This window comes from Tachypleus tridentatus, chromosome 12 (genome assembly GCF_004210375.1).
Source record: "Tachypleus tridentatus isolate NWPU-2018 chromosome 12, ASM421037v1, whole genome shotgun sequence".
Classification (NCBI taxonomy): Eukaryota; Metazoa; Arthropoda; class Merostomata; order Xiphosura; family Limulidae; genus Tachypleus; species Tachypleus tridentatus.
The window spans coordinates 25,201,618-25,272,183 of NC_134836.1; the positions used below are offsets into that span (position 1 = coordinate 25,201,618).

The 70,566-nt window shown below is 34.3% G+C and overlaps 1 protein-coding gene across 1 annotated transcript; it reads right to left on the minus strand.

The window, feature by feature from the left end:
- Nucleotides 1-21,518: 21,518 nt before the first annotated feature.
- Nucleotides 21,519-40,319, minus strand: LOC143235250 (transcription factor 21-like). The gene is made up of 3 exons (XM_076473210.1): nt 39,903-40,319; nt 34,004-34,305; nt 21,519-23,488 (listed from the first exon to the last, which is right to left on the minus strand). The coding sequence occupies exons 2-3, from the start codon at nt 34,277-34,279 to the stop codon at nt 23,258-23,260; spliced, it is 507 nt and encodes a 168-aa protein (XP_076329325.1). The 5' UTR covers nt 34,280-34,305; nt 39,903-40,319; the 3' UTR covers nt 21,519-23,257.
- Between the last annotated feature and the right edge of the window lie 30,247 nt (nt 40,320-70,566).

The following is a 70,566-nucleotide window of genomic DNA, read 5'->3' on the forward strand; positions in this document are numbered from 1 at the left end:
AACCTTTTTTATGTATAACATTTATGGACTTGTGTAAAAGTCATAAATATTTTAACGTAATTGAAAATTATGAAGGTGATAATATCTGCTCTTTTATCAATTATGTAAAACATTAGAAGGTTTTCAGTGATGTCGAGAAAACCCACTTGAAGAGAAGTATATATGTAAAAACGGCTCGTTTGGGTTGATAAAATTTTTTACGTATAGGAGTGAATAACGTTTCGACCTTCTTCGATCATCTTCAGGTTCACAAAGAAAGCGAGAGATAACTGACCGGAAGCTGACCACATGTTTGTGAGGGGTTGTGTAACTGAGTGTCGGAATGTAGAGGGCGGTGTTAGGTGTTTGAATATATAATTTTATATATTACGGTGTTCCTTTGTATTGGTTTATTTTGGGCTTAAGTTGTTGTATAAGTAAGGCTTCTTTAATTTTGCATTTGTTTATGTTTGTTTCTTTATTTAGTATTTGAGTGTTTTCTATGGTTATGTTGTGTTTATTTGACTTGCAGTGTTCGAAAACGTGTGAAGGTGACTTTTTATGTCCTTTAAATCTGGTTTCCATTTTTCTACTTGTTTATCCGGGCCCGGCATGGCCAAGCGTGTTAAGGTGTGCGACGCGTAATCTGAGGGTCGCGGGTTCGCATCCCTTTCAGCCGTGGGGGCGTTATAATGTGACGGTCAATCCCACTATTCATTGGTAAAAGAGTAGCCCAAGAGTTGGCGGTGGGTGGTGATGACTAGCTGCCTTCCCTCAAGTCTTACACTGCTAAATTAGGTACGGCCAGCACAGATAACCCTCGAGTAGCTGTGTGTGAAATTCCAAAACAAACAAACAAACTTGTTTCTCCAATATAGACGTCGTGGCAGTTATCACATTGTATTTTATAAATAATGTTGGTGTGATGTTTGTCAGTGTAGTTTTTACATAGTGTGGACCTCAGTTTTATGCCTGGTTTTTGAATAAATTTGGTATTAACTGGAATGTTATATTTTGTTACTAGTTTTTGCCAGATGTTGGTTATTTTTCTGTTGATGTCGGGAATATATGGTATGCAGCAACATATGGTTTCGTGATTTTTTGATTCGTGAGATATATTTACTTTTGTTGGTTGATTTTGGTGTCTAGGTTTTACTTTATACACATGAATATTAGAAGCTTAGTGAAAACTATGATGAATTTATTTTATTTCCAACAGAACAAATAATTGATATTGATATAATAACACTAACAGAAGTTTGATTAGATAACTTGCCAATTTACTTTTTAATATTCCAGGCTACGTAGCAACCAAACCTTCATTAAATCTTAACCAAAATATACTCTTCAAAAAAAGAAACGCAAAAGGCAAAATTTGAGACAAATTGTTAACAAGTTTATTCCGGGTAGTTCTGTATGACATGTGTGAAACTTTGCACATTCACTGCTGAACATCCAAAGTCCACGCTCACTAGTTGAAGTTTAACGTCACTCAACGTCAATAACGAGTATGCCCCCCGTGAGCATCAATAACTGCTAAGCATCTCCTTCCCATAGAAGCAATGAGATGACGAATCACATCCTGTGGAATGGCTGTCCACTCAGCCTGCAAAGCTGCTGCAAGCTGAGGTAGAGTCCGAAGTTAAGGTTGTCGCCGTCGCAGACGTCGGTCCAACTCGTCCCAAAGATGTTCGATGGGGTTTACATCTCGTGATCTGGAGGGCCAGGGAAGAACGTTGATGTTATGGTGTCTCAAGAAGACAGTGGTGAGTCGGGCTGTGTGAGGACGGGCGTTGTCATGCTGAAAAACGTCGTTGACGTTTACCATGATGGGTTGCACATAGGGCCTAAGAATCTCGTCGACGGTTGCGTACGGTCTGATCAGAAATCCTACGCAGCCCTGGTATGGTTGAGGCAGTAAACGTCGCAGTGGTGGTCCTATCCCAAAGGTGACGTAACCGGATGTAGCGATCTTGTGCGGGCGTGGTCACACGAGGTCTGCCAGATCGTGGACGGTCACGAGTTGATCCATGTTGTTGGTGACGATCCCATAGCCTTGTGATGGTGCTTGGGTGGACATTCACAGCTCTGGCAACATCTGATCGAGATTCGCCTGTTTCCAAGCGACCAATGGCGTTGTTGCGTTGTGCTTCAGTCAGTCTTGGCGTAACTGTATTACGTGTCGGTGGCTTAACACTGAACTATGGAAACCAAGAACCCGTCACTTTTATAGGGATTTTGCACATGTTGCACTTCGAGAACATGCAGATCTCTCAAACAAATTTATTGGACACGCATCCGTTTTGGCAAAAAATCCGATGTTTTCCTCCGTTTTCAAAGAGCACAACGTTTATTGTCATTTTGGTCTGACAATCAGTGCCTTAACACGTGTAACATCACATACTCTGAGCTTGTAACGTTATTACATATATTTCTCTTTAAAATAACAAAAATATCCCTTTTGGACCGACGTCTGCGACGGCGACAACTTCAACCGCTGACTCTACCTCAGCTTGCAGCAGCTTTGCAGGCCGAGTGGACAGCCATTCCACAGGATGTGATTCGTCATCTCATCGCTTCCATGGGAAGGAGATGCCAAGAAGTTATTGATGCTCACGGGGGACATACTCGTTATTGACGTTGAATGACGTTAAACTTCACCTAGTGAGCGTGGACTTCGCTTTTGCAGACGTTGGATGTTCAGCAGTGAATGTGCAAAGTTTCACACATGTCATATAGAACTACCCGGAATAACCTTTTTAACAATTTGTCTCATATTTTGCCTTTTGCGTTTCTTTTTTTGAAGAGTATATTATTATTAATTTTAGTAGTCAGAACTTTGAAAAATGAATTGTTTGCTTGAACTGCTAGAGTCACATCCAGATGCTCAGCAACGGATAGTAGTCCAGAATGCTTCTTAACTCAAGCTACTATGTACAAAAAATAGAAGTATACGAAAAAGAAAAATTAAAATCCATTAAAGAAACTATAAGAAATACCTCATCCACAAGGAAGTGTCTTCATACAGCAACAACAATGTACACGGTTTATTTAAGGTAACATGTGGCCTTGTTGAGGAAATATCCATAAAATAAATAACTAATCAATTTGTAATGTATTTATGTATTTACAAAGCTATCAGTTCGGCTATTTACAGTAACTTTTATTACTTTTTTACAATTATTTTACCTACCTTCAAGTAACACGTAACATTAGTTAAATGAAAACGTTCTTACCTATAAAGTACTGCCATCTGCTGTTAAAAGTAGTTTTATTTTAATAATAATAACAACTTGCTTCTTTTTATATTGTCTGGCTGCGGGAAATAAAAATACGTAGAGCTATTTCTTCTCGACTGAACGAAAAGAAATGGTTTATGCAATTTTTTAACTATGATTTTTTATTTGATATTAAGGGTTTACTTGCTTTTCATCCTATTCCAACATGGTACATTTTAATTGTTTCCATAGTTTATCCCTTGGACACCGCAGGGAATGAACTTACTGTTGAGGTGCAATTTATGCTAAGTTTCCTACACTATTAGTTTAAATAACAATATAATTTTTCATTTTTCTTTTATTATCCAATGTTTGAAAAGAAGTTGTTGGTTTAATTTTTCGACTCTTCATTGCGGTGTAGTATAAATAAAGTGCGATGACAACAAAGAAATGTAATAAATACAAAAGAAATAGACTGGGAAACAAATAAAAAACACAGTTGCATGTCTAGACAGAAGTTACATTGAAGGTGAAATTTAATGTTTCACTGTATCTTTTATTCAAATGTACAGGCCTGCGATGAGTTTATTATATATACATCTAATCTAAAAATTATATTCCTTTTTCTCTCTCATGTACAATTTTCATAAAACGTCGTATATACTTTTACATAAGTGAATAATTTTCATTGAAATGGGCACATTATGTTATGCTTAAAATAGTGACAACCACTGGCTACAGATTTCTCTACATCAATTGCGACGTGAGAGTCTTATCGATCATTTTAGAATCTCGAGAAATATGAACGGTCAATTGGCCAAATGATTGGTTTGTTTGTTTGTTTTGAACTTCGCACAAAGCTACGCGAGGGTATCTGCGCTAGGTCAAATGACATGTTATTTCTAAATAGTATTTGTTTGCATGGGCACTTAGACATTTTTTTTATTTGTTGCTATGGCTACAAGATGTTGTGTAAGTGACATCAACATATTTTGTTATATTTGTAGTAATTTGTTCTAAAGAAACAAAGGGAAAACATTACAGAATTTATGAAAAAGCATATTACATGTATTGTGGAATAAAACTTGGAGATGAAGACAAATCAGAGGCTCCGCACAAAGTTTGCGTTGTTTGAGTCGAAGAGTTGAGACAATGCACTACAGGTAAAAAAAAAATGCAATTCCACTATAAAACCACATTCAAAATAAAAGGAAATTTCTCATCCGAACCTACAGTCTTCTATAAAAACCTGCTCTTCTTAGACCTGATGTACCTGCACCCACTTTACCAGACTTTTGTCAGTTTAATCTGATTCTGAAGTCGACAGAAATTATGATAGTGATTATTTTCAATCTAAAACGTCTAGTGAACCATAACGTTTCATACAGAAAAAATAAACAAACGTGGATTATCTTTAAAGATGTTATTGACAAATGTTTAGGAAACAACAAAGATCAAAATTTTGAAAATACTGTCAATAACATGCTCGAATAATTCAAAGAGTCGAGTTGTAATATAAGTTTGAAAGTTCATTTCTTACACTCACATATTGACTATTTCCTTGAAAATATCGATGCCATCAGCGAAGAACAAAGGGAAAAGTTTCACCAGGACATCAGAGAAATTAAGAGGAGATACCATAGAAAGTGGAACATTACCATGATGACTGATTACTGCTGTTCATTGAAACGAGATGCTTCAGACACAATAGATAAAAGAAAGACTACAACATGTAATTTTGAGACTAAAAACATTTTTATTTATTTTTCTGGAATGTAAAGGTAATTTTTCTTAACTTTTATCAAAATGTGTAAATTCCTCCAGTATACACTACAAATTTTGCTTGTGTTATTGTTAACAGGCATAATAATAGAAAATGCCCATTGTGGTAAAGGAAATAATTTGATCGAAGTAAGTATTTCTTCCCAATTTATAAAAAAATCCTTACGTGATAAAAAAGTGGATATTATTTTTGAAATCTTCGTAGTGGAATTATGAAAAAATAGTTATTAAAACCAAAATAACTTTTATGAAGTTTAACTACGCAGTTATGTGATACCAAAATTACTTCTTTTATATTTTCTTTTCATATCTTATAAAACTATAAATATATTTAGTCTTTGCATTTTGGATAAGGCGTAACAGTACACCAAATCATGTACGAAAACATAAAAGTACTAAGTAAGAGTGTATGTGTGTTTTCATACAGCAAAGCAACACTGGGCTATCTGCTGAGTCCACCGAGGGGAATCAAACCCCTGATTTTGGCGTTGTAAATCCATAGACTTACCGCTGTACCAGCGGGAGACATTAAGTAAGAAATAAATGAACTTGAAAAGGATTTAAATGGAGAAAAGTCATTTTCTGCACTGAATATAATGTTAAGGTGAAGTTTATGCCAAATTTTTCAATGTATCTATATTTAAATTCTAACTGTTTACTTCGTTTCTATTTTAATATCCCATTGTTTAAATTTCTTTTCTTAATTTAACACTGTATATCAATATACTCTACCTAATGTTTGATGAAAACAAGTAAATGTGATAAATACAAAACAAATAAAGTTGGAAATAAATAAAACAGACAATCAATTTTCAGGACTAAAATAATATAAACATTAGTTTATGCTAATTTTATTATTGCGATTTTATTTAAATATTAAGGGTTTGTTTTTCTTAATATCGTATTTTTCAATTTTTTAACTTAACGTTTGGATGCTACATGACATAACTCTCCATCTAAAGTTCGATGGAAACAAATAAATTAATAAATATAAAAACAAAATAAAGTTGGAAATGAACAAAAAGAAAGATCGGTGTTTCTAGATTGAATATATACGTATAGATCTGAAGAAACAGAAGGATGTGTAGAAAATGTTTGCTGTATGTTCATAAAATATGAGGAATTAAATGTCAAAATTATAAGGATGTGTAGAAAACTGGTTTAGTCTCTATAGAATTTAAGGAAGTAAGTGTATCTGAAGAAGATAGATGTGTAGAAAATGTTAGTTCTGCTCCTTTAGAATTTGTGGAAGTAGCTCTAGTCAAAATGGTATAATGATGTGTAGAAATTCTTTGCTCTGCCGCTAAAACTTAAGGAAGTAGCTGTAACTAAAGTATTGTAATGATGTGTAGAAATTGTTAGCTATACATCCGTGGAGTTCGAGGATGTAACTGCTGTCAATACAGTACAAGGATGTCTAAAAACTGATTCCATTCCAGCTGAGTTAGAAGTAGTAATTGTTATCAAATGAATACAAGATTGTGAAGAAACTGGTATAGAAGATATAGCTGTAGTAAAATGAGTGGGAGGTTGTGTAGAAATTTTCAGATCTGTCCCAGAAGAACTAAAAGTAACTGTAGTTGAATGTACTGGCACAGAAAACTAATAGTTCTATTCCATCAGAACTAGGAGCAGTAACTATACTTGGATGCATACAAACAGGGTAAGAATAAGAGGAAAAATTCAACTTCATTTAAAGTGATTTATAACTGGTTTCAATATCTGGCTGCAAGCAAAGAGAATGAGAATATGAAGATAACATTTGTTGTCTCTCAAACAACTTAAGTTCTGTGAAATGAAAACTGGATTCCTTATTTTTAGCTGTAGTAAATTTGGAATCTGAACTCAATAGAGAGCAAATAGAAACATTAGGTTGGAAAACACCTGCTGGTTTTCTTGTAATTCCTTCAACTGGATGAATGCAAGGAAAAGAACTATTGAAAGTGGCTTTTGAATAATGAAATTAAGATTGGCTTGTTTTCCAGTGGAAGACACAGGGTAGCATTCTGTGTCTTCCACTGGTGTCACTGCTTGTTGTCAAATGATCTTATAAACGGAGAGTTGTTGGAAGTTTGTCTTATCCAAAGGATGGTGTCACCATAGCCGATTCTAGTTTTAATCTGTTTTCCAAGACATTATCTGAGTTTTTCAGTTGAATATTTTGAGTTATCTGGAAAACACGACAATTTTTAGGAAAATTATATGGTTCACATCTGTTCTTGTGTACAATGTTAATATCTTTTTTACTTGAAAATGTATTTCCAATAGACACTCACCTCTACACACAGTTAAGCTACTTTCCCTGTGCATTTGTCAAGAACTCTAAATGAATGCATTTTCAGAGTGTATATTTTAATTCTGAGATGATATCACATCTTTTCACATGTTTACTCTATTTTTTCCATTCATCTGTTTTATAGATTTGTTTGTCCCTAACCTTTAATAAACTCCCACCTAATCTCACAAGATTTCTCGTGAATTGCACAACTGCATAAAAAACATCATTATGTGGCAGAACCCTTCCACCATCAAGACAGGTGGTGACATATAACCCCCTCTATGTATTTGCAGTCATGAATCTTCATTCTTTAACAAGGCAAGCAATACACAAGTACACCAGTAGTAGGAATGTGTGAGCAGAAATATCTGTTGGAAATACCATTTCATGTAAGGAAAATGTTAACTTTTGAGACAATTCACACCTTTTCACACAGTTAAATTGTAATCCTCCATTGAAGTGATGGAGAGGTCAGTGCAAAGATTCATCTAAATGATCTCTCTTCAAAAAATGCAACAATGAAGCCTGTGGAGAATGACATCTGATGGCAGGGGCTCCATAGGAGCATACCTGTAGGAGACAATACCAGATCTCTTGCAGAGTATAATCTTCCCCGAGGAATAAGAAAAGAAAGATACAAATGAGTCCTATGTGTCACAGGGAAGGGTAAAATAAGAACATGGCTGCCTTAGTACTTTCACACAAGAGGCTGAAGAGCCAATATGTGTAATATGATTGGAACACATCTAGACTTCATCTTGTACTAACCTCAACTCTATGATAAAATTTTATTGGACAGGCACCAGCTGAAGGAGAAAGACACAATGTTGTAGATAATAATATGGTGTGAGCACACAACTGAACAGATCTCTGCAAGAGGAGTATATGGTTTCTTAGTGCATGTTCACCACAACCCAACTGAAAAGATACGACGATTAGAGTGTGGGATAGTGATGCATGCTCACTCATCTTAAATGAATAGTTACAGGTTGCAGAAGAGTCATACAGTATTGTATTATGCATTCACCTCAACTCTACTGAACAAATGCTGGCTGCAGGAGGAATGCACAAGTGGCATGTGGTCATACTGACAGCTTTAATCATTCTTCTACATGCTACTGTATTTATATCTCTTGTTCTAGGATATCTTTTTGCATCATTCACTGAAAAGAATGGGGAAAGAATTTGCTGTGGGCAGACATGGGGAAAATGCCAGGATTCCCACTAATCCAATCCTTCAGTCCAGAAAGGTGTTTTAATGGAGACAGTGCAACAGGTGATTACATAATCTTAGCTAAAAAATAAGCAACATAAGTCAAGGAAAGCAGGGAGTAAAATAGCTTATGCTAACTTTTTTTTCAAAACAGCCCATGGAATGGATGCAGTCAGATTGGACAATAGTGAGATATACATATACACAAGTGGTCTTGCAGAACACCCCATCTCATAGTGGGTATGTATGGAACTAGGGCAGAGGGAATGAGTGCTTTCTACTGTCCTGACTTGATGCACATTTTGGTAAGTACAACCTGGGGGAACCACCAGCCACATGGCATGATACTATATGTTAATGCTAAAAAAGAAAAAAAAAAGAGAGAGAGGGAGAGAAAAGTGCTTATCAGAATAGAGATAATGGGTAGACTGTAGAATGGTGAAAAAAGGCAGGCAGTAATATTCTAAAAGGCAAGATAAAAGATAACCAGATAATGAAGATAGTGGGCAATAAAAATGTGAGTAGTAGTCTAGTTCCCACTTGAAAGATCTCATCCAGCATCCACTGGAAATGAACGACAAGAGAATAAGTGAGGTGGTGACTTTAATGGAATGAAATGTAGAAGATTTGACAATTATGAATTCTCAAAGAGTAGCAGATTAAACAAATAATTAGTCAGATCCAATTTGTATGAGTAGGAGAATGAAGAGGAATCATAGGGAATGAATACTTGGCAACAGGAGCCTAGACATTATAAGGTATGAGATAAGTATCAAAGAATGGCACAAACAGGGCATAATAGACTGTCTAGATCTGATATTCACAGAGTTAAGAAACAGAAGTATGTGAAAAAAGGAGAGAAAGAGTGGTCATCTTCCTGAGCAGCTAAAGTCTTAAGAAGGAAGGACCATTTAAAATAAAGAAAAATGTATGTGGTTAAAGAGGGTAGAGGAAGAATAAATATCCAAATGACAATGACCACAGACATGAAGTAAGAGAAAACAGGTCTTGAGAGAAAGGTGGTATGAGGTGTAAATTATCAATGACTCAAAAGCTTCATTGGTAACAGTAAACAGAATGACACTGAGGTTTTAGTCATGCATGGGAGCAGGGTAAGGAAGTCTATGAAGAAAGGAATGGAACAATGTAAAAAGAACTTGGGGAGGAAAACATCCTGCAATATCAAAAAGGCACTGTGCTGTTGGCAAACCACATAATAATTTGCAATGGTAGAGAAAGCTAATCTACACTCAAGCAGCTAGACAAAGAAAGAGGAGAGATGGCCAACATTATAGGATGGTCAGGAGGAAGGTAACAACAGATGGACCAACGGACAAAGACAAGCCATTTACACTGAACAAAGAGAAAAAACAACAATACTGAAAATCAAAGCCAGGGATGAGAAACAAAAGACCAGAAAAAAGGAACTCTAGAACTGAGGAGGTAGTAAGGCATCAAGAAGTGGAGTCCTCAAGAAAGAGGAAACCAATGGAAAACCTGGAGTGGAGAGACAATTTCATGGGTAGAATATGGTAGAGCTGAAAGAAGTGTTCCATAACCAGGTGCACAGTGCCAATTAAATGGTGGACAATGACACATATCCATTGAGAATTGACCAGATAAAGAAGGTCTAGTATTTGAAAGCAAAGGGTCTTGAATTGAGTACCCCCTTGGCAATATGTATGGGAAAACAACTGTGGAGTTGTTGGAATAGGTCATAACTAAATGATTCACAAGGTGAGTAAAGAAATGAGAGCATAATTGATGGCCTGCTAGATGTACAAGCATGTTGATATGGAAAGAGAACTCATCCTGGGCATATGTGCCCTTCTCTGGTTGATGAATATCTCTAAAGAAGCATAGGCCCAGTTTGTGTAGAGGCAATGAAACACTGATGGGTGTATGGAATCAGTCCAGCCATCAAGGTTGTTCCTAAAGTAGAAGAGGGGCCTGGTAAACCAGTGAGGTCAAAAGTTCTTTTGAATGGTTCAACTTGTCATGCAAGAACCATATATGCATGACCCAAAGGAATAAACAGTTCCACTAAAGCCTTAGTCTCAAAAGTATTAGAATCTTTTGTGCAGTATATGTGTGATAGGTGCAAATCCTGATGACTAGTTATTCTATAGCTCACAAGTAAATGAAAGATGGTTAAGCACCACTGAGTAAACAGTTGAGGAACACTTCCAGGTGAACCAAATACTGTGTGAGAGGGAGGAAAGATTTGAAAGTGTTGATAAACACTGTCTTTTTGAGGTGTTTTAGATAGATGGACTCATGTGGTGGAGAAGGAAATGAAATGGGATGATGAGAGCTGGAAGGAAGGGGGAAGATAACTGGACAGAAAGGTCATGGATAAGAAGCAAAGTAACTCATCTATTTACAGAAAAGGGTGAGCATCAGGTGTGCAAACCACAATACATGGATCGCTACTCAGTTTAGTAGTCATCAACAAGCTAGATGAATCTGACAGTAGGTAGAAGAGTAAGGTCAAGAAGAAGAAACTGAAAGACCAGAAATGAGAGACTAGGTCAAAGTACAGAAATGGATGGTTGAGTTTGGAGGTAAGGATAAAAATGAAGATTGATTATAAGAAACCTCTGTCTGTTAATTAATAGAATCAGGAATACTCAAAGAAACTTCAGGGCAAAGATGGGAGTTAGTCAAATACCTCCTAGGAAAGAAGGAAGTTGAATCTGGAAGAAAAGAGTATTCCTACCCAACAGTTCTCAATAACAATAAACCAAGTGAGCAAAGAAATAACAGAAGAAATGAAACAAGCCATAAAAAAAGAAGAAAATTAATTAATTTAATCCTTATGTACTTTATTAAATTAAAATAGAAAAATATGGCTGATGGTGTATCTAGTGGTAGAGTAATTTTAGCTATATTTTTATTTTGGTTTCACTTGAATACAAAATGAATAGTTTAATTATGTTGATTTTTTTTTATAGTTTAGTACTTCCATGTACAAATAAATCTATTTAAATTAATCTGGTTGCATAAATATTTTTGATTAAAACCATCTACTTAATGTAATGGAATATTTTTGTGGATAAGATAGTGTTTATTAACACTACACAGAGGAAAAAGATCCTGCTTCCATGATATTGGCCTGGTATGGCCAAGCGCGTAAGGCGTGCGACTCGTAATCTGAGGGTCACGGGTTCGCGCCAAACATGCTCGCCCTCCCAGCTATGGGGGCGTTATAATGTGACGGTCAATCCCATTATTCATTGGTAAAAGAGTAGCCCAAGAGTTGGCGGTGGGTGGTGATGACTAGCTGCCTTCCCTCTAGTCTTACACTGCTAAATTAGGGATGGCTCGGTGCAGTGGGCTAACAACCTACTCACTTAAACACTTGTTGAAGAATCCGCAAGCAATTGCGGCCCTATGTTCCTAGATGGAATCTAATGGTGATAACTAACTTCCATGATATTTGGTGTCAAATCAAATAAATAAAAAATATAATTAAATTCATACCAGGAAAACTTAATGAAAATTCAGGGTATTAAATGTAGTTAAGAGTTTATAACACAAAAGTTAAAGATTATTTATTCAGAAATAATTGGGTTTGAATTCACAAATTGTTAGTAAATCCGTTCACTCTACAGAACAATCACCATTATTACACAAACTTTGAAAGTTACTATATTGTTCTAGGTTCATATCACCAATACTACAAATGTTACCAGACAAAAACATAATTATCTTTGAATTTACCATGCTATTCAAGATTTATGTTACCAATATTTCAGTCACACATTCCAAAATAAAACCCAATAAATATATCAGCACTAAAACATTTCAAAAGTTTGAAAATATTATGACAGATTATGATTTCTTTGTGTTTTTTTGTTTATGGAATAATTTACCATTAACACTTAGTTTGCAACTCAAGGAGACAATTTGTAGGTTGATTTCCTAACAGTGCTCTCTGCTACCTTTTTTTCATCATAATTATGAAAGAGATTTGCACTCCTTGCAATATCAGGAATCTGAACAGCCCATCAACAAAGCCATATTCTGGCCTATGAAGAAGTACATTCCATTTCCTGATCCAAAATCTCATGCAAAACACAATATCTGCACCATGTTACACAACATAAGATGTAGTTCCTCGGTTCTATAAAGCCACTTTCTCCATGGTTTTTGTGAGTTATACTAATAGAGAAAACTAAGGAACACTCAGTGAAGTTTCCTTGCTACTCCAAGGTAGCCAAGTAGAGTTCTTATTGTGCAAAAGGAACACAATCCAACCCAACTCTAAAGGCCACCTCTTTGTGGCTCAACACTACTATTTTAAGGTGAGTCATTTTGGCAATACATTATTTATTTTAGGTTTAAAAAAATTAAACCTTTTAATGATTCTATTTTGAATACCATAAACCATTAACTTAAATCAAAAAATCATGGCACAGAAAAAAATGGGAAAATTAGAGGAAGCAGTTTGATCTACATTTTTATACAGGCAGTATTTTTAAGTTTTAAAATTTTAAAAATTTATCTTCTTCAAAATACACTCTGAATTAAAATTGAATGAACAAGAATAGATAAGTAGGTAAAAGGAAGTAAGATCCCTCACATCAACAGAAAGAGAATTCACAGTAACCCTCTTGCTACAAGTATCCTTTACTGTGCACAAGAGAAGGCTTTCGTGTCTCACATTCAAAACTTTATCAAGCTACTTTTTGCTTAGGTTATATTAATTAGAATGGCATAAAATCTGAGCTAATAATCTATGCTTTAATAGATCCTTTAATAGATACAAGTTTTAAGTTCTTAATTTTGTAAGGAAATACTTTAAAAAATCTTGAATTTCCTCCAATGTGACACACAACATATTTTCTCTAGATATATTCTCTTTTTTATCCACCACCCCTTCAGTAACTATGAAATTAAATGTAAATTACTAACTATAAAATCATCATTGATCAGACAAACCATAATTTTATTAGATTACAAGTTTAGCAACTACAAAATCAGACTCCTCCTCCTATGCCCACCTGTGACATTCTCTCTTTGAGGATTTGTTAATAGTTCTATCTTATGTTTAATTATATATTATCTATAACCAATAGAAAGTCAAGGTTTTCACCTATCATATAATATTACATTATGTTGTGTTCTGAATAGATAATCATCAGTTTCACTTGTAGTCCATGGGAAAGATAATGACTACACTAAATGAATTTGTACTGGCTCTTGTCACAGTGTTAGAAAGCAGAAATACTATGACTGTTAGAGGAAATTGTCTGTGTTTTGTATGCTATTATTCTATGTTCTTTGGTGCATTATCTAATGCACTACAACCAGAAAAAAAGTATTGTTATATGTCATCAACAGTTAACAACAACAACAAAAATCCTCAGGTAAGTAGTTTATTTCTTGTTTTTCATGTTCTTTATTTATTATTACAAAAGGAACTAAAACGTAAAAGTAGAGATTTTTCTAGATTGGTTGAGATTAAGTTAGGTAAAATAAATAATAATATAATAAAAATATTTCACAAGTCATGCATGTGAGCAGCTTGTTGGTAAAGTAATTCGATAGTGTAATATGAACTGCACAATCCCCAAGTGATTTATAACCTATAACAGCATGAATAATAGTTAGGTACAGTTTAAAGAGCAATAAAATAATAAAATCTAATTATAATTATGTATATATACTGTTACAGGTTTAAAGCTACTTAGGGTAGATGAATGTAGCCACTGTTGAGAGAGTTAAACTGTGGATTCATACTGAGTATAATGAAACCTGATAAAGTGAAAGTAAAATTCAAAAAGTTACAAATTTCAACAAACTAAAAACACAATAGTGTTGAAGAAAAAATGAGGATTCACAAGCACAAACATAGAGGGAATCATTGTGCGTGGAGGCTTTTCACATTGATATATAATTATATTATCATACAATGGCACAAATTCACGTGGTTTCACAAGAATATGTAGGTGTTCACTCGAAACTAAAAGCTTGAAAATCTCTTTGGCAAAACATACAAACTCATTAAGAAAGAAACTATTCTGTGTGTGTGTAGGTGAATATTTTTTATTTATTTTGGAATTATACTATTTAATTCAAATTATAATAACATATGCATTGCCTTGCATTTAGTATAATGTAATCATCACTCATTTATTTACCTAATTCAACACGTAATCAGAATGTTTTGTACAGCAACAGTATCCTCACCACAGTCAGAAACATCCAAAACAAAATACCATCAGCAAATCTAAGTAATTTATTGACCATTACTTCATTTATGTCACTGATGTAAATTATAAAAAGCAAAGGTCTTAACAATGAGCACTGAGACATCTCATTCATGGCATTAATCCTGTTCGATTATTTCCATTTGTAACAATTTTATACTTTCTTCCATCCAATCACTTTTCTATCCTATGAAATAATTTATCTCCCACACATTCAGAAAACTTTTTAACAAGCTTTTCATGTGACACATTGTCAAACACTTTCTGAAAACCCACACACACCATATTCCTTATACTTGAGATGCATTTTTTTAATTACTGTTATAAGAGTTAAAACATAAAAAGTAAAAATTTATTAGATAATATTAGATTATGTAAGACAACGAAAAATAACAATCCAAATCCTCCACAAGGTATGCTTATGAGTATGTTGTGCATTCAACTGAGTAACATAAGCTACATATTCATTGAGTTATTTAAAGATTGTGTGGTAGGATTAGTAGTAACACACAGATCAAAGGACAACAATAAAATTAAGCATGAACAGAAATGGACAATTACAAACCTTAACAATTTGGGATAAATAATACAGAAATGGACTATTACAAACCTTAACAATTTGGGATAAATAATACAGAAATGGACTATTACAAACCTTAACAACTTGGGATAAATAATACAGAAATGGACTATTACAAACCTTAACAACTTGGGATAAATAATACAGAAATGGACTATTAGCTCATAGTTTTTATTATATATATATATATATATATCTTGAATTATTTGATAATTTTATCTTGATGATCTAATATATAAATTAATCAGGGAGAGGTGCTTAGGATCATCTTTATCATATATGCAATACCTGTCGAGTTCGCATAATAGTTCATTTTTTCTCCAATTTTTATCAACATATTTTATTGTACTGTATAGGAATCTATCTGTTATTGTTAATGTGTTTAAATATTTATGCATAAACTTTGAAGAGGTGGTTCCAGATACACGATATGCTGTCGTAAGTAGTTTATTTTGTAATGGCTGTAGTTTGGTTTTCAAACGTTTTTTGCTTATAGTAACCCATGATGGAGCTGCATAGTCTATTACAGGTCTTATATATGTTTTGTATATTTTGAGGATGTTCTCAGGTGTTGCTCCATTGTTTTTACGAGTTAGACTCCTAGCATAGTTTATTCTTTGCCAGATTTTAGTTTTTATGTTAGTTACATGGTTTGTCCATACAAGTTTAGAATCATACGTTAATCCAAGAAATTTTGCAGATGTAGCAGTCGGGAGAAGTATTCCATTTATGTAAATCTGTGGTTGTGCTTTTTGATGTTTCGTTGGATTTGAAAATATCACTAGTTGGGTTTTTGCTGTGTTTATTTTGATTCTATATTTTTGGCAGTATTCACATATTCTGTTTAATTACGGTTGTATGTTTGTGGCTGCTACTGCTGTTGTTGGGGCACTTTTCCAGATAGTTACATCATCAGCAAACTGTGACGAGTATCCATGATTTGGATCTTTAAGTGGCATGCTGTCCACATACATGATGAAGAGAATAGGGCTAACCACCTCTCCTTGAGGGACACCAGCTTCTGGAGTGAAGAACTCCGAGAAAGTTCCCTCTACGTTTACTCTACATTGTCTGTTTTCAAAAAGTTAGAGAGTCAGCGAATAATTCCACGCGATAGTTCCATTTCATTCATATGGAACCGGAGAACATCATGCTATACAATGTCGAGGAAGAAAGCGACAGTGCATTCTTTATTATTGTTTCAGGTAACCTCACTAAATTATCTGTTACTTGTCTAAATTTTCTGAATCCGTTTTGTTCCTCAGATAGTTTTGATGTTATCTCTAGAAATGTGGAGAGTCTATTACTTATTTTTCTTTCAAGAATTTTGTTGTTGTTGTTTTGAATTAAGCACTCAATGGGCTATCTGTGCTCTGCCCACCTCGAGTATCGAAACCCGGTTTTAGCGTTGTAAGTCCGCAGACATACCGCTGAGCCACTGGGGGGCACAAGAATTTTGTCTACACAGCTCATTTAGTTTGTTTGTTTTGAATTTCGCGCAAAGCTACACGAGAGCTATTTGCGCTAGCCGTCCCTAATTTAGCAGTGTGAGACTAGAAGGAAGGCAGCTAATCATCACTACCCACCGACAACTCTTGGGCTACTCTTTTACCAACGAACAGTAGGATTGACTTTCACTTTATAACGCCCCCGCGGCTGAAAGGTCGAGTAAGTTTGTTTAGGAAGGCAGCTGGTCATCAGCAACTATTGGGTTTCTAGTTTACCAAAGAATAGTTGAATTGACTGTTACATACCACACCGTATAGCTGAAAATCCAAGTATGTTTCGTGGGGTAGGGATTCGAATCCTAGCTCCTCAGGTTGTGAGTCGAACGCCTTAACTACTTGGCAATGTCGGGCCCCACTTGAAAGCAGTACACAAAATGTAATATTGTAAAAGCTTATTTTATTTGTAAATGTTTCGAACTTTGTTCCAAAAAAGCTTCAATATCATCAATAATGAGAATATATGAATGGAGTTAATAAGATGATAACAGATTTTTAGATAGCTTAAGCAATCATACTGATGATGGTTAACCGTCGTCATGAAGTATAAGAACCAAATATCTTCACTTCTAGTGTTTTTTTTTGTTTTTTTTTTTTATTTTCGCGCAAATCTACACGAGGGCTATCTACACTAGCCTCCCTAATTTAGCAGTGTAAGACTAGAGGAAGGCAGCTAGTCATCACCACCCACCGCCAACTCTTGGGCTAGTATTTTACCAACGAATATTGGGATTAACCGTTACATTATAATGCATCCACAGCTGAAAGGACGAGCAATTTTGGTGCGGCGGGGATTCGAGCGAGTTAAGCACCCTAATCACTTTGCCGTGCAGGGCTCAATATTGTTGTTGTTTGTTATAACACTTTGATATTGAAAATTATTCCTTTATTTTAAACTTAATTCTGTTCTAATCACTTTATGTTAATCACCTGAAGTTGTCATGTGAATCGTCATGAAATAATAATAATCTCTTAAAATAGTGTTGAAAATGTTATTCATAGTACTAGAGGTCAGTTATTTCTGTACATCTAACCTTCACATTAACATTAGTTGTGTAAGGTATCATCAAAATAAATTTGCCATGAGAGTGGTATCCTATTTGAGAAAGAAGTAACAAAGCATAGCGAACTGTTTTTTTTTTTGTCCTGACCAAACAAAACTTGTGACATAACTCCCAAAATCAGTCGATATTTGTCTCACTAATACAGAGAACAGCTTACCTAAATCTTTTATTTCTATATATTCTGTTACCATCAAGGTTGAAGTAATTGACAGGAGAAAATAAATATATTTACTACAAAGTCCCCTCCAGTAACTCAGCGGTAAGTCTAAAGGCTTATAACGCTGACAACAAAGTTACGACACCTGTGACTGGCATAGAACAGACAGTCCGTTCTCTAGTTTCATGTTTAAAACAAAGGAAGAAAATATTATGGAATATTAAGAATGGGTGTGTGTGTTTTTGGAATTTCGCACAAAGCTACTCGAGGGCTATCTGTGCTAGCCGTCCCTAATTTAGTAGTGTAAGACTAGAGGGAAGGCAGCTAGTCATCACCACCCACCGCCAACTCTTGGGCTACTCTTTTACCAACGAATAGTGGGATTGACCGTCACATTATGGGAGGGCGAGCATGTTTATTACCCGCGACCCTCGGATTACGAGTCGCACGAAGTTAAACCATTAAGAATGGGTGAAGTTAAGCCATTATAGGTTGAAATGTTATGTTTTATTTATAAAACACAAACATAGATTTACACTAATATCATTTTATTTCAATATTTAAAATTCAGTACAAGGTAATATGTATTCATGGAGCTCGGTATTTACAATTTTAAAATGTTGATAAATACTTTATGTAAGAAGTGAATTAAACAGAAATTCAGAATTTCCTTTTATCTCAGATTAAAATGTTCAATTTTTACCTTGTATATTTTCCTCCCTTATTTTTCCAAAATATGTTTGCTTACTCAAATATGTCAGAAATTTTAATATTTATAAAATAATCCTAGCTTAGATCATTTTATAAGCAAATAATAATAATTTATTACAGATATTATAAATACCAGTTTATTTATTTTTTTTTGTTTCTAGAGAGATGGCTTCCCATGGTGGTTCAACTGTAATTCTGAGGGCTTATAACGCTAAATATCGCGTTTCAATACCAACGGTAAGTAGAGCACGGGTAGTTTATTGAATAACTTTATATCTAAAAATAAACATTAGAAAAAATACAAACACAGACTTTTTCTCATGTGGCGCTATCTTCGATTTAAAGTATTCATCCTACGGCATGTAGAGCTCTCTGCCGTTTAAGCATAATCGATAGTTCGTGTAGTATTATGATATGATGTCACTAAAATTAACGCGAAATATATTCGTTATATTTTTATCTTATTATTATCATTTCAAGTGATATTTAAACAAAACAAAAACACATATAGAAAACCATTGCTGTGTTCTTTATGTATCGTAAACATTTAAGCATCACAAAGATTGTTTGGTTTTGTTTTTAATTTCGCACATTGCTACATAAGGGCTATCTGCGCTATCCATCCCTAATTTAATATTGCAAGACTAGAGGGAGGGCAGCTAGTCATCACCACCCACCGCCAACTCTGGGGCTACTCTTTTACCAACGAATAGTGGGGTTGAGCGTCACATAATAACGCCCCCACAGCTGAAAGGGCGAGCATGTTTGTTGCGACGGGGATTTGAACCCGCGACTCTCAGATTACGAGTCCAATGCCTTAGCCACCTGACCATGCCGGGGCCTAGAATTACAGCTCTCACATGAAAATCGATGAAACATTCAGTTCTACACCAGATAGAAGACTCAAGTATAGTTTTTACGTTTGTAACACTTTGGTATATAATATTACTTGTATAATACAATATTATATATTGTATATAATATTATTTATACTAACTATTTCTAATAACTATTAATATAATTTCTATTTAAATATATTTGTGTAAGAAAAGAGTGGTATCAGTCTTGTTGGCAAAATATCATATATTTCCATTTAATTACTTCTAAATTAAAATTAAAATAGTGGGATTGACCGAAACATTGAACTACGTAATGTAGACTCTCAGATTACGAGTCCGATGCTTTAACCCACCTGACCATGCCGGACACATCACAGGGAACGCAGACTTTCAGGAAAATATTTATGCGATACTGGTTTGTACGGTGTTACTCTGATCAAATATAGGTAATGTTTTTAATAATATATGGCATAAGAAAAAAAAAGGACTCAACACAAGTCCAAAGGCCTCGTCAGTACTGGATATAACACATATAGTATGGTTGACATAATATTATATATTCTTTTAAATTTAGTTTTTGTCATAAAATAACTCTCATGCGTAACTAATATCCATAAACCTTATTGATAAGTTACATAAATTACGCCCAGATTTAGGAGTAGGAAGTTTTATATGTTACTTTGCAACAAAAACGTGAGTTTCTTCTTTCCTCTGTAAACAAACGATACATATTTGTTTTAATTGTTTTTGATGTAAGGTTTCTCGCTACACGTTCTCGTTATAATTACTTGAGCTATGTGCTTGGCTTGTAAGTATTTTCCACATCATATATATTACATATTCCAAGTGACGGTAGACAATTCCATTTCTTTGTAGAACAAACCCTAACTGGTGAGGCCTTGCTCCTTCTTCTCCACAATAAAAAACTGCTAAAACTTACATTGGCCCCTAATTAGATTTTTAATTCCTTGAACAGCCTAACTTAATACCAACACCGCATCGTTTTATTTAGTTGGGAATGTCATTTTAGATCACTGGAATTGAGTGTGAGCTAGTGTCATCTATTAACTGAAATCATAATATTCATTAAGATTAATTATGCTTATAAAATGTTGTTTCAGAAAAGAAATTTCTTCTTTTAACTTCTAAATTTAAATGTAACTTCAGATTACTATGTGTTTATATGCTGACAATAAAAAATGCAGTTTTACATAATAAAAGAAATTATTTCTTTCTGAAATAATCACAATGTTTATGAGCTTAACTTAATTTTGACACTCGCTTCATCTATATTACACTTGTTTAATGATTGAAAAAAAATATGTATATATATTAGCATTACATGAATATTGAGCGTTTTCATTCTTTCATTCTTATGATCTATTAAGCCAATCCTGATCAAATGCACAAAATTCCATAGCTTATCATACTTACTTGTTACGTGTATGTAAAGTCATCACTTTTTTAGAGTTGTAAAATACAAAACAGTAGATTTCCATACTTGTTTATCATTAAAAGTGGGAGAATGATATGAAAACACTGTACTTAAGACAATACATTTTTAATAATAACAAGAGAACTGATGACTTACGAGCAGCCATCTTATTCATTCGCAATTGAACCCTGAAAAAGGAAGATCTATTCATGTTTTTAATTTATCTCATTTCTTTTCATACGAATAGCTTTTTGATTCCACAAAGTTTCTTTATATCTTCAACTACGTGTAGTTTTTTAATCCTACAAAATTTCTTAATATCATCAACAATATATGGATAATTTTCAGTTGTACATACCATCATTCCTACCTAATATTGTAGGATGTTAAAAATGCAAGTCAACTAAGTATACATTAACGTCTCCCTGAAGTTATCTGAGTTTTTTTCTTTTATTATACAGTATTTTGTTTTTTCACACGTTTATTTATGCTATGAAAGACTCGGTGACAAAAAGTAATAAGAAGGAACATAAACATTTTCTGAAATGGCATTTTATTTGTGTGAACTTTTACCTAAATATATAAAAATAAAGCGTACATTTCATATTGAATTTCCCTTATATGGATATAAAGTGATATTAAACAAAGAGGAAAATATTGCAACGCCATTACTTAGCTAAATGTAAGATCGTTTACTTCTACAGCTAGTATATTGCACTAGAAGACAAGGTTTTTAAATTATGGCATGAATTTATATATATTAGTTTAACTTAAAAACATTTATGTTACAAATAACAAAGTCGAATTATTAAACGTCATAAGATGTTTCGTCAACTACAACTGAACGATAATGTTGTTTTAATTCCACTTTTATCAAGCTATTAGAAGCGCTCTACATATTCTTTATGGTGGGGAGAACAAATTAAATGTATAATCATATAGTAAAAGTCTGAAGTAAATCTTACTTTTACTAAATGTTGTTTTCTTTCTACCTTTCTCTTTTTTGTCACATTTGAAACGTCAAGATTTATCACAACAGTTTGAAACTCGACGATAATAACTTATCAAGTTGTTTCTTAAAATTTATTATTAAATTCATTAACTCGAAGCAGACAACACTAATCATCAAGAGTTAAGCAAAATCCACTGTGGATTCAATCAACTCTTACAAGAATTAAGTTAAATAGAATGGATTCAGTCAACTCTGAAGACCTTTAAGAGATTTCGTTTTCATAGACATTGGTATATGGTAGGTTTGTTTGTTCTTTTTTTAAATTTCGCTCAAAGCTACACGAGGGCTATTTGCGGTAGCCGTCCCTAATTTTGCAGTGTTAGACTAGAGAGAGAGAGCAGCTAGTCATCACCACCCACAGTCAACTCTTGAGCTACTCTTTTACAAATGAATAGGAGGATTGGCCGTCACATTAAAACGTCCCCACGGGCTAAAAGAGTGAGAATGTTTGGCGTGACGGGATTCGAACCCGCGACCCTCAGATTAGGAGTCGAATGCTCTAGCCACCTGGTTATGGTAAGATTTAAATAGTTGCATACTTGATTTTACTCGGGTTTACCAGATATTTCTGAAATTAGTATTTAGGTTGAATTTTGTAACACTTCCACGTCACTTTTCTTATTGTTTAAGTTGCATATTAGAACATTTGCACTAACCTCTCTCATTGGCACTGTATTTTTGGCACTTTTGTACACCATCCATCTTATTAGAATTTAAGTTGTATTTTGGAATACTTGCATCTCACTTCTCTCATTGGCGTTTAAGTTGTATTTTGGAACATTTGTACGCTATATTTCTCGTTAATGTTCATTTGCATTTTGAAACGTAGTTCAGTATGTCAAACATAGAAAAATATCTCAGATAACGATATAATGAAGCATATATTTATGTATTTAATTTTGCCACTTAAACGAAAACAACAGTTTCACGTTAACGAAATAGAAACTGTGAAGTAGCTTTAGAAACTGTTAGGCATTCTAAGGTTAAGCCTGACTATGATTTTTAACGTCATATAACCAAGTATCTTCCATATACAAACGTTTATTTCAAAACAATGTTTCCCTTCTGAAGAATTATATTCTTGAATAATATATAATCTTTAGATGTTTCTCTAAACCAACTGATACTTTCTGTCCCTAGACATCGATACAACTGAATAGATAAATAAAAGAAAACTATAGTCTTAAGCAGATTTAGGCTTAGCAAACTAACTCATCAATTCAACTTCAGATTTCTTCTCATTTTTAGGGGAATGAGCAACAATGGTATTTAACTGAATTGCATAGTCAAATCCGTTCTAACACATTGCATCTCACTAAATATGCTGTTATTGTTGTAGTTACAGCTTCCCATATTAAAATCCATATATTCAGACGTCACCTGGGGATATTCTGGTGAAACATTGTATCTAATCTCTGTGGTTGGTGCTTTCGGTGCATATGATTTCTGTTCTTCATGACCTGATGGAGAAGATCGACTGTTAAAAGCGAACGGCCACGTCTGAAATAAACAAAAAGTATAACAAGTTATTGTAACAAAATCCACTATTACGATATTTTCCATTACTGTGATATTAACAACTTGAGTGAAACAATACTTTCACCATATGATGATCGATAGGTTGTGTGATACTACATTACACGTACACTTATAACAATGTTAATTAAATATTTCTTTATAGGCTATGTAAAGATTCCTAGTGAAAATACTCTACTAAAGAATTTCAGGTTACTGTTTGTATACTGCAAGCTGCTTCCAAATGTGATTTTCTATCAATGTCACAGTTCAGCCAGTTGACCAGTTTACGAGATAGAAACTTCAGATGAAATACATTTTATATAACTTATGTGCATACATCCTAAGCTGACGAAGCATCATGTGTTAATTAGTAACTAGATCACAGCTCCATTATGTACACCTCTGTCAGTCCTGCTATTAACACCAACATGATATGGTCTTTATGTACACCTTTGTCAGTCGTGATGTCATTGTCAATGTAATAACACATTTATTTACACCACAATCAGTCCTGCTGTTACCATTAGTGCAATAAGACCCATACGTTCATCTTTGTCAGACCTACTGTTATCACCAGTGCAATTAAATATTTATGAATAACTGTGCCAGCCAGCATCTTTATAATCGACTTATAAGCATTTATTACCAACAACTTACGTTTGATTGTTTGTTGAGCGTTTTTTCCCCAAAGTGACACAAGATAAACTAAAGATAAAGCAGCTTGTTAAGATTATCCACCGCCAACTCTTGTTTGTAAGCATAGTGTAATTGACCGTTAATCTATATCCTACCCACGGACTCTAAGTATGTATTGTGATCATGCGAACGACGATCTCTCAGAATTAAAGTCCCAACATGCTACCCACTTGGCCACGCCTGACTCCTAACATCGTGAAGCTCTTTTCAAGCATCGTAGTAATCATTATGAGTATTGTTCTTAAAATCCTTACCAGGAACGTATTTCTCCTTGTTACAAACAAAATAGTCAATACGTTATTAACAACAAAACTTTCTTAAATATCGCTAAATAAATGATCCGATTGACCGTTATTTTCAGTTCCGTTTTCGCAGCCCATTTGATTTACATATATATCGCTAATGTAGGCGAAGGACACTTCGTGAATATAGTGTTTTAAGAATAACATTAATTAAAGTCTATTTCGACACTAGAGATGTCTTACTTTTACGAAATGTTGTTCTATTTCTATCTCTGACCACTCAGACGTCACCAAGCACTCATCTAATCAGAAGGTGTAGACAAAGATGTAGAAAGAATGCTACTTTTGAGGAAGGGGGAAATGAGTATCGAAGTGATAGTGGAGGACATGCCTCCTCGGGAAAAAATACCGTGTTTCTCCGATAATAAGACCTACCCATAAAATAAGACCTAGTGTGATTTTTGGGGATAGTTTTAATATAAGCCCTACCCTTAAAATAAGCCCTAGTTAAGAGTGGCAGGAAGAGGAAAGAAAAAAAAAAATAATTTATTAATTAGTTTAATAGTTAGTTAATTAGTTTGTTTAAGTATTAATCAGTTAGTTTAATAGTTTAATAATAGTTTATTTTAAATGGTTAGTTTAATAGTTTTACTTTATAACTTCATTTTTTTAATATATCAAAATAAGACATCCCCGAAAATAAGCCCTAGTGTCATATTTTGGAGTGAAAATTAATATAAACCCTGTCTTATTTTCGGAGAAACACGGTATCTATACTTTCAAGTTAAAATGGTGCATTTTGATGGTATCCGAGGCTGTTTTTGCACCTGTGTTTTATACACATGTGGGTGTAATCTAGGGTGTGCGATCGTTCCCCTCCCCTGCACGCCGATTGCAGCCTCAACTCATTTAGCACCCTATTAACATTTTGTGAGTTGATGAGTTGAAAAAAACAAAAAACAATTCACTCCAACCACATCTTGGTGTCTTGTAGTACTGGACCACAAGCTGTATAACTAATGTCACAAATAAAAACAATACGACACATCAAATACAGCTTGATCTATTATTAAACTTTAGTCGCGAGCTTCCTAAGACTACCAATTACATTAAAAAAAAGAAGTAACCTTCTAATAATAAGTTATTACTATTATCATTAATAACCGATTTAAGTAGCGCTAAACAAGAAATGCTAAGACTATATTAAAAACCAAAACTTGAGGTTTTCAAGTAATAACAGCTCGTGACTTTAGCATGTCTTTTTAGCGGATAGCACGCGCTAGTGTGGCACGTCAACATTATAGTGTTCACAAGTTGATAGTCGACAGCTGTCCAGGCGGAAACATTGCCACAGAAAAAGGCGCGATACAGCTGGTGGCAAGCAAAGTGCAAAGAAATCACAAGCTTAGGCAAACAAAAACGAATTTAGCAGCTAGGCTATATAAATATTTGAAGATAAACAAAACACTGCGGCGGAGAAGAACGAAACACGTACAAGTCATCACTGTAAATATGTTCAGTTGGAATTATTACAAAAGAAACATAATGATATCCAAATATTTCAACTTTATTTATGGTCAACATTAGAATCTATACGTGATTGGTAAAAGACTATAACTTATTAAAGCTCAAAAACCTCCACATCCGTATTACTCTCTGTCCATATCTCTATCTTTTCACAACTTAAGTTCAAAAACGATGAACAACAAACCTAGCATTACACAAGTATAGCTCCTCCGGAATATCTACAATACTGTAAACCTAGCATTACACAAGTATAGCTCCATATCGGAATATCTACAACACTGTAAACCTAGCATTACACAAGTATAGCTCCTTCAAAATATTTAAAATATCACAAACCTAAGATTAAACAAGTGTAGTATCTACAAAAGATCCGAGATTCCCTAAACCTAGGATTAGACAAATATAGTTGTTTGTTTTTTAATTTCACGCACAGCAACGAATAGTGGGATTGACCGTCGCATGATAACGTCCCCACAGCTGAAAGGGCAAGCATGTTTGTTGTGACGGGGGACAAATATAGTACCTTCAGAAGATCCACAATACCATAAACCTAAGATTAAGCAAGTTTAATACCTTTAGATCGTCCTCAAACTCATAAACCTAAAGTTACACAAGTAAAGTACCTTCAGGACATTCACAAAACAATAAATGTAACATTTTAAACTTTTAAGGTGATCCTAGTCGTTAAGCTACACATATTAATATGTATGTCAAGTCTCCCTCTGGTTAAAAAAATACGAATGTCTAAACTAAAAAGATCGCGTATAATACTATTTATTTCCTGGATTGTGAAGCTTTTTGAGAAATCTTATTACACAAAGAAAACTGCAGTACATTACACTTAAAATTCTACAATTAACAGTAACGTATTTTTTGATAACACTGCACAACAATTTTGTTGAAAAGTTTTGCTTCCTGAAATGTTTTTGCTGATTGTGACAGGTACCTGGTGGGTATGCACAAATATAGTTTTGGTTTTGCTTCATCACGTAAGAACTCGAGAAACAGACAGTTAACTGTTTACCGGTAATAACGTATTTAATTGCGTTTATGTTTCTAATACGCTATTAAGTTCAACATAATTAAAAGTGTTTTGCTCCTGATTTTCGTTTGTATTCAATGTCCGGTGCATCACGTTGTAGCGTCCAACAGTAGTCAGCAAGCATTGACGGATTCCAGTTGTCCTGATATCGTTTTTCCATTATAGGAATGTCCTGGTGAAAACTGAATATTTCGATGAAACGGTACGTGATTGGCAAATTTTATATGATTTTCGAGATCAGCAGCTACAAATCTATAAGGAGCACCCAACGGTGTTCAAGAAGCAAAGAAGTGTTTGTTGTGCAGCGTAATGAACGATATTAATATTTATAAGTATGGACATTTCTTTATTCATTGATTGTTCTTAATCACCAAATCTTTCCCAGTGATTTTTCTTTTCCATAGCTTTTTCCATGAAGATGAGATGGCTTCCTGTCCTTTATCGACACTTGCTATGTTGGCACTGAGTGAGTTCATTTCAAGGGAATTCCTGATGGATCTGTCTTTGGAAATATTTTGAAAATAATCTCGATATGAGCCTCTAGATTTTCAGCAGGTTCAATTAATTTGTGTGAAGCATTATTTTCTGAAGCTAACAACGTACCCGTTTCTCTCGCTAATGTGCTTCCATAAACCGTAATTGGTTTGAACCACCTATAATTTGGGACTCTGCTTTATGAAACTTAAGTTTGGTTTTATTTATTAGCTTGTGTTTTTTCTTGTTGCTACTAGAAGTTCAGTATCCGGAGCTGTTATTGTCATACAATTCATGGGAATTTCCTAGGTTTAGACTCAAAACTGCTCGAGAGAAATCTATAGAAGTAATTCTGTGTTTGGGGGTGAAGTATATTCCGTATGTGCAGTCATTAAGTCAGTTAAATGCATAGGGTTCACTAGACAGCTTCCTCTAACGGTATACACCTACTTTGCTTTATCCTAATCTACGTATCATCAACTGCTAAAGTATATATAATGTGCCAATAAATCCATGACATCACGTGGAGCATCTGATTAAGATAACTGGGCACGTCTTTCCGCCTCGTCAGCAAGTTTGGATAAAGTCTTGTTCTTAATCTGCTTCTAAGTTTTTCTTTAGAAACTCCTGTCCGATGTGACACACCAAACATATCTGAGAAAATTACCACTAATGTTTGATAGTTACTATGCCTCTCTGTTGGCTGGTGTTGCTTAATGTTGTTAAGTCTGGTCTATCTACATGAGCAGCAGGATGAACAGCATGCTGTGCACTAGTCACTACCTACACTCTGAAGATTATTTCTAACTGTATTTTTCATACAGTATATTTCTATTATAATCTGTTGCTCTTTTTCTATAGAGATTTTTAAACTGTTCTGCTAAACTATATAACTTAATGAGTGATGACATGGCTCCAGAGAGGTTCTACAGTCATACTTGGTATATCAATAGTGATGAAAGTGTAAACTAGATGTATTCTCCTACTCCACATTTGCATAACTAATGGTGTTTTAGGTTTTAATTCTTAAAAACGTAGAGAGTGAGAGTTGTAGCTGCTATGATCCTCATGCTTGTCAATTCAGTTTCCAGATGTTTTATCCTAGTGTTGAGGGTATTTTGCAGTCCGGCCCAGCATGGCCAGGTGGTTAAGACACTCGACTCGTAATCCGAGTGTTGCGGGTTCGAATCCCCGTTGCACCAAACATTCTCGACATTTCAGCCGTGGGGACGTTATAATGTGGCGGTAAATCCCATTATTCGTTGCTGAAAGAGTCGCCCAAGAGTTGGCGGTAGGTGGTTATGACTAGCTGCCTTCCCTCTAGTCTTACACTGCTAGATTAGGGACGGCTAGCGCAGATAGTCCTCGTGTAGCTTTGCGCGAAATCCAAACCAATTTCACAGTCTGTTGGTATCTTTTTTAAGTAGTTGATATTGTTGCTATAATCATTCAGTACATTATTCAGTAAATACTGAATATTTACATTATTCAGTAAATATAAATATTTATTTATATTAAATAAATATAAGTTATTGTTATATTTCTGAACGTTCCTATAATACGTGTAACATTGTTCCCTGATGGATTACTGATATGACTCGGAGTATATAATGCTAAAATTCAGGATTAATTGCTTATAATGAACAAAGCATAACTTTGTGCATCACAAAAAACAAGCAGTCTTCGGCTTTAGTGCAATAATCCTTCTGTACATTTTCAATGCTTCTTCAGGTTTGCTGTCATTAACTTTCTAAACACTTCTCATGACTTCTTTGAACATATTATAATAATCCTTTTATATTTCTTTCAAATTCAATCTGTACATTTTCTACCTTGTTTTCCATCAAATTTTAATTTTTTTACTTTATAACTTTTTGTTTTTTCTTTTTGATCTAATTTCAATTTTCTTTATCTTTTTCTTAACATTTTTTCTCATCATTTTGTCATTTCCAGCAAATTTTCGATCTCGCTTTGAGCACTTATAATCCAAACTGCATTCGAAATAGAGATATTTTATTTTTACTAAAATAATAATATTGTCATAACAGTTTCTATCGTTAAGCGGCATCTTTCCGATTATTCTGTAATAAGAATAACACAAAGTTCACTTCAAAAAGGATATAGTTTCTTCCACTATAAGTGAATGTTCTACAAACTGAATTTCTAAACCTAAGTACACTGGATTTAACAGAAAGTACAACATTGTTATCGAGCCATTATTATTCTTCAGAAATATAACGAAATAAAACCTTTGTTTCATCTTGGTGATGAGGAAGGGGTGTTCATAGACACAGATAGATAAGCTTTTATTAAATTGAGAAAAAACACTGACAAAAATCAAATTCTTCAAAATGTACAAACAGCTCGACACGGATAAATACTTTCTGGAAACTGTACATTTATGTTTTCCGTTGATACTGTTGCAGAAGTCCACTGGAGACGGCAAGTTAAAATATTACCTAAATATTACCTAAAATACCTCGTAATTCATAAAAAAACACCTTTAGGCTACAGCTTCATTTAATCATACCTTCCACTGGCATAATGGTATGTCTGTAGACTTACAACGCTTGAAGCCAGGTTTCAATATGCGTGACGGGCTGAGCACAGACAGCCCATTGTGTAGCTTTGTGCTTGATTTCTTCATAAAAAGCTGAGTTTTTGACTTTGCTTTACATATACACTTTTGATACATTAAGAACGATTGAAATAATAACTTCAATATATATTTGTTACTTTATAGATGTAATAGATATTTGTTACTTTATAAACTATTTTATGCTGATTATACTGTGAGCCCAGAACGGCTGTTGCTGTAATTTTATAGTCCAGAAATAAATGTCGGAATCCTCATGATGACATTCAGAAGCTGAATATTGAATAACTTATCGTTGGTCGGTTAATTTAATCCAACGTTTGTCTCTTACAATGTATCTTAATTTCTGCTGTTTTAACTCTACTCACGGTAAGTTTCGCACCATCGAAGGCGGCATGAACAAGAATGACTTTCGTCTGATTTTCCTCTACAACTTCAAACTTGGTCGAAAAGCTGCCGAACGAAACTACACGGAACATTAACCAGGCATTCCGCCATAGATCTGTTACTGAACGTATAGTTCAGCGTTGGTTCCAAATACTTCGACATGGAGATGAGAGTCTTGAAGACCACGAAAGTCTTGGAAGGAAGCCATCCTTAGAGAAAAACACATTAAGTGAAGCAGTTAAGACAGACAGACCATCGTTAAACAGTATGTGAGCTTGCAAAAAGCTAGGCACAAGCAAATCAAGTACTGACAACCACCTGAGTGCAATTGGAAAGGCGGAAAGGTTGAATAAGTAGGTTTCGTATGAGCTGACTGAAGATCAACAAAATCGGCATTATGAGACCTGTCAAGAATGACGCTCCAAAAATTGAACAAATTGGGAATCGAGGTTCTGCCTCATTCCCCTATTTCCCAGACCTTTCCCCTACAGACTATTATTTTATTAAACACTTCGACAATTTTTTTACAATAACGCTTTCAAAAACCAAGCAGCTGCAGAAGAAGCTTTCAGGGAGTTCATAGGTCATAGAAATTCTGATTTATACAGCAGGGGCATAAACAGCATCGCTACGCATTGGCAAAAGTGTGTTGAAGCAAATGGTGCTTACTTTGATTAAAGCATGTTTTACAACACTGGTTTATACTTTTCCAAATTTCGCAGTTCAAAAGCGACATTTATTTCTAGACAATATAATACTTCGTTAATGAACTTGTTGCTGTTATAGTTTAATATACTGGTTTTAGTAAGTTCTTTCAACAAGACAGAGAAAGGGGACCCTTCGAGGATGTTTGCCCTCGGGCCTGTGGTTGCTCCCAACGTTTTTGCTGACAAGGCAAGATTAAAGTTCTTAAGATACCATACAGAAGATAATATAAGTAACTTATTATCATTATTTAGCACCTTATGCATAACCAATATATCGGTGTTTGTGTTACATTTTTGTACAATAAGACTGATAGTAATTATTTATATATTAGTCAGGTGGACTTCTAGTAAAAAGAATACAATAGTTCGGTTTGGATTTTTTGTTTAGAATTTTGCGCAAAGCTACACGAAGGTTATCTGTACTATCCGTCCCTAATTTTGCAGTGTAAGGCCAGAGTAGTGATTCTCAACCTGTGTGCCGCGAGAGATTGGCAGGTGTGCTGCTGTGTTTTTGAAACACATTCAACTTTCTTTGAATTTTACAAGCAAGTCGAACACATTAGTTAATAAAAGCTACTATAGAGACACTCTAAAACCTTCCAAAACATTCGATGGTTTTCATTGAACTCGAGCACTGAGAAGTTAATACTTAAATTTCATTCTCGACTGCAACAGTTCGACTGTTAGTTTAATTGTGGTGCAACAAGCGCTTCGTACGTCATAAATAATGCATCAAACAATCAAACTGCTTTCTGGAATACGTTCTCATTCTGCGGTAAGCTACAGCTACTACGCAAACTGAAGCCACACTTGGAAACAAAACATTCAGCTGTGAAGGATAAGCCAAAAGTATACTTCGAGAATCTCGCGGCTCAACAACATGAACAATCAAGGAAGCTCATGAACTACATGAAGCTGCCCGAAAAAGGATTGATTGCAAGTTATAAGTTTGCTCAGTTGTTGGCAAAAGGCAAGAAAGTGCATACGGAGGTCGAATCAGTCATTGCGCCAGCGTTAGCAATCATCGTTGAAACTATGCTTGGAATGGATGCCGCCAAAAAGGTTAAGCAAGTTCCACTGTCCAATGACACAATTTCGCGCAGAATTGTAGACTTGTCGTAGGATATGAAGGATCAAGTTTACGAACACTTCAAAGCGCCTGAAGATGAATTGTCTCTGTTATGGTCTCTTCAAGTTGATGAATCTGCTGACGTTAGTGGAAAAGCTGAAGTTCTGGCTTTTGTTCGATTAATAAAAGATGGAAAAATCGTAAACGAATACTTATTTTGCAAAGATTTTGACATTTTCAGTTGGTGAATGAAAACATTTTTCTCTTCAAATTACATTGGAATAAAGTTTATGGCTGTCCTTCAATGCAAGGAAAAAAAAGGGATTCGTCACTCTGGTGCAAACAGGATTGTTCACTGCATGATTCACAGAGGTGCTTATCTCCAAATCTTTGCTGAAAGATTTGCAGTATGTTATGAATCAAGTTATTCAAGCGGTGAATTTCATCAAGTGTTGGCCACTTCAATCTTGACTTTTCTCTCTTCTCTGTGAGGTGATAGATTCAGAGTACAAAAAGCTACTGTATCACACTGAAGTTCAATGGCTTTTGGAAGGAAAGGTGTTAAAGCGTCTTGTCCAACTAAAAACTGAAGTAATTTCTTTCTTGGAGGTTGAGGAAGCAGGTTTTGAATTTTCTTTTCATGATGACATCTGGTGGCTGAAGGTTCAATTTCTCTCCGACTTATTTGACAAATTAAATTCTCTGAACTTAAGTCTCCAGGGGCCATCTGAAAACATTATTACTGCAACGTTTAAACTGAAGGTCTTCGATGAAAAGGTGATGCTGTGGAATAATAAGAATCTCGAAAGGAGTCCTTGATTGTTTTCCTTCTGTTAACGAATGTCTGTCAATGAAGAAAATTGTCCCTCAAATTTTGAACACATTAAGCAAGTCAGAAAAGGTTGAGAATCACTGGGCTAGAGGTAAGGCAGCTAGTCATCACCACCCACGGCTGACTCTTGGGCTACTCTTTTACCAACGAATAGTGGGATTGAACGTACCATTATAACGCCCCCACGGCTGAAAGGGCGAGTATGTTTGGTGTGAGAGGGATTAGAACCCACGACCCTCAGATTACGAGTCGAGTACCTTAACCACCTGGCCATGCCGGGCCGGTTTGTTGTTGTTAAGCGCAAACCTAAATAATGAGCTATTTGTACTTTGTTAACCACGTTAAGTCTGCAGAGTTACCACTGAGCCACTAAGGGGCAAAATACAGAACAAGAAAAATTCAGTCGCTTGCACAAACCGCTTACCGCCGGCGACGAGGACTTTCACGTAATGTAATAATCCATCAGGTCGGTTGACCTACAACACACAAAACCATTGTCAAAAAGCTTTTTATAGAGATGTTTATATTATATGAGTTATTGTGGTATATAAAGTCTTAAGTTGTGCTTTCGAGATGCTGTTATTTATATTATAAAATGTATGAATGTATCTTAGAATACATAAAATATTGTGACATTGCCAGAGATACGCATACAAAACGTTCCCATTATTTGGTATGTGGGATCAATTTATGCATTGAACAACTTAATGTTCTAACTAATAAACATGCACCTTGAACAAGTTTCGTGGAAAAAATTAAACGTAGATCATTTGGTTGATGCATTTGTTGTAAAATTTCGAAAGGTGCCTGTTTTCATTACAAACGTCTCTGGATGACTTTTCAAATACTCTGTTAATTTCGCTCTCCTTTATTTACGCTTCTTGTCAATAAATGCCACCCCAAAATAACAGAAACTCTTATTTACCAGAGTAAATGGATGGACGACCCTCCGTGGTCCACTGTCTTCCGTCAGGATCTGTCGGAGGTGGGCGATGTAACTCGAAGCAAGGCGTAATGTATCGAGCTTTGAAAGTTTTGTGTCGGCTGGGACCCATGGAAGTGAAGTCTTGAGTCTTGAAAAAGCTTTACTCAGAACTCTCATTCGCGCCCTCTCTCGGGCATTAGCAGCATTTCTCTGCAGAGGCCTGTTCTTCTCAGGTATAGTTATGTCCTCTTCGCAGTCTTTACGTTTTCTAGCCATTCTTGAGCCGGAATCCGTAGATTTGTCTAAAATTAACGCGAAACAAAAAACTAATCTCAATAACAGACGAAATTTATGGAGTAACAATTAGTAAAAGTTTACAACGTTAATAAGAGTCTGACATGAATCACGATTTTTGAGTTTAAAGATCTATACTTATCGCAGGGCACACAGAAACTAAATTATTAATTTAATAACAGGTGCATCTTAAAAAAAAGGTACAAAAACACATAACACGAAATCACAAGTCACGTTTCTTTTTATCGTGTTCAAAAGGACATGTTAATTGCCTGTGATGAGGGTATTCAACTCGAGTCGCGGGATCGAATTCTGTTATCGAATATGCTCATCATTTCACCCATGGGAGCGTTATAAAGTGATAGTTAATCTGACTATTCGTTCGTAAAAGTAGTTGGTGATGAGTGTCGCTGAATGTCTGTCTTTTCTTTTGTCTACCACTTCAAGATTAGTGATGGGGAGGACGGATAGCTCTCGAGTAGCTCTCAAAATTCAAACAAATAAGAGTGTGGTAAAATATGTATATTCGTTCTAAATTCATAAAGCAGTCAGTGCAGTAAGGAATCCATAAATATACAAATGTGCGTGTAACTCAGAGTTCTGAGGTAGAAATGGACAGTAAACTTGTGAAAATGCTCTTATTATTTCCTTTTCAAACAAAACACGACAGTAAAGTTTAGAAATCGTTGTCGTAAAACTTTCTCTGCCATCATTGTCGTCATAAATGGGTTGTCGTTCGCAGGCAAATCGTCTAAAAAATGTTTAACGTAGTTTGATTGAATTAAATAATTACAACAGAAGTGATAAGACTTTTTCTACCATATATATGACTTAGAAATTAGGGTTACAGGCTGTAGATCAATAGTCTAAAGCTCGAGTTATAATACCGCTCAACTCGTTCCACACTTTCATCTCTTGATATGTTGTAGGAGTGACAGTCAGACCTATTATACGATTAAAATTTGGACTAAGCTCTTTTAGCGGTGAGTGATTCTGACTGATTGCCTTCCTTTGATTACTTATTTGAAATTAAGGAAGACTATAACTGAACCAATGAGGGCTCTGGCTTGTTCGTGTAGTTTACATGCACATAAGTCATAACGTGTTAATACTACACTAACAACAAGATTCATCTGAAGTCAAGGACTTAAACTTTCTTTCTTACAGCTAGATATCAGAATACTCATATTCTGATTTAATTATTGCATTTATTCTCTTAACGAAACGTTCAATGTTTTTGCCGGCAGAAAATTTGTACTTTGATGTACAGTTGGACAAAAGTAATATGACGAATTGTCAAAGCAAACATTGTCTACAACAGAACAATCTATATAAACAAATCAATTGTTCTCTACAGCAGAACAATTTATATAAAGAAACTAAATGTTGTCTACAACAGAAAAATCTATTTAAAGAAACCAAAAATTCCTTACAACAGAACTATTTACATAAACAAAACAAACATTCCCTACAACAGAACTATCTACATAAACAAATCGAATATTCCCTAGAACAGAACTATCTACATAAACAAACCAAACGTTGCCCACAACAAAATAATGTATATAAACAAACGACACTCTGCATACAGAAACACACATATATTGTCTTTTTTTACATCTGCCATTTTAAACATGCGCTGGGTCAGTTTAGAGACTTACAAAACTAAAATCCTGGGTTCGATTTTTTCACGAACAGAGTACAGATAACCCATTGTGTAGCATTGCACTACGAAAAACAATATACACTGTAGTGTTTATCATCCGGTGCAGTTTTCTACTTACCACTTTCTCAACTGTTAATATTTTATTAGTTTATCATGCGAGACTTACAAACTCGTACATATAAGTTGTTAAACCGATACATTTAAAAACGTATGTACATAAACTGTACCAAACACTGCATCAATAAATCTTCTTTTTAGTGAATGAAAATAAACTTTGTTGTTTTTTACGTAATTTTCTCTTTCCACCATCTCTAGAGGGATGAATGACGCTCTTGTCGCGATTTCTCAATTTTAAAGATTAGCGATTTTTTTTGCTTTGTCTTTCTTACACCAGGCAAGGTTCTATCTCCCCACACAATGTTTTACTTTCAAATCTGACCTCAAGCAACAGATTAATATTTTTATGTCTATACACACAGCCAGACTTGTAACACTACACACAATAACCTGGAGGTGGTGTTGGGCCGTTGAACTCCATCTTATTAACACGTGCATCAAGCACCAAAGGCTATGGGATTCGAAAGACAATGATTTTATGCCAGTTCTTAAGAAGTTTGACAGTTTAATTCCACATTTCAACCACATCCCATGGAAACAATCTGATTTTGAATCTGATTTCCTTGTTTTCTCTGAGGTATCACGGTTGTATTAAATAACTAAAACAAATGTACAGTGAACCAATATAAATATTTTTATCTATCTCTCTTTCCATCTGTCCTTTGTCTCAAGCTCATGTAAATCAACCATATACCCCGTGTATACACACCACATACGACAAACAAGAACATGAAAGACACAACCTCTATTTTTTATTTGTTTTACTTTATTAATGTATATATGGCCCAGCATGGCCAGGTGTCTAAGGCGAGCCACTCGTAACCCATGGGTCGCGGTTTCGAATTACTGTCGCACCAAACATGCTCGCCCTTTCAGCCTTGGGGCGTTATAATGTGACGGTCAATCCCACTATTCGTTGGTAAAAGAGTAGCCCAAGAGTTGGCGGTGGGTAGTGATGACTAGCTGTCTTCCCTCTAGTCTTACACTGCTAAATTAGGGACGGCTAGCGCAGATAGCCCTTGTGTAACTTTGCGCGAAATTTAAAACAAATCATACCATGCATATATAAAATTAATAATATTCCAAATATTGCCACAAAAACACGCAGATTAAGGCAAAATAAAATCATTATCTCGATCAAAGTGGTTTGTGTTTGCTATCTAGTATAGAACAAAATAAGTAAGAGTTATTCTCAACCAACAAGTGTAAAAGAAACAAGTGAGAGTTTTTTCTCAGTCAACCAGTATAGAACAAAATAAGTAAGAGTTATTCTCAACCAACAAGTGTAAAAGAGACAAGTGAGAGTTTTTTCTCAGTCAACCAGTATAGAACAAAATAAGTAATAGTTATTCTCAACCAACAAGTGTAAAAGAAACAAGTGAGAGTTTTTCTCAGCCAAGAATTTTAGAACAAACAATTAAAGATTTTGCTCAACCAACAAGCCGTACATAATTAAGAAACATGTCTGGTTTTATCAGTTGCGTTTAATATACAGGATTTCAAGTGTGTAATGGAACTTCACAGATCTCAGAAGTTCAAAAATCAAATTGATAATGATATTCTAAGGTACGATGAATGAAAACTTTCTGTGAATACTTACATCTCACGAGAGTGATGAAAAACGAAGTTTATGTTTCCAGAAGCAAAGGAAACGTTCGACTACGGATCACCACACCAAGTTTGGCATGTGAAGACCCATTTTTTATATATATATATATATATATATAGTTTATATGGGACAATTTTTGTTTTGAAGTGAAGCATAAAGCTGCACAATGGGCTATACGAGGGCTGTTCAAAAAATACGCGGACTGACGTCATAAAACAAAATGTACTTTATTTAGAAGTTACAGGTCTGGGACCCCTTTAAAGTACTCCCCTACCCAACGCACACACTTATCCCAACGGTGTTTCCACTTGTTGAAACAGTCCTGGTACGCTTCTTTTGTAATGTCCTCCAGCTCCTTCGTCGCATTTGCCTTAATATCGGGAATCGTCTCAAATCTTCTTCCTTTCAAGGGTCTTTTGAGTTTGGGGAACAAGAGAAATCGCAAGGAGCAAAGTCAGGTGAGTAGGGTGGGTGGGGAAGAACAGTGCTCGAGTGTTTGGCCAAAAACTCACGAGTTCTGAGGCACAAATTTCGCAGCAACGCGGTGCATCTTCAATTTTTCGGTCAAAATCTCGTAACAAGATCCAACTGATATCCCACACTCTTCAGCAAGCTCCCTGACAGTCAGACGTCGATTTGCCCGCACCAGGGTGTTGATTTTGTCGACGTGTGGGTCGTCAGTTGACGTGGAAGGACGTCCAGGACGCTCATCATCTTCAATGGACTGTCGACCATCCTTAAAACGTTCATGCCACTTGAAACATGCCGTACGCTTCATAGCAACATCACCGTAAGCCGTGTTAAGCATAGCAAAAGTTTCAGTCGCAGATTTTCCAAGTTTAACACAAAATTTCACAGCAAGTCGTTGCTCCTTCAGGTCATTCATTCTGAAATCCACCAAACGAAAAACTCGCACTTCACTTAAAACCGCGTAGCTAATACACAAATGAAGATATCTGCAATCGGGAAATGGTGTCGTAATCAGCTGATCTGTGCGAACCTAACGACACCAAGCGGATTCCCTTGGAACCAACTGGAGCCGCGCAATTCAAACAGTCCGCGTAATTTTCGAACAGACCTCGTATGTGCTCTGCCCACTATGGGTATCGAATCCCGGTTTGTAGTGTTGTAAATCCACAGACATATCGTTGTGCTACTGGGGTGGACAATCCGACACCCCTGTTTTTAATTTATAAGGTTTGTGTAATATTAATTCACAGCTACAGACAGATTTTTTTCCTTGATGTTAGCCCTAATAGTAATAGTAGACGTAGATGAACAAACACAGATGGAACAAACAGACAGACGTAGATGCAAAGAGAGGTATAGATACATAGATAGACGGAAAAATACGTAATGATATAAAACACTGACAAATGAGCGGACAGAAAGGATGAACTAGACCTATAAAGTGACAAATAAAACAGTTTAAGAGATGAGTAGAAGACTGCCAAACAGGAATCGGTAAGCAGGTGAATAGAGAGTTAAGTGGTTATTGATAGTTGCAGTAAGTATTGCAGAGAAAGCTACCTTGTTTATCTGATAAACTATTCCCAGCTCTTTTAGAAGTATTCATCCTCTATAAACCTTTATGGATTGGTCAATATTTTATTTCTAGTTGAAATTTTCATGGACTTATTTTGGTTGCACAACACTTTATATATAAGTGTGTGTGTGTATGATAGTTAAGATACTGTACATTTTACCTACGTTACACATTATAGTCTTTCTGATTAAGGTTTGATTGTTGAACTTCCATCAGAATTGTTCGAGGGCTATTTGTCACTAATTTATAAACGACAGAGTAGACAGAATACAACTAGTGAATACTATCTAATGCTAACTCAGTCCCAACAAAAAGTGGAATTGACCATCACTTATAATGCCCTCACTACTGAAATAGTGAGTACGTTCAGAAACGGGATTCGATCCCATAAACCACACATTGCGAATTGAGCACCCAAATTATCAGATCTCTAATTATTATAACGGAACGAAGGGTAAACTTTCAGTTGATTATATAGACAACCAGATATACATAAAGAAAGAGTATCAAACAAGAGCACATTATGCACATACCTAAGAAAACTACCTGTTAAACGTAGAATTTGCTTCCATGTTCATTATAAAGGTTGGGAAGAAAAGAAACCATCAAGTTACAGAGCCATCTACCTGTTGTTATTTAACCCTTTGTAAGTTTGTACCAAACTTACCTTTGTTGACGTCTTCGTGAAGATATTTTCAGTTATATCACTTATTATTTGTGCTTTTTACACATCACGACATTGTATACAGATTTCTCTGGAACTGTAGAAGAAGAAACACTTCGACATTTCTGAGTCTGATAATGATGCACGTCGTGAGAACAACTCTCGTTCAATGTTACGTTACAGTTGCATGTTTTAAAGTTTTGTGACAAAGCGTTCGACGGTGCTAAGAACATTCGTAGTTGAACAGCATTTTAAACCTAGAGTCCTTATTTCCCACAATACAACCTGTACGTTGTTCTTCTTATTTGGGAAGACAGTTTGCAACTTGCACTACTTTTTTTAATGTACGAAACGTAAGAAATGAATTTAGGATTAAAGAAGGAAACAGCAGCGATATAAGTCCGAAATTTTCCGTGGAACTTGTAGCATCTTTTAAACTTCTTTCCAAGACACTGAAACCACGCCTACTGTTACGCTTAACCAATCACAAATGACAAACACGAATAATAGGGCTGTTGAAGACAGGGAGATAAGAAATGTAGCGGGTAAATGGAAGAATCTGAGAAGAGAAGGAGTGAAGAAACTGACTAAACTTATCAGGAAGCTCTGCATTTAATAGGGAATGTATCGCGTTTCAAAGTGGGAGCCCGAATGACGGTCTGAACTGAGCAATAGAACTAAATTTATTTTTCACAACATGTTGGCATCTCAAACAGAAAAGGGCAGTTCCAAGATATATAATGATGTTTTAGAATTATGTACACGAATACCTGATGTTTCTTAATACAGATTGATATCGAAATGTTTGCTATGTAAAATACGGAAAGAACTACCTGACTGTGCTTACTACATATATTCAGTGTCCATACTACCCATGTTCAGTCCTTTTTACGTTACAGAAGTGTCGACTCTATCAAATAACTCAAGCCATCTGAACTCATATAAAACCAACTCTTCTCGATTTGCTAAATTGTCCCACTAATAACCATAACATTTCGTTATGTCAACAAGCATGGTGCAAAAACTCGTGGTATCAGAGTCATGCAATAGTATTTGGGTAATTGAAGAAGCTTCGGGCAAGTTTGTAAGTAAAGTTAAGCAAGCCTAATGTATTTGTTGTGACGAGTGTTACGTATTACAATTTCATTTAGCCTAAAACTCAGATAAATGATAATTTAAATTTAGAAGTTAATTAAATGTCTATATATATCATATTTATTATATTTACCAACAAGATTGATACAGACAATTTTCTTTTTTTAATACAAATAAATTTTAATATACAAACAATAACGATTTATAATAACGGTTATTTTAAATAAGGATTTATATACAAATGCTTTACAAACAATGTTAAGCCTTCTATCCGGTCTGGATATCTTATCGAGAGATCATGATGAGCAAATTAATTTTAAGTTTATATAGGTGCAATTCACTTAATGGGGAGCTAGCTAGCTCTGCGTCATGTTTTCCGCTGATGTAGATATAAATATACTAATGTTTGATGAGAATCCACTGAAGGTAAATGGTTTGTAATGTTCGAAATATATAAACGTTCCTGGTCAGTATATCTGAAGTTCTCGATTTATAAGTGTTAATCACAGTTATAGATTCCAAGGTATATAGTATACAAAGTGTAACAAACCAATTATTTTTACTGTCTCTTGGCGCGTTGGTAACATTTATACGTGTGAGAGGAGAGTTTCTAGAAATTTCAGCCTGCACAACAATATAGACGATACATGTATGTTTACGTACAACACATATATTGTTTATTTTTACACTTGAAAATTTTTTACAGTTTTATTGAATAGGTGGGAATTTCGCAGTACAGATTTAATGGTATAAGTTATGTTCACCTGATAAAACAAGCCTAATGAATAACATAATCAAAAACATGATCGCAGAATTTATAACAAAATACACAAAACCAAACAACCGACTGTATTGATATGCTAATTAATATCCTGAAAAAAACTCATTACACCTCATATACTACACATAATAACAACACTCACCGGATACATGCTAACAACATAATGTTCACAGTTGTATATATCAACATCTAAGGTGCAATAGCTTCCAAGAAACACGAGATCGAAGACCTAATACAAGAAACTAACCCCCTCATTATAATAGTAAGTGAAACTTTAATATACAATAACAAAAGATTTAAGATACCAAATTACACATCAATAAGGAAAGACAGGATAAACAAAAATGATGAAAATAGAAGCATTATGATGCTATACAAAACAGATCTTTCAGTCACATAAATCAATTTGAGCAGTAACAACGAATATGTTACTGTGGATATTCTGCAAATAAACAAAACAAAAGTGACAATAGCAGGAATACACTGTTCACCACATAAGCAACTAGACATGACATTACTCAACAACAGATTTTCCCACAACCATAACTCTATAGTCATTGGAAATCTAAACAGTAAAAATGTTAACTTTGGATGCAAGTACACAAACAACAATGGAAGAAGTCTCTTACAGTTTACAGATGATAACAATATAGCCTTACTAAATTATACCACCCCTACATACACAGCGTATGCCACTAACATCAGTGACATACTTGACTTGTGTCTTAGCACATATAATATGAGCCAAAAGCTAATAAAATTCTAGGTGGGAAAAGATGTTGATAGTGACCATTTACCAATACATTGCGTCTTCGATCTCGCCACCAATTAAAATACAACCTACAGAAAAGAAAAAAATGATGATAGTAAAACTATAAACAGGAATTAGACAATCAATTACCTAATAACGTTATAGAAGAAGTAAAAAAAACATATTGAATTGGATAACTACTGTCAAACAATAACGGAGTGGCTTTAGAAAGTGGTCAATAAAACAGTACTAAAACAACGTCATAAAACAACAAACAACACATGGAAACCAAATACCCAAATAATTACCCTAATCAAAAAACGAAGACAGTTAAGAAGACAGTTCACGATAACAAGAGACAAAGAAACTAAAACGCAAATAAACAATATGAGAAATCACATTAAAGTACAAATAAAACTTCAAAAACAAGATAAATGGGATAATTTCTGCTCAAAACTAAACGATAAAACTGACCAGAAAAAATTGTGGACACACCTTAAACGACTCACCAACGACAATTCAGCCACAAAGAAATATCCTGCACTTGAACACAATAACACAATAGCACACACAAATAAAGAAAAAAGCCGAAACTTTCAAAGTCCAACTACAAAATACATTTAAAACTCATTCTGATCCAAATATGAATATGTATTTCTACAACAAAGCCACAAACTGTATACTAAACAATAAAGAACAATTTGAACCAATTTTCACAACAAGTATATCTGAAACAAACACAAGACATCACAAACTACGAAAACACGATCCCAATGAAAGAAATATCCATAAATGAACTTCTTGAAGCAAAAAAGACATAAAAAACAAACCTCGGGTGAAGATGAGATACAAGCCATCCTTCTAAAAAAGGGCACTCCGAAATTGTTTGACCACCTAAAAGCGCTTTTTAACTTATCTCTATCCTCAGGATACATACCAGTTTCTTGGAAGCTTGCAAATATATTAATGTTCCATAAGGAAGGAAAGCCAGCAAATAAACCTAATAGCTACCGACCAATCAGCCTGACCAGCTGTGTAGGCAAAATTCTTGAAAGAATAATCACTAATAGACTCTTCACATTCTTGGAGATAACATCAAAATTACAAGAAGAACAAAATGGATTCAGGAAAGTTAGGCAAACAACTGACCACTTAGTCAGACTAACTGAAGAAATAATAGACAGCTTTAACAAAAAAACAATGCCCTATCGCCTGCTTTCTTAACATTGATAAAGCATTTGACACTGTATGGTACAATGGTCTACTGTTCCGTATGAATGAAATGGGACTACCGCGTGGAATTATTCGCTTGTTATCTAACTTTTTGGAAAGTAGAAAATGTAGAGGATACCTTTTCTGAGTACTTTACTCCAGAAGCTGGTGTCCCTCAGGGAGGGGTGGTTAGCCCTATACTCTTCATCATGTGTGTAAACAATATGCCATTGAAGGATCCTAATCATGGATTCTCCTCACAGTTCGCTGATAATGTGGCAATCTGGAAAAGTGCCACAACACCAACAATAGCACCCACAAACATACAACCGAAACTAAACAGAATAAGCGAATACTGTCAAAAATACAGAATAAAAATAAATACAGCAAAAACACAACTTGTCGTCTTTACAAAATGGACAAAATACAAAAATCTAGAGCCTGAAATATATATGAATGGAACGCTACTTCAGACTGCCACATCGGCAAAATTTCTTGGTCTAACCTATGGTTCAAAATTAACATGGATTTTTAACCATGTAAACGAAATTAAAAAATAGTCTGAAGAAGAACCAACTATGCTAGGAGTCTAACTGGCAAGAACAGTGGAGCATCAATAGACAACATACTAACAATTTACAAAACATACATTAGACCAGTAATCGACTATGCAGCTCCAGCTTGGATTACTGTAAGTGACGAAATAATCAAAACCAAGCTACAAACAATTCAAAACACACTCCTCACAACAGCATATAGAGTTCCCGAGCAACATAATCTGAATTTATACATAAATATTCAAACATACCAGATATACTCCTACATAGCACAATAACGTAATTTGATAAAAATTGGATGAAAAATGAATTACTATGTGAACTAGACAGGTAATTCATACATGATGAAGATAGTCCTAAACACCTCTCCCCGATCAATATATATTTTAAACATAAAAAATAATTATAAATAAATAAATGAAAAATATATATAATATAATAAAAATATAAATAAAGAGTAATTTAAAAAAAGTGCAACCAACAAACCAGACATTTTACTGATAGGGCAAAACAATATCTATACATGTATATCAATACATGGACATTGCCCTGAAAATAGTCTGAGTAATTCAGCTCACTCTGACCCAAAAATCAGTGACCAACACCATCAAACACTGCATGACTACATGGGTAAAGGAAGAAGGAAGGGGTCAAAGAGCACCTGACCCTCCAGGGTACGTACATATCATACTCAAACCACGAGAGAGAGAGAGTTATGTACAATTCTAAATTTAAATTTAACTCAAACAAATATCGATATTAAAATAGATATATGATAGTACATTTGTCATACGAGTAAATAATATCGTGTATATCATAACACTATACAGGTAGATTATATATATATACATGTAGCTCATAGCAATGTGATACGGATACATTATACATCTTTGTGAGTCGTTACATGAGAGAGACTTTCCAAAGTCCTGGTCCTTACATCAGTCACAGATTGTACAAATGGAACAAAATACCTCAGATATTTTGCGAAGTAAATCTGTGGAGAAATACTGACGTTAAAATACATTCATTAAATTAAAAAAAAGTCAATTAAACCTCTAATACAGAATCTTTTCCACTGCTCTGTACTAATATTCGGTAATGCATCAATCATATTTATAACGTCTTATAATAGTGGCATATAGTATTGCGACATGTTACTTTCACACGCATTTGTTAAAAGAAACGTTCATTAATATCAGAATTTTGACTCATGTCTACATCACAGCGAAATAAGATACAATCTAAAAATCAGGATAATCTTATATATATTGTGAACCGTAGTGTCCGTCCGAGCTGGGCCTTGCATGGCCTAGCGCGTCAAGGCGTGCGCTTCGTAATCTGAAGGCCGCGGGTTCGCGCCCGAGTCGCGCCAAACATGCTCGCCCTCCCAGCCGTGGGGGCGTTATAATGTGACGGTCAATCCCACTATTCGTTGGTAAAGAGTAGCCCAAGAGTTGGCGGTGGTGGTGATGACTAGCTGCCTTCCTCTAGTCTTACACTGCTAAATTAGGGACGGCTAGCACAGATAGCCCTCGAGTAGCTTTGTGCGAAATTCCAAAAACCAACCAACCAACCGTCCGAACTTTCGTTTGTCTCCCGTTTGAAAAGTTGCGTACAAATGCAAAACTCAACGTTAATATTGGAATGATGTTAAGAGAGACATGAAAATGGCTGACGACAAATTTTGTTTCATTATCAAGGTATTCTACACTAAACTGTTAGGAACTAACCACACTACGGTTCACATTTCAAAACGTGACATAACTTAATAAAAATGTTATTTCTGATAGTGCATTGTTATGGCATTATTGAGTGGCTCTTAACACGAATGAAATGCTCAACAATTACTTTTTGCGGTGGGGAATACAAGAAGCTCAGACATTTGGCTCTGAGTGAAACCACAAATCCAACTCAATTAACTTTTTTAAAGTTCAAGAAATAATTCAAATTGATAGATTAACATAAACCTTCCCTGTCACTGGGGTCGGGTACTTTTTCTTGTAATTGCGTAAAGTCATGGAGTCAAATACTATATCAACAGCACTCGCCACTGTATTTCTTTTGTCCCGAAGATAAAGTTACTTTTCTTCTAAATGTGAAATATTTCTTTTCAAACAAATATGTCGACTAATACAGTTATGGTACGCGTAAGGGAAATGAATAAGCTATGTTATTGAAGATTATTTTAATCTTTAAATCTCTTCTAACTTAAGTTTCATATTTAAATTATTTATTTGGATTAAAGTTTTCTCAGCAGTCGAAACAGCAGAAGTAAGTAGGTAGTTATATTTTGTATTAATGACAAAGCTATTAAGACTACCTGCTACCGGTTTTAGTTTTGAACTAACGACGAGGGAAATCGATCAGTCAGACGCACCCTACCACCCGTTATCAACGCTAAGATATTGACTGTTATTCTTATGACGCACACGTAGTTTGAAATGCGGACAATATTTTGTAATATCTCCACGTTTCGTACACGGCTCGCCAAATCAGGGTCTAGCACAGGACAAGTCTGTACATCTCTTAAAAATAAATCTGGTGTTTTAAAGATAAGTTAGATTTTATTTTTAGTTTTCCAGAATGTTAGTAAATGGACTGTGAACCCAATGGTTTGTGGTTACTTACCCGTTGCAGCAAAAACACATTCCGCATTTTGGAGCCGTTGATGCGTTATAAAAGTGATAGAAAAATTCCATAATTTAATGAGCCAATTGTAGCCCTGCAGTTGGCGGTTGGTACTGTTGACTAGAGCATATAGCACGAAATCTAAAGCGAACTTGATCTTCTGCTCTGTAACGCAACATTAACTTCTGGTTTTAAACACTAAACATTACGTTTTGAACAGGCGCAGATAGCCTAGCTTATTTGCGTCATGAAACGCCAAGCCAACCAACCAACGTTGTTAACACTCGACGACATTGTACGTTTACTGTTTTGTTTTTTATGTCGTTAAGCGCAAAGCTACACAATGCTTTGTGTACCTTATCCATCATAGGGAAGTTTACCAGTTTTATTTAAACAGAATTATTTTCTCGTTTTCAATCAGTTTTCTTAATTATGTCGAAGAGCGAATAATAAAACTGACGGAAGTCAGAGGAATGACTATTTAAATGAGAAGTACTTGAAGTAGTGAACGGAATCCTTGATCTAAAGAATAGTTTTAGTTTCACAAAACGAGCATACGATCAGCAGTAATCACAGGTTTATTTCCCTTAGAGTAGTTAGTTAGGATTCGTTTACTGGAGAATGAATTAGAAGACTAGAAACCAAGTTTTATAAAATAAAGTTTGAAGACAGCTTGAATAGATAATGAAAGAAACTTTATTAGTAAATTTATAACGTTTCGACAAGCTTTTTTAATCATCAGTTGTTAATAAAATTTCTGTCATATATGCTAACCGCAGGTTCAAAAAACACCGAATCAGAGTGTGTATGTGTTTATCTTTTGGAAGGTACACAAGATTGTTTGTTTTGAATTTCGCGCAAAGCTACTCGAGGGCTATCTGCTTTTAGTCGTCCCTAATTTTGCAGTGTAATACTAGAGGGAAGGCAGCTAGTCATCACCACCTGCCGCCAACTCTTGGGCTACTCTTTTTCCAACGAATAGTAGGATTGACCGTCACATTATAACGCCCCCACGGCTGAAAGGGCGAGCATGTTTGGCGCGACGGGGATGCGTACCCGCGACCCTCAGATTACGAGTCGCACACCTTAACCCACCTGGCCATGCCGGGCCTAGGTACACAGGAACAGCCTTTATTTACACTACAAAAAACAAAAAACAAACACAGTCTTACATAGTAAAACCACACAAAATGAAATAGATTAAAACAGATCTGTGACTGAATGGTTGACTGATGAGAGAGAGAAAGAAAGTAATTTTTTCTCAACTTCTCACTAGTCTGGTGTAAACCTCTGTAAATTAAACTAAATTACAGCTACCAAGGTTACAAAAGTTAAGCAAAGTCTCAAATAAATATAAATATTAGCACAACAATCTGAATAAGATAACAGTTTCTGTCTTAGAAAACATTCTATGTGTGCTGAATGTTAGGATACTGAAAAAATCTCATCAAAATCCTCTATACAAAGCAGAATGTGACTTTTCTTACAGATACAAAACCAGGTTCCATGTGTCCACTCGTATTCAGTCACTGGAGTGGGAAAACCTCAGGGTATTACTCAGTTCTTCCACGGAACAGATAGTTTTTCTGTTTAGAAATCGCGTGCTATCTTCATTACAGCATACTTGGTTAACTGTCAGTTAATGAATGAAGTTCAGGACAGAGCTGGAGATAAGCAAAACTAAGGTGTTTTTATTTGAACGACTTTCCACATCCGAACTGAACTGAAAGTAAATATAGACATTTTGAATTATTTACACATTAACTAAAAGTGTAATTAATGTGTGGTACAATTCTGTAATATATAGCGTTATAGTAAACTGTAAATATCATGAGAATAAATTCAGATATAGATTATAATGTTAATTTAACTATATAAGCTCGTTAAATTTTGTTTAGACATGAAATTTCGTTTCTTTATATTTAGATATATAAGTTTGTAACATTGCATTCAAATATACAACTTACAACAGTTTCTTTGTTGTTGATCGCAAAGCTACACAAAGAGGTATCTGTGTTATGTTCATTAGGCGTATCGAAACTCAGGTTTTAGCATTATAACCCCTCACACTTAAAGCTGAACCATTACACTGAAGCAATTTACACATAATCATAAAACTAAATACGTTTAGAATCAGAAGTGAACTTCTACAAAACATTATGGTAAAACTCTGTATAAATTTTAAAGACAAGAACCATTTTATAAAAAAAACAAACATAATAGTAAATAAATTTACAACCAGGAGTGGACTTCTGTAAAACTTTATTTCGAAACTCTGTACATATCTTAAGAACAAGAACTAGTTTATTCAAAACCATAACAGTAAATACGTTTATAACCTAGGAGTGGACTTTTGGAAAATTTTATATCGGAACTACTTATATATCTTAAATCATCGTATGCAGCTCTGCGGGTTAATAAAAGTAATTTAAAATATTATGTTAATTTCCTAATCATATAGATAACTTGAACTAGTTGGCTTTGTTTGGTCTGTGTCCTCATCTCGATGGTGAACACTCAGTAGGTGTCCCCACAAGTGTAAGTTTGTCTGGTGGGCCCCTCCTGCATAATGATGTGTTAACTGGTTATGTCTTTGACGAAATGGTTACCCAGTGTCAAGGGCTGTTCCGAGGTGTCAGCTGCTGCTGTGAACAGTTAAATATCCCGCTATCTCCTTTCCGCAAGTAACCGAAAAAAACAAATCCAACAACAATCAACTGAGGCATAAAGTAGTTTCGTTGCTTCTTCCTCGAATTATAACAAATAAATAAAGGGAATTGTAAAAAAATATCATATTTAAAATGACTATATCTTCCTAAGTGCTTATACCACGGTAACAAAATTTGTACTACATCAAATAATTTATTGAAAAATTTGAACGTGATATAACTGGTGTTTCAACATTTTACAGATTCACTTATGATACATAAATTGCTTTTCGCGCGCGAACATTTCTTCATCTCCCTACAGGCCCGACATGGCCAGGTGGGTTTAAACGTTCGACTCGTAATCTGAGGGTCGCGGGTTTGAATCCTCGTTGCACTAAATGTGCCCTTTCAGTCGTGGGGTCGTTATAATGTTACAGTCAATCTCACTATTCGTTGGTAAAAGGGTAATCCAAGAGTTGGCGGTGGGTGGTGATGACTAGCTGCCTTTCCTCTAGTCTTACACTGCTAAATTAGAGACGACTAGCGCAAATAGCCCTCGAGTAGCTTTGCGCGAAATTCAAAACAAACAAACAAACTATTTGAGAATGAGCTTAGTATACTGACTGTAAATTACATAAAAATAACAAGTAACATGTTCAAATACTTTGCACTATGACTTTGGTATTATACTGTTCTTTTATATTTTTAAGCCGTGATCGTTTTGAATAAAGGATGTTCTTTATAATGACCCTGTATTTCAGCCTGTCGTTTGTTATACAATCAACGTACACGCTCTAAACATTATGACACATTCTAAATAATCATCATAATTATCCGTGTTCTAAAATATCACTCTGTGATTTTGCATCAGTATTAAATCATCACTAGTTGCTGTGATAGTACACAGTCGTAAAATAATAAACTTTAGGACTTTGTTATCCTTTACTGACATTCAGTTTTCTTCAGCTCGGTATATAACTTTGTCATTTCAGGATTCGGTTTAGAGCTGAAAGTCCATCAATCGGCTCCCTGCCTAATCTGAGGATTAGGCTTCAAGACGCAACAAGCAATAGCTCCTTGTGAGTGAATACAACTGGACGACAGAGTGAAGAATTATGAGTCTTAAAACAAAGGCTATAAGGTGTGAAAATCTAATCTCGGACTTGAAGTTCTGAGTGAAGTGTAGAGGTAGTGTTCATCAGGGAAAGAGTGACTCGTCCGAGAATTAAGATAGTTCGTTGACTGACCATGATTTTCATGCACGTGGATAAGTGCAAAGACTGGCCATCTGGGAATATCATCAACCACGGGCTATGGCTATCGTGGTAGTACTTTATCCTCAATGGATTAACCAGTTGAAAAAAGAGTCTAAAACTCTAGGTCAATGGCCATGGTACGGTAACTCATGCACTTACCAACCCGAACCAGTTCAGCACTTTGCAGAACAAATATTTAGGGGTCAGCACATGGTTAAGCGATCCCTATGAAAGATGGACGCCCTACAGACTATAAAAACTAAGGTTTATGTATAATTTGTTAAATAAACCTGGTAACTTTCAAGGCTGTAGCTGAAGCCAGCCTTCAGAGATTCAACCACGCGGAGAAATTGCGTGCGCATAGTTGGTAAACAAACGTCCGCTAACACGGACACAAGCAAGTTGGAAGGTTAAGCGCCAATAAAATAAAGCTTGCTTATGTCGGGGAAACTTTCGGAAGAAATGTCAAATAAAGAGCCTCGAATGAGCTCAGCAACACGAACTAACAACGTTTCTTGACTCGCTTTACAGTGGTTTATGTCTGTGTTAAGCTTGTGGTTACCACACGTGCAACGTTTCTAAGTAACCGTTTGTTTGAACTTTACCGAAAAATATAATAGTCTTTTCTTTCACGAATTTTGACCAGTGTCATGCTCTTATCTTAAGAAAGTATTGACAGTATTGACAGAAAATAATGACAGTAATATGTGAAAGTCATGCTTTGCACCTAAATACACGATATGTTAAAAACCTTAGTGTGACATGTCCATTTTATAAAGTTTGAAATAAAAGTAAATCAATGAAAAACGATTTTAATAAAACAAAGAACTGAATAGTGTTGGAAAAGAGTGTGACTTTATAAAACTCAGATTAAACGAGTGACATTAAAGAAATAAATTTTGTTTCCGATTTTCATCACTAAATGACTTACAGTTTGTTTGTATTATGCGCAAAGCTACACCAGGGCTACCTGTGCTAGCCGTCCCTAATTTTGCAATGCAAAACTAGAGAGAAGGCAGCTAATCATCACCAGCCACCGCCAATTTTTGGGCTACCTTTTACCAATGAATAGTGGAATTGACCATACATTATAACGCCCACACGGCTGAAGGAGCGAGCATATTTGGAGGGATGGGGATTCGAACCCGCGATCCTCAGATTACGAATTAACCACCTAGCCATAACGGGCCTATGATTTGCACTATATTCCATTAATTCACGTAAGTATTTTGTTTGTTTGTTTTGAATTTCGCACAAAGCTACACGAGGGCTATCTGTGCTAGCCGTCCCTAATTTAGCAGTGTAAGACTACAGAGGGAAGGCAGCTAGTCATCACCACCCACCGCCAACTCTTGGGCTACTCTTTTACCAACGAATAGTGGGATTGACCGTCACATTATACACCCCCACGGCTGGGAGGGAGAGCATGTTTAGCGCGACGCGGGCACGAACCCGCGACCCTCGGATCACGAGTCGCACGCCTTACGCGCTTGGCCATGCCAGGCCATTCACGAAAGTAAGAGGAAATAATAATATATTAACAGAAATTTGAAAACGCACAAATTATGTAAGAAGTCTAACCAGCAAAAATCAAGGAACATCACCAGACAATATAATAAAAGTACATATACGACCCATCATCAAATATGCATGTCCAGCATGGTTGAACATAGCACCGAAACACTTGAAAAAATACAGATAATACAGAACGCAATTATTAATTATTTCAGCATACAAAATTCCTCGCAGAACCTCATCAAAAGTCATTCACAAATACACAGATATTCAAAAAAATTCCGACAGACTCTAGTTTCGTTCTTTAATTTAAGAAGAACTGGAAAAACACAAAACAAAATATAACATTGGTCGCTACTACATACATGATGAAAGTTGACGTTAGCATTTCTCTCCTGTTAATATATATTTTAAATATAGACATCTAATAAAAGCCACCTAATACTAGACTACAAAACCCACACAAATTTTGGACTAATAAAATAATTTTTAAAAAAAGGGTTTTTGCATGTAAAATATTCTTCTATTGGATGATAACTAATGAAATATGTTGTCTGTATATACCGAATTGTTCGTTTAAGTGGAAGACTTTCCAATAGCGAACATCAGCGACGTTATATACGATACAAGAATGTTAAAGCGGATACCTAAATGGGCATTTGCTCTGGAGGGGATCGAAACAAGTATTTTACTCCAACCCTCCTGTTGTATCATCGTAAACATTCACCAGTAAGGAAAACTAAAATACAGACAGGAAGAAGAAATCCAAGTGAACCTGACCCTCTCTGATCGATAAGACTACAGTCCCAACAATGAGAAGAAAAATAATGGAAGAGAATGTGTGTTTTCTTATAATAAAACCACACTGGGCTATCTGCTGAAAAACCTAACCGCGCATTTCTTCCCGAATTGTACATTCAACGCCTGAAAAACGCGTCTAAAAGAATTCCATTATACCAAAATATGTCAACTTCTATTTCTTTTCAGCTTATTTTATTTTTCTATACCAATCATTTTTATTTATTCCACACGAAGGAGTTCGGGGTTGTATAGTTAGTAACAATGTTGTTCGTTTTCCTAAACATGTAAATTATGTACAAAAACACTTCTAAATACTAGATTTTAATCAAACATCACTAAACATGTAAATTATGTACAAAAACACTTCTAAATAGTAGAATTTAATCAAACATCACTGAACATGTAAATTATGTACAAAAACACTTCTAAATACTAGATTTTAATCAAACATCACTAAACATGTAAATTATGTACATGTAAATTATATAAAAACACTTCTAAATACTAGATTTTAATCAAACATCACTAAACATGTAAATTATGTACAAAAACACTTCTAAATAGTAGAATTTAATCAAACATCACTGAATATGTAAATTATGTACAAAAACACTTCTAAATACTAGATTTTAATCAAACATCACTAAACATGTAAATTATGTACAAAAACACTTCTAAATACTAGATTTTAATCAAACATCACTAAACATGTAAATTATGTACAAAAACACTTCTAAATACTAGATTTTAATCAAACATCACTGAATATGTAAATTATGTACAAAAACACTTCCAAATACTAGATTCTAATCAAACATCACTGAATATGTAAATTATGTACGAAAACACTTCTAAATACTAGATTTTAATCCCCTACTAACTTTGGGGTTAAAAGCTCAACAGTACTATTTCAAAACTAGAAATTTGATTTCTGGTCAAAATAAAAATATAAACACAAACAGATTATATTTAGCCACACACCAAAACACAAACAAACAAAAGAGCCAGTGATATTTAGGAGGATATCATTTATTTTGCCAATAGTTATTGTAAATTAACCAATTCTTTAATATTCATGAAATATCTAAATTTTCATTTAAACCAACTGATTGATAGCTTGAAACAAACATAGGCAAAACGTTGTTATAAACCTAAATTACCCGTTTCTTTCTATCAGGTTTCTGTCTTTAGATATTTTCACGACAGTTATTCTACATTATAGAATCATAGAGTGTTATTTCTTAATTGCTTACCTTGAAAACGTACAGAAAATGGCCATTATCCCTTTCAAACTTTGCTTTTGCGACCTGGATAATGAAATTTAGAAATTAACCTATTTTCTATGTAAAAACGGGCAAATTTGACCATTTTCATTCACATGAGGTCTGAATAAAACAATATATGAATCAAAATTTCCATGTATTTATAGTAAAGTTATACAAAAATATTTAGAAGTTATTAGTTTTTCGAGATTTGCCTGGCCCGGCATGGCCAAGCGTGTTAAGGCGTGCGACTCGTAATCTGAGGGTCGCGGGTTCGCATCCCGGTCGCGCCAAACATGCTCGCCCTCCCAGCCGTGAGGGCGTTATAATGTGACGATCAATCCCACTCTTCGTTGGTAAAAGAGTAGCCCAAGAGTTGGCGGTGGGTGGTGGTGACTAGCTGCCTTCCCTCTAGTCTTACACTGCTACATTAGGGATGGCTAGCACAGATAGCCCTCGAGTAGCTTTGTGCGAAATTCCAAAAAACAAAACAAAACGAGATTTGCCACTGTAATGTAAACTTCTTTCATTTATCAGCCCCCAAATATAGTCTCCCATTACGTTTTCGTTATACGCTCCCAGGTCACAAAAGCAAAGTTTGAAGAGAAAAATAGGTCTTTTCCATTCACTTTAGGCATAAGCAAATGGGAAGTAACACTTTCTGCTCAGGAACAAGAAAAAGTAAAAATTTTGTTACATAGTGTTATAGAATCATTAAGTGTACTTCTTTAATCTATTACAGAATGATCAAGTGTAGTTCCTTAATCTCTAATAAAATTATTAAGTGCACTTCCTTAATCTATTATAGAATCAATAAATGTATTTCCTTAATCCGTTATAGAATCATAGAGTGTACTTCATCAATATATTATAGAATTATTAAGTGTACTTCCTTAATCTGTCATAGAATTATTATGTTTACTTCCTTGATTTATTATAGAATCATTAAGTGTATTTCCTTGATCTGTTACAGAATTGTTAAGCATACTTCCTTACTCTGTTATAGAATCATTAAGTGTACTTCCATAATCTCTTACAGAATTGTTAAGTGTAGTTCTTTAATCTGTTAGAGTTATTAAATGTCTTTCCTTACTGTGTTAGAGAATCATTAAGTGTACTTCACTAATACATTGTAGAATAATTAAGTGTATTTCCTTAATCTATAATAGAATATTTAAGTGTATTTCTTTAATCTCTTATAGAATTACCAAGTTTACTTCCTTAATCTATTATAGAATCTTTAAGAGTATTTCCTTAATCTCTTGTAGAATTGTTAAGTGTACTTCCTTAATGTTTGATGGAATCATTAAGCGTAGTTCTTTAATCTGTTAGAGCATTATTAAGTGCCCTTCCTTACTCTATTATAATATCATTAAGTGCACTTCATTCACATATTGTAGAATCATTGAGTTGAGTGTACTATCTTAATCTGTTATAGAATTATTAAGTGCCCTTCCTTACTATATTGCAGAATCATTAAGTGTATTTCCTTTATGTATTATGGAATCATCAATTGTACGTCCTTAATGTATTATAGAATCATTAAGTGTTCTTCCTTAATCTGTCATAGAATCATTATGTTTATTTTCTTGATCTATTATAAAATCATTAAGTGCACTTCCTTAATCTGTTACACAATTATTAAGTGTACTTCCCTATTTAGTGAACAATCTCTAAGTGTACTTCCTTAATCTATTATAGAATCATTAAGTGTACTTCCTTAAACTGTTTTATAATTATTATTATGTGTACTTCCTGAATCTGTTACAGAATTATTAGGTGTCATTCCTTATCCTATTATAGAATCATTAAGTGTACTTCCATAATCTGTTATAGAATTATTAAGTGTACTTTCCTAATCTTGTATACAATCATTAAGTGTACTTCCTTAATCTATTATAAAGTCATTAAGTGCACTTCCTTAATCTATTATAGAATCGTTATGTGTACTTGCTTTATATATAATATAATCATTAAGTGTACTTCCCTAATCTAATATACAATCTTTAAGTGTACTTCCATAATATATTGGAGAATAATTAAGTGTACTTCATTAATTTATTTTAGAATCATTAAATGTACTTCGTTAATTTTTACATAATTATTAAGTGTATTTTCTAAATCTATTATAGAATCATTAAGTGTTCTTCCTTAATCTATTATGGAATGAATAAGTGTACTTCCCTAATCAATTATAGAATCATTAAGTGTATTTCATTAATATATTATAGAGTCATTAAGTGTACTACATTCTCGTATTATAGGATCATTAAGTGTGCATCCTTAATTTGTTATATAATTGTTAAGTGTACTTCCTTAATTTATTGTAGAATCATTAAGTGTACTTCCTTAAACTGTTTTATAACTATTATTATGTGTACTTCCTGAATCTGTCATAGAATTATTAGGTGTCATTCCTTATCCTATTATAGAATCATTAAGTACACTTCATTAACATATTGTAGAATCATTAAGTGTACTTCCATAATCTGTTATAGAATTATTAAGTGTACTTGCTTTATCTGTAATAGAATCATTAAGTGTACTTTCCTAGTCTTGTATGCAATTATTAAGTGTACTTCCTTAATCTATTATAAAGTCATTAAGTGCACTTCCTTAATCTATTATAGAATCGTTATGTGTAATTGCTTTATTTATAATATAATCATTAAGTGTACTTCCCTAATCTAATATACAATCTTTAAGTGTACTTCCTTAATATATTGGAGAATAATTAAATGTACTTCCTTAAATTAAGTGTACTTCATTAATTTATTTTAGAATCATTAAATGTACTTCCTTAATTTTTACATAATTATTAAGTGTATTTTCTAAATCTATTATAGAATCATTAATATATTATACAATTATTATGTGTACTTCCCTAATCTATTATAGAATCATTAAGTGTTCTTCCTTAATCTATTATGGAATGAATAAGTGTACTTCCCTAATGAATTATAGAATCATTAAGTTTACTTCATTAATATATTATAAAATTATTAAGTGTACTTACTTAATCTATTTTACAATCATTAAATGTACTTCCTTAACCTGTTACATAATTATTAAGTGTACTTGCTTCATCTATATTAAAATCATTAAGTGTACTTCCCTAATCTAGTACACAATCATTAAGTGTACTTTCTTAATGTATTATAGAATCATTAGTGTATTTCCTTTATCTATTATAGGATCATTAAGTGTACTTCCTTAATTTTTTATAGAACCATTAAGTGTATTTCCCTAATCAATTATAGAATCATTAAGTGTATTTCATTAATATATTATAGAGTCATTAAGTGTACTTCATTAATATATTATACAATTATTATGTGTACTTCCCTAATCTATTATAGGATCATTAAGTGTACATCCTTAATCTGTTATATAATTGTTATTATGTGTACTTCCTGAATCTGTTATAGAATTATTAGGTGTCATTCCTTATCCTATTACAGAATCATTAAGTACACTTCATTAACATATTGTAGAATCATTAAGTGTACTTCCATAATCTGTTATAAAATTATTAAGTGTACTTTCCTAATCTTGTATACAATCATTAAATGTACTTGCTTAATCTATTATAAAGTCATTAAGTGCACTTCCTTAATCTATTATAGAATCGTTATGTGTACTTGCTTTATTTATAATATAATCATTAAGTGTACTTCCCTTATCTAATATACAATCTTTAAGTGTACTTCCATAATATATTGGAGAATAATTAAATGTACTTCTTATAATTAAGTGTACTTCATTAATTTATTTTAGAATCATTAAGTGTACTTCATTAATTTATTTTAGAATCATTAAATGTACTTCCTTAATTTTTACATAATTATTAAGTGTATTTTCTAAATCTATTATAGAATCATTAAGTGTTCTTCCTTAATCTATTATGGAATGAATAAGTGTACTTCCCTAATGTATTATAGAATCATTAAGTTTACTTCATTAATATATTATAAAATTATTAATTGTACTTACTTAATCTATTTTACAATCATTAAATGTACTTCCTTAACCTGTTACATAATTATTAAGTGTACTTGCTTCATCTATATTAAAATCATTAAGTGTACTTCCCTAATCTAGTACACAATCATTAAATGTACTTCCGTAATCTAGTACACAATCATTAAGTGTACTTCCTTAATGTATTATAGAATCATTAGTGTATTTCCTTTATCTATTATAGGATCATTAAGTGTACTTCCTTAATCTTTTATAGAACCATTAAGTGTACTTCCCTAATCAATTATAGAATCATTAAGTGTATTTGCTTTATCTGTTATAGAATCATTAAGTGCACTTCCTTAATCTTTTATAGAACCATTAAGTGTACTTTCCTAATCAATTATAGAATCATTAAGTGTATTTCATTAATATATTATAGAGTCATTAAGTGTACTTCATTCTCGTATTATAGGATCATTAAGTGTGCATCCTTAATTTGTTATATAATTGTTAAGTGTACTTCCTTAATTTATTGTAGAATCATTAAGTGTACTTCCTTAAACTGTTTTATAACTATTATTATGTGTACTTCCTGAATCTGTTATAGAATTATTAGGTGTCATTCCTTATCCTATTATAGAATCATTAAGTACACTTCATTAACATATTGTAGAATCATTAAGTGTACTTGTATAATCTGTTATAGAATTATTAAGTGTACTTGCTTTATCTGTAATAGAATCATTAAGTGTACTTTCCTAGTCTTGTATGCAATTATTAAGTGTACTTTCCTAGTCTTGTATGCAATTATTAAGTGTACTTCCTTAATCTATTATAAAGTCATTAAGTGCACTTCCTTAATCTGTTGTAGAATAGAGTGTGTTTTTTTAATCGGTGTAGTGTAAAAGGCTTTGGATCAAGCACATCGCTGCGATTAACTTTCTATCAGTTTTCAATAAACTTAGAGTTATGTATTTGTTACTTTAGTGATAATATTTCTTGTCTACGTGAAAATATTATCATTCCATAGAATTCTGGAGGAAGTACAACTTCACCACGTTTTTAAATATATTTTTCTAATAAATCTATGTACAGAATTACTTTTGAATTACCAGCCTTTAACTGATTAGAGGTTTAAGAAAAGAAAATATTTTCATGGGTGCTACAAAAATCACACTTAATTCCTTTCTAGTGGAGGGTTAGGTAGGTTTTTAAATGTACTTCAGCTTTCGATTTTTATCCTAATAGATGGGGGCCATTATTGGCTCACGTTAAATCTGCAGGCTTACAACACTAAAGATTGGGTTTCAATGCCGGTGGTTGGCAAAACACAAATAGCCTATTCTGTAGCTTTGAGCGTAACAACGACCTAAACAACAGTTAGGACTTCTGAAACATTAAAGTTACTTTTCATTCAACAATGACTCGATTCTTTATTTCTTAAAAATCATTAGCTTTCTTTCAGTCTTCTAATTTTACTAATATTCGCTCCAGTACCCAGGTGATGGGTTTAAATAAAAGCTAGCTGTTTTGCTATACTTTAACTTCTTTTTTTCCATCAGAAATTTAAAATGTCCGTTTACTTTTTCTTGTTTGTTTTTTAGTTTTATCATTTCGGTCTTTACGTATACATGTATTGTAATATGTATTTTACATTGTACAATCCACATGAATGTGTATATACATATATATATGAATATAAATAAAAATACTGAGTACAAAGTTATGACATTTTGCCTGGTCAAAATGTGTTCCCACTTTCAAACTGTTTATGTGTGACAGTAGGGAGTCCGTCAGACGGAACTTGATCTATGCTGGGTTACGCACTATCCACTAAGCCTGCCAGTGATAATCGCATCCGACTCCTAGGACAACAAGATGCCTATTTAGACTATTCCTGTTTGTCTAGTAAGACGTATACTTAAAGGAAAAAACACGAGTTTACTGGTTGTTGTTTTTTACCAAGCCAATGTTGTGGCATTATCTCACCTAAAACCCATACAACAACTAACACGGGTCCGTACCGACCCAGAGAACTCACTTTTAGGTCAAAGTTCATAAACACTCCATTCAGCTGACAAAATGTAATTCCGTACTCTTTGTTCAAAATGGCTTTCTGTCATTGACAAACAGATTTCAACCTTTTTGTTGGTATAGAGGAAATGAATTTCTAAAAATAAGTATTTATAATATGCAATAAACCAGTTATTTTATCAATTTTTAAAATGTTCAGTTCCTTTAACAATGCACTGCATATAATTTCACCTGACATATACAATCTCCAAATCAGAAATTAATGTGTGTTTTGTGTGTGTGTGTTTTTCTTATAGCAAAGCCACAAAGGGCTATCTGCTCAGCCCACCGAGGGGAATCGAACCCCTGATTTTAACGTTGTAAATCCGGAGACATACCGCTGTATTAGCGAGGGGCCAGAAATTAATACACAAAGATATTCATAAAATCATACCTCCTCATTCTGGGATCCTGATTTTCAATGTTTAACACTCCTTTTTTAGATTATAAAGTGTTTCTATAGTTTCATAATAGGGGAAAATACTTCATTTAAATATGTCTTCTGAGTCCGAGAGTACCTAACTCACAGAAAATACAAAAATGACAAGACTTTAGGTAGTGCAATATACCGTAAACTTATTTTCATTTTTATGTAGAAACATTTTATTATACTAGTATTTTTGTCTGTTTAACTTTATGACAAAAGTATCCTTTTAAGAAAAATACTTCATAGTTGATATATATACTGTGCCTATGTAAGCAGCTGGTTATCACTTCTAGCATCATAATGATAAACCCTCAGGTTTATAACATATATAGTAACGAGGCTGGATTTAGGGTATTATAAACGGATGTTTGAGTGTCACTTTTTTTTTCCACTTTCAGTATTCTGAAGTAAAATTCATATTTAAAAAAAATGTAACGGTAATACTTTTCTGAGGCGGGCTGACGTTAACCTATAGGTCAAGGAATTAATTTGAAAAGAACATAAAGAAAACGTACACTTACATCAACACATTCTACTCAACATTTAACCACCTTCTGTCACATAGCGTGTACAATTCGCACATTCTGTCCGCTTGAGGCACAGTTTCTTTCAAATCCTGGAGAATAAGATCATTTGTTGAACTATGCTCTTGTTTTTTTTAGTGTAAAGTTACACAATGAGCTATCTGCTCGCTGTTCGCTGTGAAAAATCTAAACCAGTGAGCTGTAAGTCTGTAGAATAGCAGCTGACCTACAGGAAGGCAAGTTTTATACACAATAAACTGCAGACCTTGTAAAAGTATTACATGGCTACCGATGAAAGTGCTGCTTGTTTCTTAATACGAACTTTTTCAGTTCATTTTCCAAAAACACCTGAACCGTTTCCATAATTAAAATATTTCGGCGACTCAGTTTAAGTTTTTTTTTATTTTATAAAATTAAGAAATATCTTCCGATTCTTTAGAAAGTGGTTTTGTGAACTTGCGAACCATTGTAAAACTCGGTCATTTTTACGAACGGCCCACCATGGTCAGGTAGTTAAGGAGCTCGACTCGTCATAAGAGGGTCGCGGGTTCAAATCCCCGTGGCACCAAACACACTCGCCCTTTCAACCGTGGGAGCATTATAATTTGACAGTTAATTGCCCTGTTCGTTCGTAAAAGAGTAGTCCAAGAGTTAGTGGTGGGTGGTGATGACTAGCTGCTTTCCCTCTAATCTTATAATGGTAAGTTAGGAACGGCTAGCGCATGTAGCCCTAGTGTAGCTTTGCGCGAAATTCAAAAACAAACATTTTTACGAATATTACAAGGAGAACTCGTTTTTTAACAAAGCTTTAAAAATGTTAGTCATAGAGAGTTAAGGCCAAAACTCTCGCTTGTTGATGAAATATAATTATCAGCATCAATTAGCGATAGCACTGACGGAAAGATTTCCCTTCTGAATAGAGGTTTAAGTTTTATTTTATTAACGTTTTAATTGTTATACGGTACATGATTTTGCAGATTAAAGAATAAAAAATGTCCCAATAATATTATTCAATTGAAAATATCAAGCTGCTAAAGTTATATGCCAGAATTATTTTCAAAACATAGAGGTCTGATAGATTGTTGATTATAAAACTATGATTTTTCCCAATTGGAGTTTCTTCTATTCAAGAAAAAGAGACAGTCTTATGTGAATTTAAAGGAATGGATAGTAAATAATACAGTTCAGAAGGAGGGGAAGGATTCGTCAAAATGATTATTAATCTCAGTATATATATATATATATATATATATGCGTATTGTAATGTATATCGAACGAGTCTCCGATTTATTACGTTACGTCTCACCATTTCAAACAGATGGACATTTTTATTTTAATTTAGAAACCAATTGATTTTCAATTCGTATCAAATTTATTATATTTGTCAACAATATTGATACACACTATTTTCTTTCTTAAAATAAATATATTTTAATGTTACAAACAACAATACAATTTATGACAACGGTTATTAGAAACAGTTATTACAAATAGTGATTTATATACAATATTTTTAGAAACTTACGGGCAATAGTGAGCCTTATATCTGGTCTGGAATTGATTTTTTTATCGATGATTAACGGAGAGCGAAATAATTCCACGTTGTTTGTTTGTTTCGGAATTTCGCACAAAGCTACTCGAGGGCTATCTGTGCTAGCCGTCCCTAATTTAGCAGTGTAAGACTAGAGGGAAGGCAGCTAGTCATCACCACCCACCGCCAACTCTTGGGCTACTCTTTTACCAACGACTAGTGGGATTGACCGTCACATTATACGCCCCCACAGCTGGGAAGGCGAGTATGTTTTGCGCGACGCGGGCGCGAACCCGCGACCCTCAGATTACGAGTCGCACGCCTTACGCGTTTGGCCATGCCAGGCCCCAATTCCACGTTGATACGCAGGTACACCTCACTTAGCGGGAATACCAACTAGTTCTATTCTTGTCTAGTGTCACGTAAGTTCTCACAGCTGAAATTATACAATATTGGAGAGGAAATAGTAATGTCCGAAGTTAATTCTCTGAAGTTGAACGGTTCGCAATGTTCTAAATCTACCTATCCAAATATCTGTAGTTTTCAGACTAATAAGCATTTATCACAATTATAGATTTCGAGATTTATAGTATACTGGTTGTTGCGACCCAACGATATTATATTGTCCTTCCGCATGTTGCGATGGCTACCTTTTATATTCATTAAGTAAGATTATCGAAAATTCAGTTAGCCTAACAATGCTGGCATTTGCGTAGACTTACGTTGATTCTTACTTTCAAGAATCTTCTACATAGTTAGAGAACAGGCGGGACTTTCGCAATACATATTTAACAACATAAGTTACATGTATTTCTAAATATATATTAAACTGAAACAAACATAGATATTAAAATAAATGTGTAACAATAAATTCGTTATGCCTCCCTCCTTAGAGAAATAAAAATTGGCTAACGCCAATTTTTAACAAAGATATTGTATATATATATATATTGATAACAATACATTAAATACAATGCATTATCAAACAATTATACAATTTCAAAGAAAAATGACAGTATATAACAAAAAATGTATATATGTAAAAACGGCTGGTATGGGTTGAGAAATTTTTTTATGTAGAGGAGCTAACAACGTTTCGACCTTCTTCGCTCCTCTACATAACAAATGTTCTTAACCCATACCAGCCGTTTTTACATATATATTTTTCTCTACAAGTGGGTTTTCTCGTAATCACGGAGTATATAACACAATCAAAACAAATAACGTAATGATCATAACATTACATAGCACGTAAAAGTGCTCAAACACAAATGTTATCATTTTGGCTTAACACAGTCAATAATCATACAAGTGAGGTGTTTCTAGAAAGCTGAAATAGATTTCAAAGGAGTAATGGAAATTTTCTGGTTAGTTTTCCAACCAACTGGCATGGGTGACAAGTTTTACAAAACTTAAAAACATCTTGCCTAATTTTTGACCAAATAAAATGTTTCATTATTTTGTCACATATCTTCTAGGCACCTAGGTGATTTCCCGTGGGAAATACTTAGGTAACTTTCAATGTTTCAGAACGATTTGCATCAGGAACAACAATTAAACAAACTGCAACCCAGTTCTCTAAAGCTGGAACATTCAGTGATGAGAACACCGTTATTACAAAAGTAACCATTTGGAACTTTCTCCAGTTCATTCTTTGAGAGTGCGTATTTAAATTACGTGGACTCCTTTCTTTCTCAACGATCAGTTTACCTCTATCAAACGGAACTTCGTCACTTGAACCAGATCCCTCGCTTTCATCATTGCCACTCACCAATGAATTGTGAGTAAAACAATTATTCACAAGATCCCTGACGGATCCAAAAAAATGTCTGACACAAATTTACAATATCGTCCTCTGAACACGTGTCTATCATTTATTTTTGGCTTAATTTCTTCGCCTGAGCTCTAGTCACAGCACACAAGAGAAACACGTCTGGATTCTCCTCAACAATGACATCATCGTTTGATAAAACAGCGATCAGCTCGCTAACCATTTTGGACTCGGCAACAACTTTTCTCCCATCATTCTTAATTGGCAGAGTCCAACCATTACAGGTCCCGAAACTAGATCTGATGTTAATAAACGTTATGAAGAGAAACATTAACAAAGCCACCCTCAATACTCTGAACAATGACAGACTTACCAGTGGCAGAACTCGAATCTAAGAGCAATATACACCTTCCAACAAAATACATATGGATAAGGGATTATCAGCGTCATTTGTCAAAGATACAGAACTAACAGACACAAAAAGTTTAAATTCCTCCCTCACCACATCAAGTTTTTTTATCAGTGGCCAAATCAACAACATCGGGTGATTTGGTGAAACTACGTCCATACGTGGACACGAACACATTGGTTTTGCCTTCTTTTTTTTTCAAACTTCAACAATCGGACATAACATGACGAGGTTTGTTACAAACATGGCAGACAAGCCTTGATGGTTTTGATAAAATTCTATTCTGATTGTCAGAAGATTCCAAACTAGAGGAGCTGGATTTTTTTTATAAGAATCCTCAACTTTAATGGATTAAACAGGTACAGGTTTTTGCTGAGATAGCACGATTTTTTTAAAGTGGTTTTATGTGTTAAAGTGTAATGATCAGAAAGATACGCTGCTTCCTGTAGTGTTTCAACTTTCTTTTCATCCAAGTAAGTTTTGAGGTTGTCGCTAGTACGACGTTTATATTACTCAATTAGACATAGCTGTTTTAGTTTGTTGAAACTGCTGTTAATATGCATAGATTTACATCATCAATCAAAATAAACTTCTTTTTCGTGGACGAATTTCATATAAATTCGGTTGTGATATTTGTCAACAACATTGACACATACTATTTTCTTTCTTAACACAAATATATTAATATACAAACAACAATACAATTTATAATAACAGTTATTACAAATAATGATTTACATACACCAGTTTTACAAACTTACAGACAATAATGAGTCTTATATCTAGTCTGGACTGGATCTTTTATCGATGATCCTCGGTGAGCGAAGTAATTCTACTGACTGTAGCGACCTAACAATATTATACTATCTCTCCGTATGTTGCGATGGGTACCTTTTATACTCATTAGGCAAGATTCGAAGCTTCAGTTAGCTTAATAATACTGGTATTTATGCAGATATATATGTTGTTGATTCTTAAGCTCGAGAATTTTCTACAAATTTAGAGAGCAGGCAGGACTTTCTCAATACACATTTAACAATATAAATCACACGCATTTATAAATATATATTAAACCGAAACAAATACAGATATTAAAATAAATGTATAACAGTAAATCTGTTACAGTATTCACCCTTGTGCAAATTAATTAAAACAAGACGGAAAATTACGATTTTTTCAATTTTTTGCGTTTTATTTCTGAAAATCTAAAAATTACTCACAAATTAATACATTATATGACCGCCTTTTTTTTTCAGAAGATCATTAATCCGCTTTGGCATCGAGTCCACGAGTTGACTGCAATCTTTACTAATTTTTGAATCGCCGTACCACACCTCAATTATGGCCTCAATTAGCCTATCTTTCGTAGTACAGTCTTTTCCCCGAAGTCTTTCATTACAAATCACACAAAAATTTTCAACAAATATTTAAGTCCGGAGAGTTTCCAGGCCAGTCCAGCACCTTTATTCGCGTTGTAGTCATAAAATTCTTCACAAGTTTCGATGTGTGGCACGGAGCCAGATCTTGCTGAAAAATGCCAGATTCTTCTGGAAATTTTTTTTCAATTCTAAAACGACTCTTTTCTGCAAAACGTCGATGTACTGTGGTCCTCGCATCATACCTTCTACGATATGTAAGCCTCCAACGCCATAGTAGCTGAAAAAGCCCCAAAACATCTTCATCAAGGGATGTTTTACGAACTGATTAATGTGAGATTCTCGAAGTTTCTCACCTAGAGATCTGCGAACATGCAGACTTCTTTGACCCTGTACCTTCCTCCATTGTTCTTGCGTCCAGTTCTTGTATTTAAGACCCCATTGATACCGTTTTTTCTTCATTGATTTGGTAAGAAGTTGTTTTTTGACTGGTCTCCTTGCCCTTCTAACGCAATTTCGAATGACGTAATATTCCTCAAAATTTCGTCATATATCCCAAAAATAGATTGACTGTACTGACGCCGTATTGACAGCTAATGACGCCGTTTGTGTGAAAAAATGACTATTAAAGGAAATCAGCGGGTTCAGCGAGCCTACACCGGCCGGCCGCCATGGTGAAAATATTGTAAAATGACCATTTGTTTCAATTAATTTGCACAAGGGTGTATATGTATTATATTCTTCAAAATATCTATTTTAGTATTCTCCAAAGACCCTGGTGATTCAGCGACAAGATTTGAAGCCTCATAACACTAAAAATTGAGTTTCAATATCCATGGTGGGCAAAGAACGAATATCGAATTGTGTAATTTCCGCTCAACAAGTGAAAAAGTTTATAAAAGACGAAAATAAGGTCAATATTTCATAATTTTTTCACTTACGTCCTCAATAGGATTCTCTTCAGATTTAAAAGCTCAATTGTCTTGAAAAGAAAAATTCGAAAAATAATCTTTTATAAAAGAAAAAACATAAAATAACAAGATGACCGTTATGCCTTTATGTCATTTCAGCTCAGAAGAAATATGCTTTATCTAATACTTTCAACTAATAGTTTATGTATTCAAAACTAAACTCAGCTAAAAAATGGACAAACTATTCACTACAATTACAGTTACCAGTTAATTATCCAAATAATTAGTGGGTATAATGAGGTACATACACGTAAATTTATATTTTCCTTAGGCTTTAAATAGAATTACACCAATCCAGTAGATAATGTTCCTTCCGCGATCGGTCACAGTTACGAAACAAATTGCAGTTATAACAAATATGGTTAAAAGTTAACACCATTATGACAGATGACTACTTAAAATAGATATGCACGATATCGTGCCTGTATGACCACATACATTCTTAAGTTCTTTTTGTGGATTTCCTGTGTAAATATTAATCGTTATCTTGCAAATTGTTACAGCTGTAAATTATCATCGGTTATTTAACTCGGTTAAAAAAATGTTTGTTTTTTCTCAAAAAGAATGCCATATTCTGTTTAACGTGCACGTAAACATCTAGTTCGCTATGCCATTACTTTCTGTGCGGAAATATCCCGTCAATGTTGAGATGCTCCACCTTGCAGTACCGTTCCAATTTGGGCGAAGAGCCAAACGATAGAGTTAGGCCTAGAAAGAAAAGAGGAATTAAGATGTTTTTCACTTTGTTTTTTTCACGAGGGCTTTAGAAGCTGGAAGAACGTGTTGTAACGTTTGAAATACTCTTAGCAGTATCTTTATATAGGATCCTTTAGCAACACAGTATCATTCGGTTGAAATAAAAACGTCCGAAAAGGCCGGAAACGACGACCAGTTTTATGTGACACCAGCTGGATAGCTTCGTATTGTTGATGACGTGACACAACAAGGCAGACGAGCAAAATCATACCGTTGGTGTGTTGCCGTTAAACAAATAAATCGCTAGAGAAGATAAATCAGCTAAATCGATCTTATTTCAAATGAAATTAAACTGGACAGGTGTTGAAATGACATGTTGGCTGTCATTATGCTTGTGTCATAGGTAAATGTGTAGTTATATTATTTTATACAGAGTATAATGATTCTGGAACCTAAATTTATTTAGATGTGTGAATAACAAAGTGACACTAGGCCTAATTTATTATTTGACATTATACAGTGGACCAACTCTAATGTTTATTCGTTCGGTTGCTGTTAAGCGCAAAGTTGTGTTATAATTATTTTCAATAACCCAACGCTGGGACCTAGTGCTGACATTTAGTGTTGTAAGACCCAAAACTTGTCGACTGAGTCACCGGGAGGCCTTTCGCAAAAAAAAAAAAGAAAAAAAAAGAAGGAATTTCATTCAAAAAGTTGTGTTATCAAAAGTATTCACCTACTGAATTGATTCTACTGGAGAAGCCCTCCAATGGCACATCGGTATGTCTCCGGACTTATACTGCAAGAAACCGTGTTTCGATGCCTTTGGTAGGCAGAGCACAAATACCCCTTTGTGTAGCTTTGTATTTAATAATAACAGCCGTAGAAAAAGAATAATTCACTGGTATCATAATTTTTGGATTAGATTTTATGTGATGAAAGAGTATTAATATATTTCATAACATGGAATTGCTTAAAGCAGTTTAGTTTAGAAATAAGAACTGGACCGAGATATTTTTCATGTCAATTTAATTAAAAGTATCGTTGGAAACTACGGCATATGAGAAGGGTTGTGCTTGATATTAATTATGACTGGCTTGGCATTTTTCGTAATCTCAATCAATAAATGTCTCAATGAGCGTTATTTTTTATATTAATATATTGAAAATTAGCATTTTCAACCAGAACCAAATTTTATTTCCACATGGAAGAAACAGTCAGATCAAAGACTACTGTATGTCAGGTGTGGCTCTCATTAACTTTGAACTACAGATTGGTAATCAGCACTTACTACCACAAATTATTTCAGCTCCTTCTCGCATAGGATAATTGAGTTATTTATCACTTTTTAACACGACCAGAGGCATTGTAGCTTGAATCTTGGAATTTCTGATCCACAGCCCAACATGCTAATTTCTTGGATGCTTTCACTCTGTTGGATGATAGTCTTTATCTAAATCACATTGAATGGAGATTTTCCTACGAACGCAACTACTTGAGTTGTAAATCCAGTTAGCTTTCATGTTTCTTTACTAGAGTAGAAACTTTTGCTGTTTGCAATGAGGAAGGAACACTTAGGTGTATAAACTCTTACTCACCCTGCTGATAAAGTTTTATGTAGTGGGGAAGGTACAGAAAAACCTAAAACTAGAATTTGCTTACTAGGTGCTAAAGTTCAAGGTTTAGAGTATGCGCTGATAGCTTAGTTGTTGCTTCCAAGAAAACACTCCGTGCAGTGCATGAAAGAGTGAATAATATTATGAGTTGCAAACTTGGGCCTACTTATAACATATAAAGAACTCCTTGAATAGTTTATGGGTAGAAACAGACGTGTGATCCTTTCTAAAGTACTATCTCTGGTTAGATGTGGAAATAAATTATTCAGGAAGGATTAAGATTACCAGAGGTATGCTTAGAGCAACAGTTAAGCTGGTTGGTCTTTAGGAATATTTTTCAGGGTAAAGCTGTCAGTACTCTCATTTAGGTCTGTCTTTTAGTGATCGCTCCGGAAGAAGTTGTAAAGCAACACATTGAGTGTCTAATTAAATAAAAACAACATTTTGTTCTTATAAAGTGTTTTATTTCTAATACTGATATGCACTGCAGAAATTAAATAATAAGACATACTTATTTTTCTATTTATTCTTGCCTTATAAAATTAATTGATGTCAGTAGTAGTGGAGGCGAGAAATTTACAGAAATTCAAAAGGGAATCAATAATTTTTGGCAAAAATAAAAGATGAATCTAAGTTTTCACATTTTCTTATGGGTGGACAAAATGGTTCTTTTCATTGTTTGTTATGTTATCAAAAAGTATCTTAAAAAATCTAATGAGAACATTACATGCTAATATTATGATAGCTTAGTTATTTATCTTCAAGTCTGACCTTTATCGAGCAGAACGTCCTCCCTCCCCCTCG

Excerpts from the sequence above, each read along its gene's own strand:
- LOC143235250 (XM_076473210.1), bottom strand. The coding sequence starts at position 34,279 with ATGGCTAGAAAACGTAAAGACTGCGAAGAGGACATAACTATACCTGAG. Across the intron at positions 23,489-34,003 it reads TCGTCCATCCATTTACTCTG|ACGTGGCCGTTCGCTTTTAA; the intron begins GTAAATAAGAGT and ends TGTTTATTTCAG.